This window comes from Artibeus jamaicensis, unplaced genomic scaffold (assembly GCF_021234435.1).
Source record: "Artibeus jamaicensis isolate MK-2021 breed Jamaican fruit bat unplaced genomic scaffold, CSHL_Jam_final contig_47, whole genome shotgun sequence".
Taxonomy (NCBI): domain Eukaryota; kingdom Metazoa; phylum Chordata; class Mammalia; order Chiroptera; family Phyllostomidae; genus Artibeus; species Artibeus jamaicensis.
Window position 1 is genome coordinate 587,551 of NW_026521848.1, and position 59,385 is coordinate 646,935.

Consider the following 59,385-nt stretch of genomic DNA (forward strand, 5'->3'; position numbering starts at 1 on the left):
TTACACACATATTATTATCCTATGAAACACATTCAAGCAGGCATTACTTCTGTGAGACCCTGTATCTCTCCCCACAGGAAACCCACATTCACAGCTGGGTCCCTTCTCACTAAAGGACCCTCAAATCCATTCCCTAGATGCTCTTATCCTGAGACTTTTATACCTACATCCCTCCTCAGCAAATGATTGCCAAACCCACAGCCATACTCCTGTCTCATTCCATTACTCTTAAATGTTTCATTATTCTCTCCTAAGAAACCAAAATCCACCACTTAGTGTTGGGGCCTTCTTCTCAGAGACCCCCAACTCACAACATCAGGGGATTTATGCATGCAAATATTACAGAAACTTCAGTGCTGCAATTTCTTTACTGTCCCCCTAAGTCCAAAATCCTGGGCAGGCTGCTTCCTCACAAAGAGTCACAGATTCAGTCTTGGACCACTCCCTGTTAATCCACCACTGAGGACCTGCCTCCTATTAGTTTGGCCACATCCCAAACTATGCTGGGGAGCACCGCAGAGAGTGTAGTTAAAATGGAATTTGAGATGGTTACATAATCAACCAAAATCCACCCTTTTGTCGCAGGAAATATAAAGGCAAACCACCACGCCAGCCTTCACCATCTCACTGCCACTCTCAGTGCCACCATGCTGGCCTCAGGGCTGCTCCTGGTGGCTTTGCTGGCCTGCCTCACTATAATGGTCTTGATGTCTGTCTGGAAGCAAAGGAAGCTCTGGGGAAAGCTGCCTCCTGGCCCACCCGCATTGCCTTTCATTGGGAACTACCTGCAGCTGAACACAGAGCAGATGTACAACTCCCTCATGAAGGTGTCAGCAGGCAGGGAGACAGGTGGTGGGGTGGGGCTTGGGGCCTCTGCAGTCTGGCTGGGACTTTGTGGTTAGGGATTGGAAAGGGTGGACCAAACTAGCAGGAAGAGGGTGTTTTGAAAGTTTAGCGTCAGGGTCCTAGCCAGGAAAGACCAGATCTTAGGGTGTGCAGTCCCTTGACTGTCAGAACCTGGGCAAAATGAGTGCCATTCTGTCAGGGCTGGATACAGAGCCAGTTCAGACTTGAGGCTGTGTGCACTCACCACTCCTGCCCCCCCCTCCTTCAGATCAGGGAGCGCTATGGTCCAGTGTTCATGGTACACCTGGGCCCGCGGCGGGTGGTGGTGCTGTGTGGCCAGGAGGCTGTGAAGGAGGCTCTGGTGGACCAGGCAGAGGAATTCAGTGGGCGAGGCGAGCAGGCCACCTTCGACTGGCTCTTCAAAGGCTACGGTGAGGAGAATCCTTTGTGGGTTCAAGCAGATTTAATGACCTTGGTTTCCCCAGCATTCTGCTGCCAACTGACCCACCCACTCAGGCCTGTGTCAGAGCCCTTCCTCTCCATTTTTATCTCCATCCTTGTTATCCCTGTGACCCGTCCAACTTCTCTTAGTGTGTCTGCATCTCCCTGCTTCTCTCTACTCCATCTCCCACTTCTCTCATTAACCATCTCTCCTCTCTGTATCTCTTAGAAGCTCTTGGGATTTTTGCTTTGCATGCCTGGTCCCATATCTCCATGTTCCTTTTTTTCTTGTTCTCCTTCTGATTTTCTGTGCTTCTCCATGTTTCTCTCTCCACCTCCCTGCCTCTTTGTCCTAGAATCTCATACTATTTCTGTTCCAAAATGTGCATGCATCCATTTCTTGTTACTACTCTTCTGTCTCCAGACCTTCTCTGTTTCTTGGTATATATATTTTCACCCTTCTTCACCTTCGTTTTAGGATCCCTATCAGTTTTTACTTCCACCTCCCAGATCTCCAGATACCTCACTTTCCCTGCTTCCCTCTACTATCTCTCTCTCTCTTCATGTGAGTGTCTCTGCATCCCACTGCTTCTCTGTGCACCTTTCCTTCTGATTTACTTCCAACTTGGTCTCTATCTCTTTTTGTATTTCTTTCTCTGCCATTCTCCACCTCTCTCTCTCCCTCTCTCTCTCTCTCTCTCTCTCTCTCTCTCTCTCTCCCCTCCCCCCTCTCTGTACCCACGACTCTCAGCCCGGCCCCTCTCAAAGCCAACCCCCCACTCCTACCCTCCCTCCACAGGTGTGGCTTTCAGCAACGGGGAGCGCGCCAAGCAGCTCAGGCGCTTCTCCATCACCACGCTGCGGGACTTCGGAGTGGGCAAGCGGGGCATTGAAGAGCGAATCCAGGAGGAGGCAGGCTTCCTCCTTGAGGCATTTCGGGGCACACGTGGTGAGCTGGGGACTCCAGGGTATGGAGGAGGAAAACGCACTACATGGCCAGGCACTTTCTGACTTAGGAAGGGAACTGGGTTGGGGGAAGGTGTTCCTGGAATTCACAGACTGGCATCAGTTCATCAAGTTCACTCTCCCTAATCCCTTCTCACTTACCGACCCCACACCACCTCCCAGGCGCCTTCATAGACCCCACCTTCTTCCTGAGCCGAACTGTCTCCAATGTCATCAGCTCCATTGTGTTTGGGGATCGTTTTGACTATGAGGACAAAGAGTTCCTGTCTCTGCTGCGCATGATGCTGGGAAGCTTCCAGTTCACAGCTACGCCTATGGGGCAGGTGATTGGTTCCACCCTGGCTCAATGCCCATCCTACCACAATGAAACAACTACTTTCCCACACACACTCAGGTTTCCCAAATCCTATCCTCTTCTAGACAGGGTCCACTCAAAACCAGTCTTTTCCCTTGCAGAAGTGAACCCAAGAGAGGTGCCCAAAACCCACTTTCCAATACCTGGATATCTCAGCTATACTTCCCCTACAAAAACAGAAAGGAAATGAAGAAAGGGAAGAAGAAAAGAAGGAAGGAAGCAAGGGAGGGATTCTAGATATGTATCCCACCCCAAATTTCCTAAATTTTAGAACAAGGGACTTCACACTTAACTCACTTGAAATTATAGATATCTACTCCGTCCAGTCCCACTAAAATACCTAAACATCAGGACTGGTGCCTTTAAACTAGTGCCTCCCTTGCCCTGACACAAGTTCCACTTCCATTTGATGATGGCCATCAACTCGTCTCCTTTCCTTCCCTTCTCCACGTTCCACCCTCAGCTATATGAGATGTTCTACTCAGTGATGAAACACCTACCAGGGCCCCAGCAACAGGCATTTAAGGAGCTTCAGGGGCTGGAGAACTTTATAACCAAGAAGGTGGAGCAGAACCAACGTACACTGGATCCCAACTCCCCGAGGGACTTTATTGACTCCTTCCTCATCCGCATGCAAGAGGTACATGTCAGCAACCAGTGCTGAGAGGTCTAAAGCCAAGCAGAAAGAAAACATGCTCAAGGTGGGAAAGAAACAGGTCCATTTATTTTCCCCACTGTATCATAATAATATTCACAACTCCAGTGAATTAACCATCATTGTACTCTTTACTGAGCCCCTTACCCATGGTCTGAAATTGCGTGTGCAAATCTTAAGTAAGAGAACATCTATAACACTGTCATGCAACCAGCACTATTCTCACAACTTTATGGTTTTCTCTTATTTAACACTCATACCACTTCTTCTAGAGGTCTACTATGATGTTGATTGTACGAATGAGGAAAGTGAGACCCAGAGAGTTAAAGAGCCATGCCTGAGGTCACACAGTGAGGAAGCACTGGAATCTAGCTCAAATCCTGGCCTCTCAGACTCTAAGGCGAATGCTTTTGTCCTCCATGCTCTTACCTTTCTTTCCCTGGTTATCAGATAACCTGTGTGGACAGGTGACCTGGGCTTTCTGTGAAGAAAGGAAACAGGGCTTTATGGGGTCTGAAGTTCGAGATGAAAGAATCAGGGAGTGGATTCTCCATTAAAGCTGCAAGAATTTTCAGGAAGAAATACTGTACAGCTGCTTAAAAGTCTGTCCGTGTTTCAGAAAATAGCTCTTCAACTCTCTCTGAGGCAATCTATCATGGTCTCTCTGCCTCTCTTTTTTCATTAACTCTCTGTCACTACCCCCCCCTAATATTTCTACAATTAAAAAGTGCTAACTAAGCTGGTAATTAAAAAACACACAGTAAGCTGGGTAGAGAGTGTGAGAAAATGATTTGGGGCACAACCAGTAGCCTATGAAAAAGCCTAGCACAACTCGGGCCATTATTACCAACTTTGGAATCTGAGAGCACGAGGGAGTGGGCTAGGCCTAAAGCTGTCCCTCCCCGCAGGAACAGAAGAACCCCAACACAGAGTTCTACATGAAGAACATGGTAATGACCACACTGAACCTTTTCTTTGCGGGCACTGAGACGGTCAGCACTACCCTCCGTTATGGCTTCCTCTTGCTCATGAAGCACCCAGATGTGGCAGGTGAGACTGGATAGGACAGAGAAATGAAGGCCACAGACCCTCAAAATTCCTCTGAGCCGACTGTATATTCTCACATCTCAAATCCCTGGGCCCTCAGTTACATCCTGCTAAACAAACACTAGGTGATGATATTCACCTAAGACAATCTGAACTGATTACTAAATAGCTCCTGTGCTCAGCCCACAAAGGGCTCACTGCCTGCCCCTGCAGACCATTCCCCAAGTCTTCTCCCTCACAGATTCCCCGATGATTCTGGCACAACCAGGTCATCAGGACCCAGTGCCAACAATGTCTCTGGACAACCTTTTTGAATGTTTTCTGCATGTCACACACGAAGTCATGCATGTCATATATCCAGTTGTGCAGATTTGGATTATCATCCCTGCCCAGAGACCACTAGGTACCTAAACATATTCTCTCCTATCCCCCAGCCAAGGTCCATGAAGAGATTGACCGAGTGATTGGCAAGAACCGTCAGCCCAAGTTCGAAGACCGAGCCAAGATGCCCTACACAGAGGCAGTAATCCATGAGATCCAAAGATTTGGAGACATTATCCCCATGGGCCTGGCTCGTAGAGTCACCAAGGACACCAAGTTTCGCAACTTTCTGCTCCCCAAGGTGCTGCCCTTGCCCAGTCTACATGAATCTCAAACCTGCTCCCTGTGACCCAACACCCCAGTGTCCTTACAACCTTTCCAGTGTCTCTCTGACACCCTCAGCTCTAGGCTTCCTCAATCACATATCCTTTCAACTTTCCTACTCAGAAAAAAACTGAATCTTAACTGTAGCAAAAACTTCTTGCCTTAAGTCTTAGGTACATATGAATGCTATGTCACACATATTTCATTTCTGAAGAGACATTATACTCATTTCCCCAGGCCTGCCTACCTCTGGAACATGACTATAATGGTCTGAAACATCATGAATTGAGATATTTGACTGCATGTTTCCCAAACCTCCTGCCCCAGGAGACAGAGACCCCAGGTTCCCTGAACTTTTGGTCACAGGGACTTAAAACTCATATCCCCCAAATCTCCTACCTCAGGAAAGACCCTGACTTCCCTGCCTCCCATTTCTCCTCACCTCTGGTACCCAAATAACCCCTCTAACTCCATGAGCTCTCACCACACACATTCCTCCTTTCACTTATCAAATCCCCTTCCCCCCCCCCACCAGGGCACTGAAGTGTTTCCAATGCTGGGCTCTGTGCTGAAGGACCCCAAGTTTTTCTCCAACCCTCTTGATTTCAACCCCCAGCACTTCCTAGATGAGGAGGGACAGTTTAAGAAGAATGATGCTTTTGTGCCTTTCTCCATCGGTAAGAGACTACTGTGTGATGCCAGGCCACCAGTCACAACAACAGGGACCCCTTCATCCCAGCTCCCCTCTCTGAGGTGTAGCCTAGTGTTTTCCTCCACCTTGGAAGTCCCTTTTATAATATACCCTACAGACAACCAGCTGCAAACTTCATAACTACCAAGTACCTAAGCCCAGTCAGAAAGAAAGGGATGATCATATCCATTGCAGAAATGAGAAAAGTCAAGGCCCAGAGAGACTCAGAGATTTGTCCAAGGTCACTTAAATTGTTCAGATTCCTAAGGAGATGGCTGCACAGTAGCCATATGAGTGTGTTTGAGAGGAAGGGTCATGTAAATTCTCTCTGCTACATCCTGATATGACTCACCCCAGTCCCACATACAAGGGAAACTGAGGCTGAGGGAGCTTAGGGGCTTCTCTGAAGGTCTCTCAGGCCTTCCACAGACTTTCCCCTCCTCCCCAGGAGAATACATCAGGAATTGAAAGAGGAGTAGGCCTCACCTCCTCCCACCTGTCTTTTCAGGAAAGCGGTACTGTTTTGGAGAAGGCCTGGCTAGAATGGAGCTCTTTCTCTTCCTCACCACCATCATGCAGAACTTCCACTTCAAGTCTCTGAAGACACCCCAGGACATCGATGTGTCTCCCAAACATGTGGGCTTTGCCACCATCCCACCAAACTACACCATGAGCTTCCTTCCCCGCTGAGCTAGAAGTATAACTGCCCCCACAAAAGGCCATGGCTAGTTACAGAGCCAATGGGAGTGAGGTGTGGCTTGGGTGGGACTAGAGTTAGGGACAGAGTTAAGAATGGTAGGCAGAGGGCTGGAGGAAAACAAGGTGCAAAGTTGATAGTAGAGAAATAAAAAATAGAACAGCTGTCTATTCACCTTGCTAGAGATTGAGCATTCAGAGCTGGGATGAAAGGGAGTGAAACTTTATACAGTACTATGAATGATAATAATAACAGCTATTATCTATTAACATGTACTCTGTGTCAGCTCTATGCTCAAATCATTACGCACTCGCTGCCCCTGAGGCTCACAAACCTATGAAATAGGAACTGTGCTTGTGCCCAAATTATGGGAGATACACTGACACTCAGAAAGTCTCTATCTGAGATCCAACAGAACACAATAAATGCTGAACAAGTACTTGAACTCAGATCTGCCCAAGGACAGCTATCCTAAGCCTACTGAAATTTGGGTGGGTTCCTAAGAGTCACCTCTTCCTAAACTAAGATTTAACAGCTTAGTATATTATTATACAATGTGAAGGGCTCTGTCAAAAAATGTTTCCAGATTCTGAGCAGGCATCTAATTTGCTTCCACACACTTGCCTACACTCTTGCTCATTCACTCAGATTTCACATACCAGGGCATAGTTGTCAGGGTAGACTAACTGTGTAAGCCAGGTGATGGGGTCTAAGATATTGTGCTCCTGCACAGTGGCTCTGTGTGAAGCAGGGCTCAGAAAAGGAACATGGCTGTTGTCTACAGTCATTTCTGGGGAGAATCTGTCTCCCAGCTGTCATCCTGATGCCAGACTCTTCAGTTTTTCCACGTGTATCCCTGGTGCCCTTCAAAGTGCTTGCCCCATGGTGGAGCCTGCAGGGAGTGGGTCTGAGTAAGTTCATGTCCAGGGTTCTCCAAGAGTAGAAGCCTGAATACCCCACTGACCCAACCTTCACTGGTTTGTACAGCCAGAAGTTATGGGGACTTAGCTTCCTAGCACTGGAACCCTGGGCTGACTGGGCTGCTGTGGGCTGGGATCCCTCACTCCTGAGATGTCACCCCAATTTATATCCACCACATATGGGTATGAGACTGGCCCCACTCCAAATCTTCCTGCCTTTGCCCCTCCACCCTTTTTACCTATCTGTATGAATGTTGTTTCTTTAACTCCTTAGTTGTCAGACTTCCATATAGCTCACATTCCCTGATGGTTGTGAGTGATGGTTCTGTAGTTTAGCTGTAATTTTCTGTGGCTGTGTGATGAGGAGACCATGTTGAACTACATCTCCATCTTTACGAGAATTTGTAAGACAGAATATTATTTTTGTTTGTTTGTTTGTTTTAAATTTTTACATTGTGTTCACTTATTTTTAGGGAGAATGGAAGGAAGAGAAAAAGAGTGGGAGAGACACCTTGATGGGAGAGAAAAACACTGATTGGTTACCTCTGAAATGGCCCCCACTGGGGACCGGACCCACAACCCAGGCATGAGCCCTCACCACAGTCACACATTTGCACGCAGATAAATCAGCAAACAAGTGAGCATTGAGAGAGACCACATAGGCCCCAGTGCAGGGCAGTGGGAGGCTGGCTGACCGCCATAGCACATTTGCATGCAGGTAAACAGACAGAGGGGCAAGTGGTAAGGCAGACCAGGTGGGAGGGAATGGAGAGGACCGCTATTGCTCCCTCTATGACCCCGCCCCCACATACAGCATCACAAACCAGCGACCTGAGTGGCCCCGCCCTGGTGAACACATAAAGTGCCTCTCCTCAAATGTAACAGGCATAAACAGATGAAAATATGGCTCAAGAAGAACTCACACCTCCAGAGCCAATAAATCTAAGCAATGAAGAAATAGCCAAACTTGCAGATGCACAGTTAAAAACACTGGTGATCAGGATGCTCACAGAACTGGTTGATTTCAGCCACAAATTAGAGAAACATATGAAGGCTAAACTAATGGAAATGAATGGAAATGCACTGTAAACCAAGAGTAATGGAAAGGAAACTGGGACTCAAATCAAGGAAGTAAACCGGAAGGAAGAAAAAAAGGACCAAACAGAAAAATATGAAGAAACAAGAATTCGGACTTCCACCAAGATGGAGGCATAGGTGGATGTGCCGTGCCTTCTCCCACAACCAAGATTAGAGAAAACTAAATATTAGCAACAGAAAACACAGCCAGAACACGGAAAATTGAACTTTTCGGAAGTCCGTTAACAACAAATTCTTCAGCCTGACCGGTAAGGGGCGAAACCAGCGGCTGGAGGAGCAGGGTTGCACAGGAGGACTCGGCCAGACACACTCAGGCCCACGGAATCCAGGCGCAGGGTCAGACCTAGTGAGCGACCCAGCGAGCAACCAGGCGAGCGACCTCGGGGGAGACAGCCACGCCCGGGGCTGTGTGTTGACTGAGGTCGCGCATTTGTGCGAGGGTGGACAGGCGAGGGAGTGGGCGGTTGGACCGGGCCGGCAGGTCCCCACGGCAAGCGGCAGTGGAGGGCGCCGCCATTTCCCTGCTCTGACCCCACCTCCACATACAGCGTCATAACCCAGCGACTCTGAGTGGCCCGGCCCAGGTGAACCACCTAAGGCACTGCTCCTCAGCACCCAGCTGTGAGAAGCGGCAGAGGGGGTCGCCATTCCCCAGCTCTGGCCACGCCCCCACATACAGCGTCACAACCCAGCGACCTGGGAATCCAAGGCGCCGCTTCTCACACTTAAAGGGCCCGAACAGACCAAGAATGGCGCAGGAGGATCTCAGAGCCCCAGAAATAAATCTAAGCGATGAAGAAATAGCAAAACTCACAGACGCACAGTTTAAAACATTGGTGATCAGGATCCTCACAGAACTGGTTGATTATACCGACAAATTAGACAAATATATGAAGGCGAAACTAATTGAAATGAATGGAATTGCACAGGACACCAATAGCAATGAAAAGGAAACTGGGACTCAAATCAATGGAGTGGACCAGAAGAAAGCAAATAATGGCCAAACAGAAAAGAGTCAAGAAGCAAGAATTCAAAGAAATGAGGAGAGTCTTAGGAACCTCCAGGACATCTTTAAACGCTCCAACATCCGAATGATAGGGGTACCAGAAGGGGGGAAAGGCACAGCCACCAGTGGAAAACTTATTTGAACAAATAATAAAGGAGAATTTCCCCAATCTGGCAAAGGAAATAGACTTCCAGGAAATCCAGGAAGCTCAGAGAGTCCCAAAGAAGTTGGACCCAAGAAGGAACACACCAAGGCACATCGTAATTACATTAGCCAAGATTAAAATGAAGGAGAGAATCCTAGAAGCAGCAAGAGCTAAGGGGACAGTCACCTACAAAGGAGTCCCCATCAGACTGTCAGCAGATTTCTCAAAAGAGACCTTACAGGCAAGAAGGGGCTGGAAAGAGGTATTCCAAGTCATGAAATCTAAAGACCTACAACCAAGATTGCTCTATCTAGCAAAACTTTCATTTAAAATGGAAGGACAGATAAGGTGCTTCTCAGATAAGATCAAATTCAAGGAGTTCATCATCACCAAGCCCTTATTATATGAAACGTTAAAGGGACTTATCTAAGAAAAAGAAGTTAAAGAAACATGAACAGTGAAAGGACAACAAACTCACAGTTATTAACAACCACACCTAAAACGAAAGCAAACTAAAAGGACAGCTAGATCAGGAGTGGAAACATAGAAATGAAGATCTCAAGGAGGGTTAGCAACAGGGGAGTGGGAGGAGGAGAAGGGGGAGAAGGTACAGAAAATAAGTAGCATAGACAGTAGATAGAAAATAGATGGGGGGGCAAGAATAGCATGGGAAATATAGAATCTAAAGGACCTGAGAGACATGGTCATAAACTAAAGGGGGGGTGATGGTGGGGATGGGGGGTAGGGTGGAGGGGAATAAAGGGGGAATAGAACAACTGTAACAGCATAATCAATTTAAAAAATTTTTAAAAAATAAATAAATAAAATTTAAAAATATAAAAAAAAAAGAATTCAAAAAAATGAGGAAAGGCTTAGGAACCTCCAGGACATCTTTAAACATTCCAACATTCGAATTATAGGGATACCAGAAGGGGAAGAGGAACAGCCACCAGTGGAAACCTTATTTGAACAAATAATAAAGGAGAACTTACCCATTCTGGCAAAGGAAATAGACTTCCAGGAAATCCAGGAAGCTCAGAGAGTCCCAAAGAAGTTAGACCCAAGAAGAAACACACCAAGGCACATCATCATTACATTAGCCAAGAGTGAAATGAAGGAGAGAATCCTAGAAGCAGCAAGAGATAAGGGGACAGTCTCCTACAAAGGAGTCCCCATCAGACTGTCAGCAGATTACTCAAAAGAGACCTTACAGGCAAGAAGGGGCTGGAAAGAAGTATTCCAAGTCATGAAAACCAAAGACCTACAACCAAGATTGCTCTATCCAGCAAAGCTTTCATTTAGAAAGGGAGGACAGATAAATTGCTTCTCAGATAAGATCAAATTCAAGGAGTTCATTATCACCAAGCCATTATTATATGAAATGTTAAAGAGACTTATCTAATAAATAGAAGATAAAAAAGATGAACAGTGAAAGGACAGCAAACTCACAGTTATTAACAGCCACACCTAAAACAAAAGAAAACTAAGAGGACAACTAGATCAGGAGTGAACCATAGAAAGGAAGATCACATGAAGGGTTAGCAACAGGGGAGTGGGAGGATAAGGTACAGAAAATAAGTAACATAGACAGTAGATAGAAAATAGGGGGGAGGGTAAGAATAGTAGGGGGAATATAGAATCTAAAGAACCTGAGACACGTGAACTAAAGGGGGGGAATGGTGGAAGAGGGGTGTTCAGGGTGGAGGGAAATGAAGGGGGCGAAATAGAACAAATGTAATGGCATAATCGATAAAATTTTAAAAGGAGCAAAAAATTACAGGCTTCTATACAGGAAGATATATTTCTACAACTACAGACATAAAAAAATAAAGGGAAAAAAAAAGAGCTTTAAACAGGTAATATTTTGCCCTGACTGGTGTGGCTCAGTGGATTGAGTGCCAGCCTGTGAACCAAAAGGCCTCTGGTTTGAATCCCTGTCAGGGCACATGCCTGAGTTGCAGGCCAGGTCCTCAGTTGGAGGCATAAGAGAGGCAACCAACTGATGTATATATCTCTCAAGCATTGATGTTTCTCCCCCTCTTTTTCTTCTTCCTTCCCCCCTGTCTCTCAAAATAAATACATAAAATATTTTTTAAAACATGTAATTTTTTTAGAAGAGCCTTCCTTCAAATTGTTTTCTACAGTAATTATATAAGCAAAGTAAGAATGGCAGGGAAAAACAACCTAAAAATTGATGTAAATCAGGTTAATGGCTTTAATAATTCTAGTATTTCTAAACCCCTCCACAAAAGGACACTGCAGATTTTCAGTTTTCTGCTAACATATCTTTAGAAAAAGTCAGCCCTAATATTGAAGCTATAATACAAATGGTTAATTGTTAGCACTATACTATAAAGCACAATGCAGAACATCGGATTTAAATGAAAGCCATGTTTTGCTCAGGGATACTATTGCACACATACTGCATAGGTAGTTTTACAGCAGATACTAGTTTGTCAAACTTCAGATGGCAAACACTGAGCTGTTAGTTTGATATTGTCCAGCTAGCTGTTTCTTGTCACCCTGGACAGTCTGGTGGCATGTCATGTTGGGAGGACACCTTGTCACCACTTCTTTTCTCACAGGTGACTCTACTCTGGTAAGACATTCATATCCTTCAGATGCAAGGCCTCCACTGGATATCACACTGTTCTGCTCCACAAATTCTGCTGCCTCTTCAACTACATTATTGATTTCAGACCTTGCCTTATTTGCCTTATTTTTTCCTTAATTATATTTTATTGTTTCTGCTGTTCCAGTTGTTCCAATTTTTCCTCTTTGCTCTCCTCCACCCAGCCTCAAGCTATCCCCACACCATTGTCAACATCCATTGGTCATGCATATATGCTCTTTGGCTACTCTATTCTCTATGCTGTACTATATGTTCCCATGTATATTGTGTAACTACTCATTGGTATTTTTGCCCATCCCTGTAATTCCCTCACATCTGGCAATCATCAAAACATTTTCTGTATCTGTCATTCTCTTTCTGTTTTACTTGTTTATTTTGATTTGTAGATTCTATTGTTGATAGATATGTATATTTAGCCATTTTATTTTCATATTCTTTATTCTCTTCTTTATTTTTACTGTCTAATACTTTATTTTTTACTATGTTTTACTGATTGTGTCATTGCATTTGTCTCATTTTTCTCCCACTTTGTCCCCTCTGCCCAGTTTCTCCATGCCCTTTAGCATTCCCCCCGCCCTTTGGTTCATGTGCATGGGTCATACATATTAAGTTCTTTGGCTTTTCCATTTCCTATACTATTCTTAACCTCCCCTTGTCTATTTTCTACCTGCCAATAATGCTTCTTATTCCTTCTGGCTTTTCCCTCATTCTCCTCCTTCCCTCTCCCCACTGATAATCTTCCATGTGACCTCCATTTCTATTATTCTGTTCCTCTTCTAGTTCATTTAGTCTATTTTTGAGCTTCTTTTTTTGTAGGTTGAGTTGTTGATGTTGTGAGTTTCTTGTTTATTTACTGTTCATAGTTTTGATCTTCTTTTTCTTAGACAAGTCTCTTATTTCATTCCATATAATAAGGGCTTGGTGATGATGAACTCCTTTAGCTTTTCTTATCTGGGAAGCACTTTATCTGCCCTTCCATTCTAAATAATAGCTCTTCTGGATAGAGTAGTCTTGGATACAGGTCCTTGCTTTCATGACTTAATATTTGCCTGCAGCCCTTCTTACTGGCAAAATTTCTTTCAAGAAATCCATTGAAAGTCTTATGAGAACTCCTTTGTAGGTCACTGTCTACTTTTCTCTTGCTGCTTTTAGGATTCTGTCTTTATTTTTAATCTTTGGCAGTTAAAGTATGACATGTCTTGGTGGGGTTCTCCATGAGTCCAACTTCTTTGGGACTCTCTGAGCTTCCTAGACTTGAATGACTGCTTTGCCAGACTGGGGATGTTTTCCTCAATAATTTTTTAAAATAAGTTTTCAATTTCTTGCTCTTCTTCTTCTTCTGGCACCCCTATGATTTGGATGTTGGCAGGTTTAAAGTTGTCCCAGAGGTTCCTATGCCTCTCCTTAATATTCTGCATGCTTGCTTCTTCATTCCATTCCAGTTAAATGTTTATTTCTTCCTTCTGTTCTAAATTGTTGATTTGAGTCCATGTTTCCTTCTCTTCATTGTTGGTTCCCTGTAAAATTTTCTTTATTTCACTCTGCATAGCCTTCACTTCTTTCTTTAATTTGGGACAATGCTCAGTCATTTTTGTGAGCATCCTTATTACCAGTGTTTTCAATTGTGCAACTGATAGGTTGGCCATCTCCTTGTCACTTAATTTTTTTCTAGAGTTTTGATCTGTTCTTTCGTTTGGGCCATATTTATTTTTCTTGGCCCACCTGTAACATTGTAAAGGGCAGAGCCTTAAGTATGCACCAAAACGAGGCAACTCACATCACTACATTGTGGTGCTGTATTTGAGGGAGGGATCAGAAAAAGAACAGTGCTGATTGTTTGGCTCACCGCCCCTTTCAGTTACGTCCCGTGCATTTCACAAGTGAATCGAGCCCTTTGATGTGCTGCACTGGTGCTGATTCCCGGGTTGGTGGGCTGGTGTATGTTCTAGGACCCCTTGGGCCCCTCCAACATTCTCTCCTGTGAGACTGGCAGATTCTCCCACAACCGCACCCCAACACATTTTTGCAGGTGGAGGTACTGAAGCTTTCTTTTCCAGCTGAAACCCTGGGTTGTGAAGTTTGTCTCCCTCCCCAGTTGTTCCTCCCAGCTTATCCACACATGAATGTGGGACTTCCTATCCTGCCAGCTGCTGCCTTGCACACCCACCACCTTGCTGGGAGTGCTCTCCACCCCAGCTGCCCATCTCTGCCCCACCTACAAGTCTGGGTGAATGTTTCTTCTTTAATTCTTTTGTTCTCAGACTTCCATACAGTTCAATTTTCTGGCAGTTCTGGTTGCTTTTCCTTTTAAATTGGTTGTTATCCTTCTTTTGGTTGGACATGGAAGTGAAGCGTATCTACCTACACCTTCATGTTGTCCAGAAGTTCAAAATATTATTTTTTATTTAACATATGTGTCTTTTCCCCAATAGCCACTAAGTTGTTAGAACATGAATGATTATTATGTTGCTTGAACCTAACTACTCAATAAATGGAATTCATATATATTTCCCTTGGCCTAGAGGTGCCATAAAACTCATTGAGGCACTTTAAATATGGTGTATTAATAGAAAAATTTGAGATATAGTGAGGCTAACAGATAAGTAATTGAAATGGTCTCTGAGGGATGTTGGGCATAGCAGACAAAGACTTTGAAGTAACCTCTGAAAGAAATAAAAGACATGTTTGTATTCAAAGAATAAAAGGGGAAGGGAGGACTTCCGCCAAGATGGAGGTATAGGTGGATGTGCCGTGCCTTCTCACACAACCAAGTTTAGGAACAACTAAATATTAGCATCAGAAAACACAACCAGAACACGGAAAATTGAACTTTTCGGAAGTCCGTTAACAACAAATTCTTCAGCCCGACCGGTAAGGGGCGAAACCGGCGACTGGTGAGGGGTTGCACAGGAGGACTCAGGTCGGACGGACCCAGGCGCGGAATCCAGAGGCGCAAATCCAGACGTACGGGTTCCAAACGCAGGATTGGACCTAGTGAGTGACCGAGCAACCCACCAGGTGAGCAACTGCAGAGGAGACAGTGGGGAGGCGGTGCTGCGTGTTGACTGCGGTCGCCTATTTGCGCGCGAGCGGACAGGCGAGGGAGTGGGCGGTTGGACCGGCCGCGGCGGCTGAGGGCGCCGCCATTTCCCCGCTCTGACCACGCCTCCACATACAGCGTCACAACCCAGCGACCTGGGAGTCCAAGGCGCCGCTTCTCACACTTAAAGGGCCAGAACAGACCAAAAATGTCGCAAGAAGACCTCAAAGCCCCAGAGATAAATCTAAGTGACGAAGAAATAGCAAAACTCTAAGACGCACAGTTTAAAACACTGGTCATCAGGATCCTCACAGATCTGGTTGATTATAGCCACAAATTAGAGAAACATATGAAGGCTAAACTAATGGAAATGAATGGAATTCCACAGGAAACCAATAACGATGAAAAGGAAACTGGGACTCACATCAATGGAGTGGACCAGAAGAAAGCAAATAATGGCCAAACGGAAAAGAGTCAAGGAGCAAGAATTCAAAGAAATGAGGAGAGTCTTAGGAACCTCCAGGACATCTTTAAATGCTCCAATATTCGAATTATAGGGGTACCAGAAGGGGGAAAGGCACAGCCACCAGTGGAAAACTTATTTGAACAAATAATAAAAGAAAATTTCCCCCAATCTGGCAAAGGAAATAGACTTCCAAGAAATCCAAGAAGCTCAGAGAGTACCAAAAAAGTTGGACTCAAGAAGAAACACACCAAGGCACATCATAATTACATTAGCTAAAATTAAAATGAAGGAGAGAATCCTAGAAGCAGCAAGAGCTAAGGGGACAGTCACCTACAAAGGAGTCCCCATCAGACTGTCAGCAGATCTCTCAAAAGAGACCTTACAGGCAAGAAGGGGCTGGAAAAAGGTATTCCAAGTCATGAAATCTAAAGACCTACAACCAAGATTGCTCTATCCAGCAAAACTTTCATTTAGAATGGAAGGACAGATAAGGTGCTTCTCAGATAAGATCAAATTCAAGGAGTTCATCATCACCAAGCCCTTATTATATGAAATGTTAAAGGGGCTTATCTAAGAAAAAGAAGTTAAAGAAACATGAACAGTGAAAGGACAGCAAACTCACAGTTATTAACAACCACACCTAAAACGAAAGCAAACTAAAAGGACAGCTAGATCAGGAGTGGAAACATAGAAATGAAGATCTCAAGGAGGGTTAGCAACAGGGGAGTGGAAGGAGGAGAGAGTGGGTAAAGGTACAGAAAATAAGCATCATAAATGGTAGGTAGAAAATAGACAGGAGGAGGTTAAGAATAGTACAAGAAATGTAGAAGCCAAAGAACTTATATGTATGACCCATGGACATAAACTAAAGTGGGGGAGTGTGGGTGGGAGAGGGTGTGCAGGGTGAAGGGGAGTGAAAGGGGGAAATGGAACAACTATAATAGCATAATCAATAAAATGTGTTTTTAAAAGAGAAGACAGAGCCTCAGGGAACTGTGGAACACCATCAAGCATACTAACATGGGTAATGGAAATAAATCTCAGAGGCAGAGGAAAGAGAAAAAGGAGAGATAATATCTAAAGAAAGGAGAGCCTAAGTTATCCACAAACTGGCTGAAAGACATACATTTATGAATAGCAGAAGCTTAGCACACACCAGACAAGATGAAGAACTCACATGTGGCACCTTGTGGTCAACCTTCAGAAAACCAAAGAAAAAGAAAAATCTGAAAGCAGCCAGAGGAGAAAAATGACATATTAAAGACAGAGTTTATGCTCTGGCTAATGTATCTCGGTGGACTGAGTGCTGGCCTGGGGACCAAATGTTTGTCAGTTCAATTCTCAGTCAGGGCACATGCCTGAACTGTAGGACAGGTCTTGGCTGCAGGCATGGAAGAGGCAACCGATTGATATATCTCTCACACATTGATTTTTCTCTCCCTCTCTTTCTCATTCCTTCCCCCTTTTCTATAAATAAATAAATACCTGTTTTTAAAATTATAGAGTTCATTATGGTTTGAATGTCTCTGTCTTTCTCACTAGAAAGCAGAGGCCAGCAATAGTGAAAAGTCATCTTTAACATGCTGAAAGAAATACTATATGAACTCAGAACCAGTGTGACATTAACTCCAAGTAGGTTGAAACTCCAATTAGGTAGAAGTTAAAGCTGTTTTTGTAATCTCAAGAGAACCACTAAAAAAAAAACACACAAAGAAAAGAGGTTTATAGCCAAAATGCAGCTTATAAATTAAAATGTCATTTTATGCATTTAAGGTTTATCTATATAAAACTTTAAATCACCAAAAGAAAGCAAGTAAGGGAGAAGAGCAATTCATAACAGGCTCAGACAGAAGCAAGTATTTAATTAGGAACTCTAAATACAGATGAACCAATAACTGCATTAAATGTTAATAGCCTAAACCCTCACCATAAAAAGGCAAAGATAATCAGAAAGTATTAAGAAGCAGTCCCTGCTGTATGCTGTCTACAAGGGACTCCCTGAATATGAAGACCCAGGAGGGTTGACAGGGGATTGGATGGAAAGTTATCCAACATACAAATAGTAAGCATGAGAAAACTGGAGTGGCTATGTCAACAGGATAAAAACAGAGTCTGGCCAAGTGTAAAGAGGTACATTTTATAACAGTAAAAAGGGAAAGTTATCAGGAAGACTTAATAATCACAACTGTGTATGTGCCTAACAATGCTGCCTCAAAACACATGGGAAAAAATGGATGGAAATGAAGAGAAAAGTAGAAAATGCCATGATTACAGCTGGCAATTTTAATATCTGTGTTTTAATAAATGAACAAACACCTAGACAAAAGATCAGTAAAGACCATAAACACACTAAGACTTCCACCAAGATGGAGGTGTAGGTGGAAGCACTGTCCCTTTTTGCACAACCAAGTTTAAAAGCAACAAAGTTTTAGCAACAAAAATGCAGCCAAACCACAGAAAATTGAACTATACAGAAGTCTGACAACAACACTCCCCCAGCCAAACCAGTAAGAGGGGCAGAGCCAGCAGCATAGTGGGGTCGGGCAGGAAAGATCGACCGACTCACCCGGGAGTGCAACCCAGGCACGCCAGCAGCTGTAGGCAGATCTTAGGTGTGGAGTAGTGGACGGACCCACTGTGGGCACAAGGTGGTGGACTCACTGAGGGCTGACCACAGTCACACATTCACACATAGATAAACCGGTGACGGAGCGAGCAGTGAGACAGACAGTGCAGGCCCCAGTGGCGGGAAGCAGCAGAGGGAACCACCCCTGTCCCTTCCTTACCCTGTCCCCACATACAACATCACAAACCAGTGACCTGGGTGGCCCTGCCCCTAGTGAACACCTAAGGCTTTGCTCCTCATATGTAACAGGCACAAAAAGATCAAATCATGGCTCAAGAACAACTCACAGCCCCAGAGCCGATAAATCTAAGCAACGAAAAAATACCCAAACTTTCAGATGCATGGTCCAAAACACTGGTGATCAGGATGCTCACAGAACTGGTTGATTTTAGTCACAAATTAGAGGAACAAATGAAGGCTAAACTAATTGAAATGAAGGGAAATGCACAGGAAACCAATAGTGATGGAAACAAAACTGGGACTAAAATCAAGGGAGTGGACCAGAAGGAAGAAAAAAATGACCAAACAGAAAAGAATGAAGAAACAAGAATCCAGAAAAATGAGGAGAGGCTAAAAAACCTCCAGGACATCTTTAAACATTCCAACATCCGAATTATAGGGGAACCAGAAGGGGAAGAAAAACAGCAACAAGTGAAAAAGTTCTTTGAACAAATAATAAAGGAGAACTTCCCCAAACTGGCAAAGGAAATAGACTTCCAGGAAATCCAGGAAGCTCAGAGAGTCCAAAAAAAGTTAGACCCAAGAAGGAACACACCAAGCCACATCATCATTTCATTAGCCAAGATTCAAATGAAGGAGACAATCCTAGAAGCAGCAAGACATAAGGGGACAGTCACCTACAAAGGAGTTCCCATCAGACTGTCAGCAGATTTCTCTAGAGACCTTACAGAAAAGAAGGGGCTGGAAAGAGGTATTCCAAGTCATGAAATCCAAACACCTAAATCCAAGATTGCTCTACCCAGCAAAGCTTTCATTTAGAATGGAATGACAGATGAAGTGCTTCTCAGATAAGATAAAATTCAAGGAGTTCATCATCAGCAAGCCCTTACTATATGAAATGTTAAAGGGACTTACCTAAGAAAAAGATTAAAAAGATGAACAGTGAAAGGACAGCAAACTCACAGTTATTAACAACCACACCTTAAACAAAAGCAGACTAAGAGGACAGCTAGATCAGGAGCAGAACCATAGAAATGCAGATCACATTAAGGGGTAGCAACAGGGGAGCGGGAGGAGGAGAAGGGGGAAGAAGGTACAGAAAATAAGTAGCACAGACGGTAGGTAGAAAATAGATAGGGGGGAGGGCAAGATTAGTATGGGAAATACAGAATCTAAAGAGCTTGAGACACGTGGTCATAAACTAAAGGGGGGAATTGTGGGGGAGGGCGTGTGCAGGGTGGAGGGGAATGAAGAGGGGAAATAGAACAACTGTAATGGCATAATCAATAAAATATATTTTTTAAAAGACCATAAACACCCTAAACTACAATCATGTGAAAAATATTTAGGTTTATTTACCAAGACAGATCATACACTAATTTGTAAAACAAATCTCAATAAATTGGGACTAAAATCATGCAGACTATGCTCTGATCAAATGGAATTAAATTAGTAGTCAAGTACAAGGGTCAGACACACAGCAGTTTCAGGTGCTTCATCCTCTTTCACGGTAGAGCCACATGGTAGAGCCACATCAGTGGCTCCCAAGCCTTCTTGCATCAGCCCCAGGGGCGCGATGAGGGAGGGAAGTCTGGGGGCCTCCTACTGAGTTATTGCTCCCTGGCATCATGCTAGGGGTACTAGTTTGCTAGGGCTGCTGGAACTAAGTACAACTAAGTGGTTCAAACAAATGTGCTGTCTCAGTTCTGGCAGCTACAAGTCACAGATCAAGCTTCTGGTGGTTTGCTGGCAACCCTGGTGTTACAAACATCACCTTGACCTTTTCCTCCATCTTCATGTGTCATTATTTGTGTATGTGAGTGACTTTCTGCAAATTTCTGCTTTTTGTAAGGACATCAGACATATTGGGTTAGGGACCCACCCTTCTCCTGTATGACTTCATCTTAACTGATTGCAACTGTAATCACCCTGTTAACAAATAAGTCTACATTGTGAGGCACTGGAGGTTAGAACTTCCACGTGTGAGCACTTGGGGAACACAATTTAACCCATAACACGAGTATTCCCTACCCAGTTCTCTCTGGGAGATCTCTGCTAATTTGTTCCACCCTCTTCCAGAATCAGCCTTTGGCTGACCTCACTTTGCATGTCACTCAACTGTAGCCCCAGTGGCTGTATCCATATTCTCCATTTGACTGTGCTGAGGTAGTCTCTGGTCCATGCTTAGTCCCTTCCTCTGTCTTTCAGTCACACCTCAGAGGCTGTGGTTGTTTGCATCTTCCTGCTATATTTCTTTTTGGCTTATCCTTCCCCCAAACTCTCCTGATACCTATTTCTGAATGGGCCAGTGATCCCATTCAGCCATCACATCTACAATAGATGTTGGTGGCATGCTAACTGCTCCATGGACATGCATGAATACACATGGGAGTCCCCACTCCAGGTGCTGTGGAGAGGGATCTGCTTATTCAGCTTTTTCTGAGTCACCATGTTTCAAATACCGTTTCTCTGGCCTAACTTTTCTCTTGCCTCATCAGCTCCCCATGCTGCTTCTATCCTTTGACTCTGCTACTCAGATTAGTGACCCAGAGGTAAATAAACAATCCACATGCTGGATTTCATCATGACCCTTTCACAGACTGCCCTAGGGACTGCACATGGTTGATGTGGTGTTACAAGTTCCTAGAAGGGAATTGCCCTCTTTCTCATCCTTGCCAGGGTGAGATTTGGTATTCTGGGTGTCAGATTGGTCGCAGGATTAATTGAAGTTTTGATCCTTGCTCAGGTAATCTAAACCGTGCTAACTAAATTAGAATACAGGCTCAGGCTCCCCCACTAGGTAAGCCAATGTTAATCAGAGCTGTGCTGCCTTGTGTTGCATTGTCAAGTCCTATCAAGCTTCTGCTACAGATTTGGCTGACCCAAGCTGAAAGTTCTCCTACTCACTCAGCCTTTAGGGACAGGGCTCTAGGCTTTGGGTCCTCCTCAATGTCACCCTGGGTCATTTGACTTGGCCTGGACCTATTTGTGTGTCTTAGAATGAAGCTGTGACTCACACTGGGCTCAGGGCAAAGACTAGCCTGTGACGATGATCAGTCATGTGTCCCAAACAGCATCTGACCCCTCATCTATGGAGCACTCAGAGGAAAGACTCTGTGCTCTATGATATATGGACCCATAGGGTGGCCCCTCATGAAAGGTCCTTTTTTAGGAAACTAGGAGGGTGAAGGAGACAAAGCAACTTCATTTAGCATGCTGAGGTCTATACTCCTAGGAACAGACTGCTCACCAGGACCCATATATACTCCTGCTGATTCACTGGCTGTCTATGCCATGTTATGGCAGAATGTTTAAAATGAAACTACCACTCTGAATTAATGCCTTAACTGTACCAAGGAGTCCAGTGAATGTTTTTCCTTATAACCCTGGGGATCAGAGTCTTGTGCCAGCAGAGGCATTGTCAACAGCTGCAGAGAAATACACGTATTAGGCTCCTGTCCAGCAGCTTACTCAGAGAAGTACAGTGTCAACTGTACTGTACAGTTGTACATGAAGTACAACTTCAATATCTGAAGTTGTTTCTCTCTCTCTCTCATCTTCACATGTTTAAACCTACATCACCCCTCAGCAAAGCACCCCCAAATCCACAGCACACATTTTCTCTCATTCCAATACCCTTAAATCTTTCATTCTTCTCTCTGAAGACCCCAAAACCCACAACTTTAGTGTCCTTCTCACTCTGAGACCCAAAATCACAAGCTCAGAGGCTCACACATGCAAAAATTCCAGAATATTCCATTCTGAAATTTGTCTATTGTTACCCCCTCCCCCCCGCCCAGAGCCCACACCCAAGGACAGGCCCTTCACAAGGAGCCACAAATTCAGTCTTCGGCACACTCTCTGTAAATCACATAAGTTGCCTCATAAGCTATTGGCTGCATCCCAAACTGAGCTGGAAGTCCAGCAGAAATTGTAGTTCGGAGGTGATACAACACAGTTACATAAACAGAACCAGAATCTGCCCTTCTGCCCAGGAGGTATAAAGTCAAACCACCACGCCAGCCTTCACCATCTCACTGCCACTCTCAGTGCCACCATGCTGGCCTCAGGGCTGCTCCTGGTGGCTTTGCTGGCCTGCCTCACTATAATGGTCTTGATGTCTGTCTGGAAGCAAAGGAAGCTCTGGGGAAAGCTGCCTCCTGGCCCACCTGCATTGCCTTTCATCGGGAACTACCTGCAGCTGAACACTGAGCAGATGTACAACTCCCTCATGAAGGTGTCAGCAGGCAGGGAGATAGGTGGTGGGGTGGAGCTGAGGGCCTCTTCAGTCTGGCTGGGACTTTGTGGTTAGGGATTGGGAAGAATGGGCCAAAATCACAGGAAGAGGGTGTTTTGAAAGTTTAGCGTCAGGGTCCTAGCCAGGAAAGACCAGATCTTGGGGTGTGCAGTCCCTTGACTGTCAGAACCTGGGCAAAATGAGTGCCATTCTGTCAGGGCTGGATACAGAGCCAGTTCAGACTTGAGGCTGTGTGCACTCACCACTCCTGCCCCCCTCCTTCAGATCAGGGAGCGCTATGGTCCAGTGTTCACGGTACACATGGGCCCGCGACGGGTGGTGGTGCTGTGTGGCCAGGAGGCTGTGAAGGAGGCTCTGGTGGACCAGGCAGAGGAATTCAGTGGGCGAGGCGAGCAGGCCACCTTCGACTGGCTCTTCCAAGGCTACGGTGAGGAAAATCCTGTGTGGGGTCATGCAAATTTAATGACCTCAGTTTCCCCAGCATTCTGCTGCCAACTGATCCACCCACTCAGGCCTGTGTCAGAGCTCTTCCTCTCCATTTTTATCTCCATCCCTGTTATCCCTGTGACCCGTCCAACTTCTCTTAGTGTGTCTGCATCTCCCTGCTTCTCTCTACTCCATCTCCCACTTCTCTCTCATTAACCATCTCTCCTCTCTGTATCTCTTAGAAGCTCTTGAGATTTTTGCTTTGGATGCCTGGTCCCATATCTCCATGTTCCTTTTTGACTTATTCTCTTTCTAATTTTCTGTGCTTCTCCATGTTTCTCTCTCCACCTCCCTGCCTCTTTGTCCTAGAATTTTATACTATCTTTTTTCCAAAATGCACATGCCTCCACTTCTTGTTACTACTCTTCTGTCTCCAGACCTTCTCTGTTTCTTAGTATGTATTTTTCACCATTCTCTACCTTCGTTTTAGGATCCCTATCAATTTTTACTTCCACCTCCCAGATCTCCAGATACCTCACTTTCCCTGCTTCCCTCCACTATCTCTCTCTCTCTTCCTGTGAGTGTCTCTGCATCCCACTGTTTCTCTGTGCACCCATCTTTCACCTTTCCTTCTGATTTCCTTCCAACTTGTTCTCTGTCCTCTATCTCTTTTTGTACTTCTTCCTCTGCCATTCTCTACATCTCTCTTTCTCTCTGCCCACACTTTCAGTTCCCTCCCCTCTCTAAGCCCACTCCCCACGCCTACCCCTTTCCCCAGGCCCGGTTTTTAGCAACGGGGAGCGTGCCAAGCAGCTCAGGCGCTTCTCCATCACCACGCTGAGGGACTTCGGAATCGGCAAGCGGGGCATTGAAGAGCGAATCCAGGAGGAGGCAGGCTTTCTCCTTGAGGCATTTCGGGGCACACGTGGTGAGCTGGGTACTCCAGGGTATGGAGGAGGAAAACGCACTACATGGACAGGCGCTTTCTGACCTAGGGAGGGAACTGGGTTGGGAAAAGTTGTTCCTGGAATTCACAGACTGCATCAGATCATCAAGTTCACTCTACCAAATCCCTTCTCACTTTCTGACCCCACACCACCTCTCAGGCACCTTCATAGACCCCACCTTCTTCCTGAGCCAAGCTGTCTCCAATGTCATCTGCACCATTGTGTTTGGGGACCGTTTTGACTATGAGGACAAAGAGTTCCTCTCACTGCTGGGCATGATTCGGGGAAGCTTCCAGTTCACAGCTACATCTACTGGGCAGGTAAATGGTCCTGCCCCGGTTCAACGTGGACCCTACCACAACCAACCACCTACTCTTCCACATGGACTCAAGGTGCCCAAATCCTATTCTCTTACAGACACTGTTCCTTTAAAATGAGTCTTCTTCCTTGCACAAGTAAACCTAGGAGAGGTGCCCAAAACCCACTTTCCAATACCTGGATATCTCAGCTGTACTTCTACAAAAACAAAAGGGAAGAAAGTGACAGAGGGTGGGGGTAAGGAAAGGAGAGAAGGAGGGAGAAAAGGAGGAATTCTAGATCTGTATCCCAACCCAATTTCACTAAATTCTAGGAAAAAGGTACTTCACACGTAACTCACTTGAAATTATAGATATCTACTGCATCCAGTCCCACCTAAATACCTAAACATCAGTTCTGGTGCCTTTAAACTAGTGCTTCCCTTGCCCTGACACAAGTTCCACTCCCATTTGATGATGGCCATCAACTCGTGTCCTTCCCTTCTCTTCTCCACACCCCACCATCAGCTATATGAGATGTTCTACTCAGTGATGAAATACCTACCAGGGCCCCAGCAACAGGCATTTAAGGAGCTTAAGGGGCTGGAAGAGTTTGTAGCCAAGAAGGTGGAGCAGAACCAACGCACGCTGGATCCCAACTCCCCTCGGGACTTTATTGACTCCTTCCTCATCCGCATGCAGGAGGTACATGTCAGCAGCCACTGGTGAGACAGCAGTCACACTGGGGGTCCTGCCCCGGTGTGCAGGACCGGGGCTCACGCATTTTTCCCACTACATCGTAATAATCCTCATAACTCCAATGAATTAACCATTACTGTTCTCTCTACTGAGCTCTTACCCATGGGCTGGACTTCCATGTGCAAATCATAAGCACAAGCACATCCACAACACTATCACGCAACAGGCACTATTTTCACAACTTTAGGGTTTTCACATACTTAACACTTATACCAGTTCTTGTAGGGGTCTGCTATGATCTTGGTTTTAGGAATGAGGAAACTGAGACCCAGAGAGTATAAGTGCCATGCCTGAGGTCACGCAGTGAGGAAGCACTGGAACCTAGCTCAAATCCTGGCTTCTCAGACTCGAAGGCCAGTGCTTTCAGCCTCCATACTCTTACCTTTTGTTCCCTGATTATCAGGTAACCTGTGTGAACAGGTGACCTGGCTTTACTGTGACACCTGAGAGTTCCCACTCCTAGCTGAATGTCAGTCTCCCTTCTGTAAAGAAAGGAGATGGGGCTTTATGGAGTCTTAAGTTCAAGATGAAAGGATCGGGGAGTGGATTCTTCACAATAAACTGCAAGGTTTTTTGGGGAGGGAGTACTACACCGCTGCTTAAAAGTCTGTCTCTGTTTCAGAAAATATCTCTTCAACTCTCTCTGAGGCAATCTATCATGGTTTCTCTACCTCTCTTTTCTCATTCACTGTCTGTAACCACTTCTCCCTTTCTAAATATTTCTACAATTAAAAAGTGGTAACTAAACCGATAATTAAAGGACATATAGTCAGCTGGGTAAGGAGTGTGAGAAGAGCATTTGGGGAAGAAGCGGCAGCCTGGAATAGGTTTGGAACACCTAGGGTCCTTCTTACCACCTTTGGAATTTGAGAGCATGGGGGAGTGGGCTAGGCCTGAAGCTGTCCTTCCCTGCAGGAACAAGAGAATCCCAACACAGAGTTCTACTTGAAGAACCTCATAATGACCACACTGAACCTTTTCTTTGCGGGCACCGAGACGGTCAGCACAACCCTGCGTTATGGCTTCCTCTTGCTCATGAAGCACCCAGATGTGGCAGGTAAGGCTGTATGGGGCAGAGAAATGAAGGCCACAGACTCTCAAACTTCCTCTGAGTCCACTGTACTTCCTCACCTCTCAAATCCCCTGGGCCCTCAGACACATCCTGCTAAACACACACTAGGTGATGATACTCAGATAATAGACATCAGCCAAATTTCATTCCCAGTTAAAATATTGAAACAATCTGAACTGATTAGTAAATAGCTCCTGTGCTCAGCCCACCAAGAGCCCACTGCCTGCCCCTGAAGACCATTCCCCAAGTCTTCTCCCTCACAGATTCCCCGATGATTCTGGCACAGCCAGGTCATCAGGACCCAGTGCCAACAATGTCTCGGGACAACCTAATTAATTGTTTCCTCCATGTCACACATGAGGTCATGTGTGTCATGTCATATATCCAGTTGTGCAGATTTGCAGATTTGCACATTTATCATCCCTGCCCAGAGACCACTAGGTACCGAAACATATTTTCCCCTATCTACCAGCCAAGGTCCATGAAGAGATTGACCGAGTGATTGGCAAGAACCGTCAGCCCAAGTTCGAAGACTGAGCCAAGATGCCCTACACAGAGGCAGTAATCCATGAGATCCAAAGATTCGGAGACATTATCCCCATGGGCCTGGCTCGTAGAGTCACCAAGGACACCAAGTTTCGCAACTTTCTGCTCCCCAAGGTGCTGCCCTTGCCCAGTCTACATGGATCTCAAACCTGATCCCTGTGACTCAGCACCCCACTGTCCTTAAAAGCTTCCCAGTGCCTGTCTGACTCTCTCAACCTGTCGACTTCCTCAATCACATGTCCCTTCAACTTTCCCACTTGGATACACCTGAATCCCCTGTGTACCTATGACCTCTTGCCTTAGGTCTTAGGTACATATGAACCCCATGTCCCCCCAACTTTGTATCCCAGGTGACATTAACCTCACTCCCAAAGCCAGCCTGCATCTGGGACATGACTGACTCATGGCCCCCAATCCTCCAGCCCCAGGAGGCACAGACCCCAGGTTCCCTGAACTTTTGGTCACAGGGACTTAAAACTCATATCCCCCAAATCTTCTACCTCAGGAAAGACCCTGACTCCCATGCCTCCCATTTCTTCTCAACTATGGTACCCAAATACCCCCTCTAATTCCATGAGCTGACAGCACACACATTCCTCCTTTCACTTATCAAATCCCCTTCCCCCTCCCCACCAGGGCACTGAAGTGTTTCCAATGCTGGGCTCTGTGCTGAAGGACCCCAAGTTTTTCTCCAACCCTCTTGATTTCAACCCCCAGCACTTCCTAGATGAGGAGGGGCAGTTTAAGAAGAATGATGCTTTTGTGCCTTTCTCCATCGGTAAGAGACTACTGTGTGATGCCAAGCCACCAGTCACAGCAACAGGGACCCCTTCATCCCAGCTCCCCTCTCTGAGGTGTGGCCTAGTGTTTTCCTCCACCTTGGAAGTCCCTCTTATGTTATACCCTGCAGACAACCAGCTGCAAACTTCATAACTACCAAGTACCTACCCAGTCAGAAAGAAAGGGATGATTATATCCATTGCAGAAATGAGAAAAGTCAAGGCCCAGAGAGACTGAGAGTCTTGTCCAAGTTCACTTACATTGTTCAGATTTTTAAGAAGGAGATGGCTGCACAGTAGCCATATGAGTGTGTTTGAGAGGAAGGGTCATGTAAATTCCCATTGCTACATCCTGATATGACTCACCCCAGTCCCACATACAAGGGAAACTGAGGCTGAGGGAGCTTAGGGGCTTCTCTGAAGGTCTCTCAGGCCTTCCACAGACTGTCCCCTCCTCTCTGGGAGAATACATCAGGAATAGGGAGAAAAGTAGACCTCACCTCCTCCCACCTGTCTTTTCAGGAAAGCGGTACTGTTTTGGAGAAGGCCTGGCTAGAATGGAGCTCTTTCTCTTCCTCACCACCATCATGCAGAACTTCCACTTCAAGTCTCTGAAGACACCCCAGGACATCGATGTGTCTCCCAAACATGTGGGCTTTGCCACCATCCCACCAAACTACACCATGAGCTTCCTGCCCCACTGAGCTAGAAATGTAACTGCCCCTACAAAGTCCCAGGGCTAGTGGGAGAACAAACGGTTGAGGGGTGTGGCCTGGGTGGGGTAGAGTTGGGGGGGGCTGAGAATGTAGGCAGTGGGCTGGAGAAAAAGAAGGTGCAAGGTGGATAGTAGAGAAAAAAAAACAGATGAGTTGTCTATTCACATGCTAGAGACTGAGCCTTCAGAGCTGGAATGAAAGGAAGCAAATGTACTATGAATATAGTAATATCAGTTCTATGAATGATAATAACAGCTATTCTCTATTAACATGTACTCTGTGTCAGCTCTATGCTCAAATCATTACACACTTGCTGCCCTTGAGGCTCACAAACCTGTGAAACAGGAACTGTGCTTGTGCCCAAATTATGGGAGATACAGCTGACACTCAGAAAGTCTCTATCTGAGATTCAACAGAACACAATAAATGCTCAACAAGTACTTGAACTCAGATCTGCCCAAGTACAGCTATCCTAAGCCTACTAAACTTTGGATGGGTTCTTAAGAGTCACCTCTTCCTAAACTAAGATATAACAGCTTAGTATATTATTATACAATGTGAAGGGCTCTGTCAAAAAATGTTTCCAGATTCTGGGCAGGCGGCCAATTTGCTTCCACACACTTGCCTACACTCTTGCTCATTCACTCAGATTTCACATAGTTGGGCATAGTTGCTCAGTGTAGACTAACTAAGCGAGGTGATGGAGTCTAAGATATTGTTCTCCTGCACAGTGGCTCTGTGTGAAGCAGGGCTCAGAAAAGGAACATGGCTGTTGTCTACAGTCATTTCTGGGGAGAATCTGTCTCCCAGCTGTCATCCTGATGCCAGACACTTCAGTTCTTCCACATGTATCCCTGGTGTCCTTCAAGGTGCTTGCCCCATGGTGGAGCCTGCAGGGAGTGGGTCTGAGTAAGTTCATGTCCAGGGTTCTCCAAGAGTAGAAGCCTGAATACCCCACTGACCCAACCTTCACTGGTTTGTACAGCCAGAAGTTATGGGGACTTAGCTTCCTAGCACTGGAACCCTGGGCTGACTGGGATGCTGTGCGCTGGGATCCCTCACTACTGAGATGTCACCACAATTTATATCCACCACATATGGGTATGAGACTGGCCCCATTCCAAATCTTCCTGTCTTTGCCCCTCCACCCTTCCTACCCATATGTATGAATGTTGTTTCTTTAATTCCTTAGTTCTCAGACTTCCATATAGCTTACGTTTCCTGATGGTTGTGAGTGATGGTTCTGTAGTTTAGCTGTCATTTTCTGTGGTTGTGTAATGAGGAGACCATGTTGACCTACATCTCCATCTTTACTAGAAGCTATAAGACAGAATATATTATTTTTCTTTGTTTGTTTTAAAATTTTAGATTGTATTTATTTATTTTTAGGGAGAAGGGAAGGGAGAGAAAAAGAGTGGGAGAGACACCTTGATGGGAGAGAGAAACACTGATTGGTTACCTCTGAAATGGCCCCCACTGGGGAACTGGCCCACAACCCAGGCATGTGCCCTCACTGGGAATTGAACCTCTGACTCTTTATTTCACAGATTGGCATCCAATCCGCTGAGCCACACTCACAAGGACAAAACGAAATATTATTGTTTGAAAAGACAAAAACAAAAGCTGGGTTAGTTTCGTTAGCTTCCAGAAGTATTCACTGTGACCATGTTCCTCTGAAGCAGGCTCATTCTCCCAGTCCTGGCTACACTCTCCAAATCACCTGCATGTTCCACACTTGAAAGTAGGAATGTTCAGAACGTATGGCACACTGGGGGCTCCAATATTAGTACAGGTAAAAGGTGAGTTTAAAAATCACAGCCAAGTTCAAATGTTAATTTTCTAGAAACTCATATTAGTTGATCAAAAGCACAAAAGAACAGAAGGAAAGTTTTGGTGATGAAGTTAAACTATGCATTTTAGTAAGTTCTTCTGCTCACAGAACACAGGGTGAGCCACAGGGTGGAGAAGGCAGTTGGAGTAGCCTCTTCAACTCCTGTGTGTCACGTGAAGACACGGTGGGTCCTAGCTGAGTCACAAAGGGCATCTCAGTGGGAACTTTATCTGTTAGGCTTCTTTCTTACATCACTAAGCATCCAAATGGTTAGTTCTTTCCTGCCGTATGATATACATGCAGAAGAGTCAATATACCTAAGAGTGAAATTTTTAACTGCAGCCTTTGACAAATTAACTTTGCTGCAAAATTGAGTTTTCAGAAATTGTACTCTTTAAAGATTTTATTTATTTATTTTTAGAGAGGAGAAAGAAAGGAAAGAGAGGGAGAGAAACATCAATGTGTAGTTTACTATCCCACATTCCCTTCTGAGGACCTGGCCTACAATGCAGGCAGGTGCCCTGACTAGGAATTGAACCAGTGACCTTTTGATTCACAAGCCAGCACTCAATCCATTGAGCCACACCAGCCGCCATGCATTTTACTAAATTCTACTATGATCAATATATTCTCTTATTTGAGTAATACTGTGAAATGTGAGAAAAGGCACAACTTTGGAGGGGTAAAAGCGATCTTTTCCTATAGATGGTGTAGGGCACTGGGTGACAACACAGAGAACAAGAATTAATTCCATTTTACAGGACAGGAGCTCCTCTCAATTTATTGGTTTCTGGCACAGTCAGGGAAATACACCTGTTCCTCATGAAAAACAAAGTACTTGTTGGCCAGATTCATGGTGCCTTTTTTATTTTCTTACAGTGGAAGCAATAGACCCTCCACAATTGTCCTTCATGGGCCACCACACTGGATGGAGCCTTTACCAAACCCAGTGATGGGGTTCTTGCATCTAGCACACTTCTTGGCCACAAAGTCCTCGTAGCCATCCACACAGTAATACTGGTCCTCCAGAGTGGTGAAACACAGCCCAGCCAGCTTCTTAGATCAGTTAACACACACAAGGCACTTGGCATGCCAGAGTTTACCATGGACAGTGACTTGTCCTGGTTTAATAGCCTTGTTCAGTTTCATGCAATGCTTGGCAAGTTTGGCCTCATGGCAAGTCATGCAGTACAAGTCCCCCTTTAAAGAAGAAGCTCCCAGTCCCAACGACTAGCTTGCACCTGCTGATGGTGAAGTAGTTTTTGTGCCAGATGGTCCCCATGGACCCCGCTTCTAATCTCCTGCTACAATGAGCTTGAAGCAGCCCTTGGACTTTAGGGAGTCCTCTTGCATGGTGCACTTCTTCCACGGGCTTTTGTTGTCCTTAGACACAAAGGTTTCTTTGGTCAAGGGGTGCAGGCCCCAGTCACAGTGGTAGCAGGTGTCATGCCACTAGCAGAATTTCTCTAAGCACTTCAGGCAGCAGTGGTGGCTATCCTTCTCCAAGCACTTTTTCCCCTGCTGGGCATCCGTGTGGTGGTAGCAGTCAAGCTTCTCAGCCATGGTGCTCAGCTTGCCCCAGGAGGGATCTCACACTAGATGTGTGCACAATGGGATATGTTTGGCAAGGGTGGAATATAGAAGTCAGCAACTTCCCATGTGCTGCCTGGGGATGCTTGGCAGTGCAGCTGTCCTAGAGGAGGCCTCCATCGGCCCCAAGTCTGCAGGCTGTCCAGCACCAGCAGTGGTGGAGGCAGACTCTGACCACTTCTTTACTCTCTAGTACTACAAAATGTCCCTGGATTGTCTTATCTTTGTCCTGCCCCTGGCCTGGAATCAAGTACTTCTTCAAGGTGTCCTGGCTCCTCTAAGCTAGTAGCATGTGATTGAGAGGGGTTCAGGTGGAGCAAAGTGAGAGCTCCTGTCTACCAAGGGCCAGTCCAACTGTGAGAGTCCCTGTTAACACAGGAAAGGTTTGGAAGACATTAGAATCACTGCATTGTGGAGACTGAGAATCCCAGACACACCCCATTAAGACTAATATACCTGAATCCCTGCAGAAGAAAGTGAGAAGAAATTACCCCATGCCCACCAAATCTTTTACTGAGTCTACTTTCTATCTGGTTCTGGGGTGGATGGTGGTCCTCTCTCCCTTTCTCTCCCTGGGCCCAAGAAACTCCATGCAGAAGACAACACTCATATTGCCCCGAGCCTTCTTCATTACAGCCCTAGGTACTCAGAGACATTTGTGGTGACATGCAAAGGGTTGAGGGCATTGAGGAAGTAGCCTCCTTAATCAATCACAAGCCTGGAGAGTTGACCTGGGGCTGGAGGTAGAGATAGGGGAGCTGATAAACTGAAAACAGGCCTAAGATGCAGAGGTTTTCAGTGGAGCAGAAGAGGAGCCTCCCCCCATGGGCACATTAGTGAGTGAGAATACACCATTAAGCAGGTCTCCTACTTTCACCAATAGTGGCTGGAATGGAGAAGAATAAGCAAAGGAGAAATTTGGAGGAGGGCACACGTGGAAGAAAGTCATAGGCAGACTCAAACAATTCCAGATATTGCACCTCAGTGGCACAGTTGACAGTCAGAGAGTGTTCTAATTAGTAATAGTCACATTACTATTATCATTGTTGTTATTAGTCCTCACCCCAGGATATGTTTACTGATTTGAGAGAAAGAGAAACATCGATCAGTCATCTTCTACAGGTCCATATGTGCCCAAGAGCTAGAACCCACAACCAAGTTACCTGCCCTGACTAGACATCAATTTGCAGCCTTTGGTGTACAGGGCTTCACTCTAACCAATTGAGCCACCCAGCCAGGGCAGTTGGAAGGGGGTATTACTGAAGGACTATGAGGAGAGGCAGCTTGTGTAGCAGGAAGCACAAGAGACTCTGGGTACAAGCACCAAAGCTTTGCAGAGCTGCCTGAGTGGGGGACTGGGGGGGGGGCGGTGAAGAGAGAAGCACAGCTGGAAGACATCAGGAAGGGAGACATCACACATGGGGGACAGTCAAACTCAAGCTCCTGGAAGTGGAAGGTGCCAGAGGTGGGAGTGAAAGACAGATGGAGAAGGAGGCTGCATGAACCAGAGGAGAGACAACAGCCACAGTCAGGAGAACCAGTCAAGGCCATGGCTATTTTGTGCTGGAGCCGACAGTGGTGCGTACTTTAGATGGGGCATCTGCTCTGAGCTCCAGTCCCCTCCCAGGCCAAATCACTTGCTGCTGACCTGTCAGGTCCCCAGGGGAATTTTAGGGTGGGGGCACGTGGGACTTGGGTATTAAAGGGCTTTGAATGCTAATCTGAAGGGCCTAGATTTGCTTCCTAGGTCCCTCCCTGAACAAGGGTGCTGAGCAATGGGTCTCATTGCTCAGTGCTCAACTCTCCAGTGACTACTAGAGATGTGCTGAGGAAGCTTCTGGCTGAGACTGAGGCAGACACCCTCAGGTTGTCTGTGATCAGGGGACAGAGGAGCCAAGTTTCCTGGGAAGCAAGTGAGAGGTACAACAGGGAAGGGATGGCTCTTCTGTCTGAACTGGGCTCCCTGATCACAATCCTGTCACTTTCCTCCTGAGTCACTGCATCACTGCATCCTGCTTCACTGCACACCTCCTCTTCCTACTCTAGTCTTCACCTCCTCCATGAAGCCAGAGGATGCTTTCCTAATATGACTATGTCTTTAATGCATTCATCAATCTAGTCAACTAATATTAATCGAGGATCCACTACCTACAGCACTGAGAATACAGCAAAGAATGAAACAGAAAAATGTGTCCTGCTCTCACAGAGCTGACATTCTAGTTGGGCTATGCCCTGTGTAGCTGAGAATATTTTCTGGGTCAGTGCTAGAAGTGGAATTGCTGAATCACGGTGTATGTGCAACTTGGACTCGGCTAGGTATTGCCAAATGGCTCTGCAGACTTGCTGAACTAATTTACACTCCCATCAACAGTGTACAAAGATTCCTCTGTTGTCCTTCAATACTTGATCCTATCAATTATAAAATGTTGCCAATCTGATGAGTGTGATATTACCTCATTTTTATTTACTTTTCTTTAAATAGCTGAGTTAAGCATTTCCTGTGTGTTGTCCATTTAATTTCCTCCTCTGTGAGCTGTCTCTTAATATATTTGCTTTTTCTTCAGGTTTAGAGAAGTTTATTATTTAGTGTAATTTTTTATCAGAAGGGTTCAGCCCCTTTTGAAAACCTACCTGATTGAGTCAGGCCCTCCAGAGATAACCTCACTTAGGAGTGACTCTAAATCAACTTATTTGGGTCTCTAATTTCCTCTGCAAAATTCGTTTAGTCAGGCAATGCCACACAGTCCTGGGAGTGTATTCCATTATATTTACACATCTCAGCCTTACTCTAGGAAAGGAGATTACACAAGGGCGTGGTCGTGGGGGATCATTTTAGAATTCTCCTTACCAAGAATATTACAGAAAGTTAAACATTTTTATTTCTTCCCAAAGGAGTAGTTTTTGTTCACATAATTCTACTTCTTTTCTGCTGCTGTTTTGTGCTTCCATTATTTATGCTATAATGTTTATTAATTTCACTTCTAAGATTTTTAAAAGTAAAAAGTTATTTTACTTTTAGTAAAACATTATTTTATTTTTAGTAAAAGTTATTTTATTTTCAGAGAGGGGGGAGGAAGGGAGAAAGAGAGGGAGACAAACATCAATGTATGGTTGTCTCTTGCACACCCTCCACTGAGGACCTGGCTTGCAACCCATCCATATGCCCTGACTGGGAATCGAACCAGCAATCCTTTGCTTTGGTTCACAGGCTGCCACTCAATCCATTAGTTTCAGGTGTACAGCATAGTTGTTAGATATTCACATAATTTATAAAGCAATAACTCTCCCTGGTAGTTTAAGTATCCACCTGTAATGGAATACAATAAGTATTGTAATAACAATAGTTATTACACTATTATCGACCATATTCCCTATGCTGTATTTTACTTCCCAATGACTATCATTGGTAGTCATCCCAATGACTACCAATTTGTACTTCTTTTTTTACTTTAAATATATATTTTTTATTTTATTGATTATGCCATTACATTTGTTCTATTTCCCCCCTCCATTCTCCTCCACCCTGCACACCCCTCCCCCACCATTCCCCACCTTTAGTTCATGACCACATGTCTCAAGTTCTTTAGATTCTATACTACCCCTATTCTTACCCTCCCCCTATCTATTTTCTATCTACTATCTATGCTACTTATTTTCTGTACCTTTCCCCCTTCTCTTTCTCCCACTGCCCTGTTGCTAACCTTCCATGTGATCTGCATTTCTATGGTTTACTCCTGATCTAGCTGTCCTTAGTTTGCTTTTGTTTTAGGTGTGGTTGTTGATAACTGTGAGTTTGCTGTCCTTTCACCGTTCATCTTTTTTTATCTTCTTTTTCTTAGATAAGTCTCTTTAACATTTCATATAATAATGGCTTGGTGATAATGAACTCCTTGAATTTGATCTTATCTGAGAAGCAATTTATCTGTCCTTCCATTCTAAATGAAAGCTTTGCTGGATAGAACAATCTTGGTTGTGGGTCTTTGGTTTTCGTGACTTGGAATACTTCTTTCCAGCCCCTTCTTGACAGTCTGATGGGAAGTCCTTTGTAGGTGACTGTCCCCTTATCTCTTGCTGTTTCTAGGATTCTCTCCATTTTAATCTTGGCTAATGTAATTATGATGTGCCTTGGTGTGTTCCTTCTTGGGTCCAACTTCTTTGGGACTCTCTGAGCTTCCTGGATTTCCTGGAAGTCTATTGCCTTTGCCAGATTGGGGAAGTTCTCCTTTATTATTTGTTCAAATATGTTTTCCACTTGTTGCTCTTCCTCTTCCCCTTCCGGTACCCCTATAATTCAGATGTTGGAATGTTTAAAGATGTCCTGGAGGTTCCTAAGCCTCTCCTCATTTTTTTTTTAATTCTTCTTTCTTCATCCTTTTCTGTTTGGTCATCTTTTCCTTCCTTCTGGTCTGCTCCCTTGATTTGAGCCCAGTTTCCTTCCCATTACTATTGGTTTCCTGTGCATTTCCCTTCATTTTAATTAGTTTAGCCTTCATATGTTCCTCTAATTTGTGACTAAAATCAACCAGTTCTGTCAGCATTTTGATCACCAGTGTTTTGAACTGTGCATCTGAAAGTTTGGCTACTTCTTCATCACTTAGATTTATCAGTTCAGGGGCTCTGAGTTGTTCTTGAGCCATGTTTTGATCTGTTCATGCCTGTTATGTATGAGAAGAGGGGCCTTAGGTGTTCACCAGGGCAGGGCCACCCAAGTTGCTGGTTTGTGATGCTGTATGTGGGGGCAAGGTCAGAGAGGGAGCAATGGCGCTCCTCTCCACTTACCCAATCCACTTCACTACTTGCCCCCGCCTGTTTATCTGAGCACAAATGTGCTCGTCCGCCACCCTGCACCCTGCACCAGGGCCTGTGCATGGTCTGTCTCAATGCACGTCTCTTCACTGGTTTATCTGCGAGCAAATGCGCGACCTCAGACAGCCAGCTGTGCCCCGAGCCTTCCCGTAGGTACCCTGCACCTGGGATCTGTGCCCTCGGCTGCTCGCGCGCCGCTGGGTTAGGGGATTGTTTTTGCCCAACCACTCCCCTGCTGGCCTCACCCCTCTCATCGGTTTAGCTGAGCGGTTCATTGTTTTTGGACTCCATATTGTTTGATTTTCTGTGGTTTGGTTGCATTTATTGTTGTTAAAACTTTGTTTTTAGATTTGGTTCTGCAAGGAAGCAAAGTGTTTCTACCTATGCCTTCATCTTGGGGGAAGTCCTCTGATTATTAACTTTAAAGAGACAGGAAGGGAGTGGAGAGAGAGGGGGAGAGAAACACCAGTGGGGGAGAGAAACACTGCCTGGGGAACTAAACCTGCAACCCAGGCATGTTTACTGAAAGGGAACTGAACCCGCAACCTTTCCATTGGTGCAGATTACATAAGAGTGGTGTTAATTCCAACAAACGTATTTAATTTTCAGTCCATTAGTCATAATATCTGCTTTCTTGTTATCTTTGCAAATAGTTCTTTGGGACACAATGTGCAAAGGTTATTTTCCCGTGTTAGCATTCCGAAGGTCTGAGGCATGAAAGGTGCAAGGCAGTGCCTCTGAGATGGCAGCCCCAACTCTGTTTTATTTTCTTACTTTTTATTAGATTTTATTTATGTAGTTTTAGAGAGAGGGCAAGGGAAGGATAAAGAAAGGGCAAGAAACATCGGTGTGTGGTAGACACATGGGTTGGTTGCCTCTCACACAGCCCCAACCAGGGACCCTGCCTGCAACCCAGGCGTGGGCCCTGTCCTGGAAAGGAACCGGTGCCTGACGAGACGGTGCCCAACCTACTAAGCCACACCAGTCAGGGCTCTGACTCCCTTTGGAAGTGGCTCTGTTGGTATTATTTGCTTACCTCTCTGTCTCTATGCATCTGGCCTCCCGTCCCTGTCACGCTCATCTCCCTCAGCTGTGTTCAGCTCTGTCTCTTTCTCCCCGTCTGTCTCTGACTCTCTCTCAGTGTAGACTTCGGTGTCTCAGGAAGTATACGCCTCTCGGCCACTCCATCTCTCTCTGCTCTTTCTCTAGCTCTGTGTCTCTATTTCTGTCTCTTTCATTCTCTGGTCTCTCTCTGCCAACCCTCTTTCTATGGGGTTTCTCTGTCTGGCTCTCTACCCCGTGTCTTGGTTTGTCTGTCTCTGTCCCTGTGTGTCTCTCTTTATCGCTGTCTCTGCGAGAGGGTCCGTCTCATGAGTGACGATGGATACATAGATGGATGGATGCTGGACAGACATCTACAGATACTTATTTAGCTATCTCACTGTTCTTCTGTACCCCTCTTTAACTCCATGTGTATCTGTCTTTTGGTCTCTCTCTCTTCTCCATCTCCATCTGTCTCTGTCTTTATTTCTGTCTCTCTGTCTTTTGACTACCTCTGCCTCTGTTATCTGTCTCTGTCTCGCCCCTTTCCTCCATTCCCCCCTCCCCATCCTCTGGTCTTTCCTTGTCTCCTCTACCCAGTACCTCCTTTCTTCTCTCCATGCGCCCGCATTTCCAGGACCTGGGGAATTACATTCCAGAGGAAATGGGATCCCACTCCCTCCCCACCCCTACCCTTTCCCACTTTGCCCCTCCCCCAGATGCCTGCAGATGTCTTTGCCATGGACAGTATAAGCACAGCCATGCTGCTCCTGCTTCTGGTTCTCACCTCTCTGTTCCGACCCTCAGCTCAAGGAGCCAGGGCCAGCTGACCCCAGGCCCCTCCTATTCCTGTGAAACTTGGTGCAGTGTCACTTGCATGACATGCTGACCTCTCTCATCAAGGTGTAAGGGCCTAGGCTTCGGAGAGGGGAAAGGGGTCCTATGGCCCCAGACACCCCTGTGACCTCTGCCTTCTCACCCCCAGCTGAGCAGGGAGTATGGCTCTGTGTATGCAGTGCACCTGGGGCCCAGGCCAGTGGTGGTCCTCAGTGGGTACCAAGCCATGAAGGAGGCCCTCATGGACCAGGGAGAAGAGTTTAGTGGCAGTGGCAGCTACCACACCTTTTTCAACTTCCCTGAGGACAATGGTAAGCCTGCTCCCAATCTCCTCCACCCACCCCTCACCCCGCCCATGGAGAGAGGAAATAAGGCAGGAGACTGTGCTCCCAATTTTGGTGACACTCAGAGTCACTGAACTCACTGATGTCACCAGATGTGGTGGAGCCAAGCAGTTCTAGTCCAGAGTGAAGTCTGACCTGCCTTTTCCAGCCCCAAATCCTACCAAGTCACTGAGTGGCCCTTCCACACCAATACCCATCTCTATCCAACTGCAGCTCCGCTCTCCTCCCAATCCCCATCTCTACTCCAGTCACATCATCAGCTTTTCATGTCAGTCAGGTGACCCAGTTATCTGGCCCTAGTCCACATTGTCCACTTCAACCTACGCCCATCAATCCTACCTCCATGTCCCCCATTTCCATCTCCACCTGCAAGACTGACTGCATCTCACCCCAACCTCCATTCCCACTATGAACCCTCTCCCAACCCCCATGTTAAAGTGTATCATCAACCACCCTCTAATACTTTAGTCAAACTGAACTCCACTATCATTTTTCCCACCCCACCCCATCTTCTATCCCAATCACCTATTGAAGTTGTCAGTACCCAGTTCCCATTTCAAACCTGAATCTTGCTACCATCACTCAAAACAACCCCATCGTATGTCTATCCAACCCCAAGCTCAGTCTCAATCCTTGTCTACCAGTTCTTCTCATTCTGCTGAACTCCATCCCCATGGCCAACCTCAAAGCCAGTCAATCATCAATTCCCAGGCTCCCTTCCTGCCCCACTGCCATCCCCATCCCAACCCAAAGCCAATTCCACCCCCATCCATCCAGCAATCATAACATTAACTACAAACCCATCCTGTCTTAATATTCTGTTCTCCTTAGGCTTGGAAATCACTTTGTCTTATGGTTTTTCTTAGATTTTATTTATATATTTATTTTTAGAGAGGGTAAAGGAGGGAGAAAGAGAGAGAGAAATATCAATGTGTGGTTGCCTTTCACATGGCCCCAACTGAAGATCAGGCCTGAAACCCAGGCATGTGCCCTGACTGGGAATTGAACTGGTAACCCTTTGGTTTGCAGCCTGTGCTCAATCCAGTGAGCTATGCCAGCCAGGATGGTTTTTCTTTTTTCTTTTTTTTTTAAACACAAATCTCTTAGTCAAAGGAAGACATATGACAAGGCCCAATAAATAAGGGGGGTGGAGAGAGGGAGAGAGAAAAGAAAAGAAAAGAAAAGGAAAGAAAAGAAAAGAAAAGGAAAGAAAAGAAAAGAAAAGAAAAGAAAAGAAAAGAAAAGAAAAGAAAAGAAAAGAAAAGAAAAGAAAAGAAAAAAGAGCTGCTCCGATTTAAAGAAAAAAAGGGGGGGGGGTCCTGGAGTCCTGCATCCTGTACTATTCTTCTCCCCTAAAGAATCCCCAGGAGCTAGCATCTTCACTAGATGGATCCCAGGTGCCCCCAGATTTTGAATTGAAGAGCTCTGGAAATAAACAAACAAACAAACAAATCAATCTGCCACCACTTATGGTATATTGAGTATACTTTTCTCCTTTATGTCCCCTTCCCTAGGCTTGATCTTATGACCTCACCTATCCAGATATACCAGTTGCAAGGAGGTGACGACAAGGCAGTTGAGAAACTCACCTTGATACTTTTGCATAGAAAACATCTGTGCATATATCATCCGTTACTAAAAAATAGCTACCATCTAATGGTTTGATACAGAACACAAAGGGTAACATCGAGGGTCAGCCCCCACCCTGCCCCTACCTGTGCTACCATGCAAAGGTTCTTACAAGAAATTGATGAGATAGAGCCCTGGCTAGTGTAGCTCAGTGGATTGAGCACAGGCCTGTGAACCAAAGGATGGCGGTTCAATTCCCCATCAGGGCACATGCCTGGGTTGCAGGCCAGTTCCCAGCAGGGGATGCACCAGAAGCAACCATACATTGATATTTCTCTCCTTCTCTCCTTCCCTTCCCTTCTAAAGATAAATAAATAAATTTTTTTAAAAATTCATGAGATAATGCAATTTTTCTTCCTTAGCATCTAGTTCTCTCCTCATTCCAAAGGAATTAGAAATAAACATGCCTGAGGCCATATCGCATTGTACCTCCCAGTCCAGGAGGAGACACAGCCCCAGACTCACAGTCAGGGCAGGGATGAGGGGAGTCCAGAGAAAGCACCTGACCCAGCGGGGAGGGGGGCCAGGAATGGCTCCCTGGAGAAAGAGACCTCCAAGCTGGGACCTAAAAGGTGAACACGACCCGTCAGGGGCAGAGGGATGCAGAGTGCCGTGGGGAGAAGAGCCAGCCTGTGAGCAGACCCTGAGACTGGGGAGAGAAGCCAGCAGGGTCTTCCTAGCTTCCGGATGAGTTCAGAACGTCTCGCTGTTCCTTTTTCTTGCTTCTTTCCCTAATCCATACGTTCATTGATCAATAAGCTATCACCAGCACCTCCTGTGTGATAACCCCTGGCCTGGACAATGTTGGCAAGATGGTGGTGACCAAGGTAGGCTGCCACTGTGCCTTAGTGAAGGAGGCAGCCCCATCACCTGACTGTGACAGCCCAGGGCGATCAGGTCTGTGATGGGGGTTACCCAGGGTTCTGTGGAAGCTCAAAGGAGGCATCTGACCTGGCTTGGAGGCTCAGGGAGGGCTTACCGGGAGGGGTGGGGGGAGATGGCAGATTCACAGTCTCTCTCCCAGCAAATGACAGGAAAGGAGACTCAGATGGCAGTGGTCTCAGAGGCAAGTCAGAGGTTGGGCTGGCTCTGCCTCTTTCCCCGAGGCAGCACGTTCTCCAATGGGGAGCAGAGAAGGTCCTCAGGAAGTTCTCTATCCAGATTCTGTGGAACTTTGGGATGGGGAAGAGGAGCTTTGAAGAGCAGGCCATGGAGGAAGGCAACTTCCTGCTGGTGGGCTGTGGGAAACTGGAGGTGGGGGTCCCAAGGGCTGTCCATATCCCTAAGTCTATCCTACTGATACAGGGTGCAGCGGGGAGGGGGGGGGGCGCGCAAAAAAAGATTTGCAATGGTGTCCAGAACTCAAAGTGTATAGGACTGACTATTGGAGAGACATATAAGATGTTCTCACCCCTTCCCCCACAGGTGTGAGTTGGGGGAAGGGACACATGGAGCAGGAACATGCAGGGCTGTTTTGGACAGCCACAGCCTTGCAGCTAATCCATGGCAGGGTCATTTAACATATCTTTAGCCTTTGGTGGGTCACTTGGATATGTTAAATGGCTGTGGCCAGGCTTGGAGCTAGGGGGATGAAGTTACTTACCCCAAGATGTAACTGGGGGCAGGTCCCCCAAGTTACAGTGTGCCTGCTTGGGAGCTTGGAGAAGACCGGCTCCAGGACATGGGATGATGTCCCAGTCCCAGTCCTACTGAGTATCCTGCTGTTTGCTTTTCCCAGACGGCCTTATCACTCTCCCAGAGCGCCTGGGGTTTTGGGTGAACAAAGGTTTTCCAAAGCTTCCCACATTATGGGTACCATAAATCAGGAAAAGAGCACACATCTGTGTTGCAGGCCGCTGGCACCGTGAGCTGTGTCACTGTGTTACAGAACAAGAGGTCCGAGGGAGGGGCAATACAATATTTGGCCCACCTAGGGATGCCAAAAACTGCTATACAACAGGGGCCCCTCCCAAGGACAAAATACTGATATCTACTGGGCTCTTCTGTCTGCCACGAATTGGAAAGACATCTCTCAATGCCAGAGATTTGTGAAAAGGAAACAAAATGTTTATTTCATGCTATTCAGGCTTAATGCCACTACTAAAATATCAAAATCCTTTAGGTTGTACACCTACACCCACACAGCACTCCCTTCTCCCACTGTCCCAACTCCAGGTACCGTAAATCAGGAAAAGAGCACACATCTGTGTTTCAGGCCACTGGCACCATCAGCTGTGTCACCATGCAGGCAGGATCTCTCTCTAGTTAATCCAAAGCACTGTGGCACCCTCTCATGGTCCACTGGCAAGAGTTCTTTGTACCCAGTTCTACTCAAAGTCTCTCCTGCTTCCCAGGCCATGCAGCCAAAGGGAGCACCCCAAAGTCGCGTGGGCCTCTTCTACCAAAGCTGCAGGGGTCCGCACTCCACCAAAAGCATGTGGCTTTCTTCATCTGGCTGCAGGGGGCCCCATTCTGGCCAAGAGGGGACCCTTACTTTGCCCCAAACCGCATGGTCCTCTCCTCACCTGGGCAGTTATCCCCTCATGTCCTGGAGCCCATCTTTTCCAAGCTCTCCCTCAGGAGTACAGCCCCTCGTTCCATTCTGGGTAGAAGCCACTCCCTTCTCCCTGGCTCAAAACTTGGCCACCGCTATTTAACATATCTATGAAACCAGTTAAAGGTTACAGATATGTTAAATAACCATTCCAGAGGTTAGCTACAAAACTGTTGCTATGCAAAACGGCTCTCACTGGCCCTGGCTCTATTTGTCCCTTCCCCCAACTCACATCTGTGGGGGCGGAAGGGGTGAGGACATCTTATATGTCTCTCCAATACTCCTATACACTTTGAATTCTGGACACCATTGCAAATCTTTTTTTTTTTTGCCCCCCCCCCTTGGCTGCACCCTGTATCACCAAGATTAAAACCCATGTCTTACTGACACCAAAGTCCACATTCAACACACTCGTGCCCACTTATGAAGCACTTACTGGATACCACACACTGTGCTAAACTCTTCACACATGTTAAGCAGCTTCACCCTCCCCACAAGCCTCGGCAATTGTTACAGTGACAAACCTGAGTCCCAGAAAGGTGAAGTCATATGCCCAGGAAGTGGCTGAGCTGGGATACAAACCCATGGAAAAAAGGTAATAAAACTTTCAAACATTTTCATGGTGCCTACCATATGCCAGATCTGTCCCAAGAATTTCATGTATACTACTTCCTTGTAAAATCACCCAAGACTAAGGCGTAGGTCCCATCATAAGCCCCATTTTATAGAAGAAGAATCTGAGGCAGAAAAGTAAACAGCACTCTTGCCCAATCTCCAAGTCCTGCTGGTTCGGGGACAGCAGTGAAATATGGTAGGTGATGATGCTGTATAGATTCAGTGATGCGAGGTAAGTAGAAGGATAATTGCCTGTACTCGTTTCCTATTGCTGCTGTAACAAATCCTCACAAATGTAGCAAGTTAAAACAACACAAATTCATTGTCTTGCAGATCTGGAGTTCCAAAGCATAAAACGGCTCAGCAGGGCTTCTTCTTTCTGGAGGCTCCAGGAGAAAAAGCCACTTCCTTGCCTTTTCTTTTCTAGCCTCTGGAGCCTACCTACATTTGTTGGCTCCTGGCCTCTCTCTCATCTGCAAAGACAGCTACATAGTATCCCCCAATCTCTCTCTCTCCATCATCACATCCCCTTTTCTCCCTCAGACTCTTCTGCCCCCCTCTTATAAAGACACTTGTGATTGCATTAGGCCAGATAATGCAGAATAATCTCCTCATCTCAAGAGCTTTAACTTAACCACGTATCCACAGGTTCTTGGAGATTAACACACGAACATCTCTGGGGAGCCATTACTCAGCCTATGGCAACACCCTGGTCTGCAACAGGCTCACCATGGCCCAGGCCCTTAGCTAAGCACTTCCCCACCACGCACTCCATTGTAACAGCCCCATCAGAAAACAGTCATCAAGCCCACTTCACAAGTGAGAAAAATGAGGTTCGGAGAAAGGCAGTCAGTTCACTCAGGTCACACGGAGACCAGAAGGCCAAGCCAAGATCCATACTCTACCGACTGAACTCCAGCCCTGTTTTTCTGGGTTCTGCTGTTATGGAGTGGCTAATGTGTTGGAGTGCATGTTGTTTTAGTATTATCTTCTGTGGTCTGCGTTTGGTTGTTGGATCATGGGGTGCCAGGTGTGGTACTGCTGCGTGGTGTTGCTGGGTGAGGTTGCAGCGCTGCCAGGTCCTGCCCATCACGTTGTCCCGCGCTGTCTCCCGTAGCACCCATGTTGTTATGTTGCTGTACACCGTGTGTCGATCTGTTCTGTTGCCCTTATTGTACATGTTGTGATACCACACACAGCGTGTTCTGTGCCATCTGCTGTGTGTTGTGCGATAATGTAGCAATATGCTGGTGTTACATGTCTGTGCCTTGGGCTGTTTCTGGGCCAGCTAATTAGGTCACTGTGTGTCCTGCGTGTTGGCATGAACTGAGGTCATATTTGCTGGGTGTTTTGGCATGTTACGTGTTCTGCGATGCTTGATGATTGACATGCGTTGGTGTGCTGTGCATTGCGTCGCCAAATATATTTCGGGTGCTGCTACGCTGCACGTTGGGCAGCCAGGAACGTACGTTCTGTGCTGCCAGTCGCCAGTCCTCTTACCACGATTGGCTGGATGATGTGCAAATGGGGACTGTTGCTGCATGAGCCCTGGCGTGTTTCCTAAGCGTGCCCCCGACCCTCTTCACCCCCGACCTTCGTGCGAGCCCTTTGACCCCACGTTTGCGCCCACCCGCTCAGTGTGCAACATGATCGGCTCCGTGGTCTTCGGCAGCAGCTTCGACTACAACCACGAGCGTCTGCTCACCATTATCCACCTCCTCCGTGACAACTCTCAAATCCTGACCAGCCCCAGGGGCGAGGTCAGGAGGTCCAATTATTTGGGGGTCAGGGAGGTGCGATGGGGCAGCAATTGGCCCAGCCTGGCTGGTCCCTTCTCATCTGACCCGGCCCCCCTAAGCCTGCAGGTACTAGGTCTGGCCCAGCCACACCCATGCCCACTCCACGGGGTCTCCACCTACACACACAGCCCCCGATCCCCAACCAGCCTCCCCAGAACTAGCCCCTCAAGACCCCGTCCCTGCCCCCTGACCACCCTGACCCTCACTAGCACACACCCTGCCTGCTCCTCCAGGACCCCTGAGTCCTCTCCATCCCCAGTGGTACATCTTTCCTAGCCTCCTGGGCTGGGTGCCCGGGTGCACCGAAGCCTTTTCCAGAACTTCGGGCGCATTAAGGGCCTCACTGCCCGCAGCGTCCGCGACCACCGGGTCTCTCCGGACACCAGCTCTCCCTGAGACTTCATTGACTGCTTCCTCATCAAGATAGAACAGGTAAGCCCTGCCTGGAAGTCCCACCTTTGGTCTGAACTGCTTCCCTTACCTGAATGAAACCAACAGGGATCCCGGTTGAGCGGGTTCGCGTGTGACCTCTTCACATTGGGAAGGGAAACGGAACACCGGGCTCTGCTGGGCCGGAGCCCGGAGCCATTCGGTGCAGCTGCCAGTTAAAAGCTCACTAAGAAGTGATTAAGGATCTGTTGATTGTGGACCCTGAAGCTGAGAGTTTTCCCTGCCCCGCCCACCCGCGCTCCCAGCTCCCCCGAGATAGAGAAGTTAAACAGAAAAGGGACTGAACTGACGCCCAGTAGCATTTGCATAGCTCTGGGGTGGGGAATGGGGTCCCCAGGCCCCAGCACACGGTCAGTGCGGGGGCAGGGTCTCCAGATTCTGGCTCATATCTCCATTACTTTACCCCCGCAGGAGACCAAGGATGCGCTGAGCCGCTGCCACATGGACACCCTTCTGACGACCACACGCAACCTTCTCTCTGGTGGGCACAAAGACCGTGAGCTCCACGCTGCCGCGCACTCCTCCCAGTGCAAAAGTACCCAAAGTGCAGGGTACGCGCGCCCTCTCTCGGCGGAAGACGCACCCACAGCGCCGAGCTGCCCACGCAGGGCGAGCCCAGCAGGCCTGAAAGTCCCAGCCTCCTGCTTACCCCTGGTCCCACAAACCTGCAAACCCACACGGAAGCTCACCCCACCCGAGCGGCCCCCACGGTCCACACGACCTGCCTCGCCCACTCCGCCACCCGGCCCCGTCCCCACGGGACGCCCAAAGCCAGGGCCCCTGAGTCTCAGCCACGGTGCCTGCCCGAACACTCACCCCTCCCACACAGTCTGGACCGGCCACACAGCACTGTCTGCGACCCCTTCTGCCCAAGCCCAGCCTCCGGTCAACCCTGGGTCCCTGGCCTCCAGGACTGTGTCCAACAGGGCTCTCCCCGCCCTCCACACACCGGATCTCTCAATTCCTGCACAGCATCTGCGCAAGACTCACACCAGCGAGCCTGGCCCTCGAAGCCCCGCCCTCAATCCCAGCAAGTTCTACACTCCAGCCCTGCACCCCGGAAACCGGACCGCACCAGTCCTTGAAGGAATCAGACTTTGCCCTTACCGACTTCCATTGCCCTCCCCCTATTTTCTCCCCACTGCCTTTGCTACTTATTCTCTGTACCTTCTCCGCCCTTCTCCTCCTCCCACTCCCCTGTTGCGAACCCTCCATGTGATCTTCATTTCTACGGTTCTGCTCCTGATCTAGCTGTCCTCTTAGTTTGCTTTTCTTTTAGGTGTAGTTGTTAATAACTGTGAGTCTGATGTCTTCTTACTATTCATATTGTTCATATTTTTATCTTCTTTTTCTTAGATAAGTCTCTTTAACATTTCATATAATAAGGGCTTGGTGATGATGAACTCCTTGAACTTGATCTTATCTGAGAAGCTCTTTATCTGGCCTTCCATTCTAAATGAAAGCTTTGCTGGATAGAGCAATCTTGGTTGTAGGTCCTTGGCTTTCATGACTTCCTCTTGCCCGCAGCCACTGGGAGGTCTTGGCTGGACCTCACAGGCACCCCTGCGATAGCCTGTTGTGCACCACTCACCTGGTTCTAAGAATTGTAACTCTAACCCCTGTGGCTAAGGATGAGTAGTGACCTCTGGAGTGCCAGCTGCAAGAGACAAAACTTGACTCTGGCAGCAGATGCTGCCCCTGCTTCATCTTCCTGCCCCCAAAGTATGGTCGATGTCCATGGTGGGTACCACACCTCAGAGAGGGGCAACCAAGGCCAGACACGATCGTCACTTGGGAGGCCATCATGGAAGGACCAGGGTGGAGGAGGGGCTGCAACAAAGAGCAATGGACTCTCCCCCCCCCCCCCCCCCGGCTTTGACATAGCCTGAGTCCCCATGTTCTCTGGGAGAAGTGCTTCCTGGCTCTAATCCTCTTAAGCCTGAACACCTGATGGGGAGGGTGCAGCTCCTTGCCTTGCTAGAGCATGTCCTGGGGGACAATCTGGCATCACAAAGACTTGCTGATAAACCTGTGAAATCTGCTCTGTTGAGTGCTTTCATTCATATGTTAAGGATTCAAGCAGGAAACCTTAAAACTGTGTTCCTGACAGACTCTGACTCAGACTAAGCCCTCAGATTTCTTTGAAATGTTATCTGCTGTTTGATCCTTGCTGCCCTGTATTCCTGTGTATTACAACCGAATAAAAGTCCTTGGAGGAAGGGGCGCAAGGCCTTTTTTCCCTGAGAAACTGGCCACCTCTCCTCCCCAAGCAGATCATGTCTCAGTCATGTTTACTCTCACCCATGGCACACGGGGGTACTTGTGAGGAAAGTCACCCCCACAGTAGCCCCTGGGTGGGGAGCGTTGACTGCTCCTCCACACCCACACACCTCTGCCCAGCCCGTTGGAGCCCACTGATGCCCTCGATTACACGCCCCCCTTCCTTGCCCACCTGAGTCCTGGAGTAGATTGACCTAGCGGTCAGACTCTAGCGGCTGCCAGAAGGCTCTGGAAGGCTGCATGGCCACGCCTTACACAGATGCCATGATCCCCATGGTGCAGCGCTTTGCAGACATCATCCTGCACAAACTTGCTGCACCACATCATTCAGGACACGACCTTTCTGAGGCTTCCTGCTACCTGAAGTTCGCTGGGTACTCGACAAACGGCAAACGACATTTCACACCATAAAAAGAGGCATCCCAGGCTCTTGCAACTGGCATCTGAGGCTCTTGCAAGAAGGATCCCAAACCCTAGCAATCCACACCCCAGACCTTAGCAACTGCCATCCTCACCAAGCCCTAGCAACAGACCTGTGAGGCCTTATATCCAGAACTTCAGCCCCTGCCCAGGACCCCGGCCGCACTACAGTGGGTCGGACCCTGTCCTAAACCCCAGACCTCTTCCCCCTAACAGGTTCCCTTCCCAGAACCCCTCTCCAGAATCCCCAAGGTCTGAGACTTCATCCTGGGTACCCTCTGTGCCTAAACACTGTTCCCAGACACTCGATTCCTCCCCAGGAAACCTAAATCTGTTCCCTCAAGGGGGGTAGGATATCCCATGTCCCTGCCTCGGACCCTGACCACACAGCTTTCAGCATCCATCACTGGAAACACCGTCGCTGGGGACCCCAGACACCCAGACACATTTCCCAGACCCTGATGGAGTCCTACACTGTGTGTGTGTGCGTGTTCACACACACACACACACCATCAAGTTCTCAGCCCTGTAAAGAGGGAATCCTAGTTAGGGAACATCCCAGCCCTCTCTGTACCACTAATTCTGCCTCCTACCCACACAGGGCACCGAAGCCATCGCCCTCCTCCACACAGTCCACTACAACCCCAGCCAGTTCCTGACACCCCAGGAATTCAACCCTGAGCATTTTCTGGATGCCAATCAGAATTTCTAGAAAAGCCCTGTCTGCATGCCCTTCTCAGCCGGTGAGGGTGGCGGGGACACAAGTCAGTCATTCAGACCCCTGATTCCCACCTACACTGCCCAGTCCTCTAAACCCTCTCACTTTATCCCACCCATCCTCAGCTTTGGATGAAACATCCCTTCCCCCTCCCAACTCTGCTACAGGCAAATAATGACTGAAATCCTTGTGGAGGGAGGTGGAGAGGCAGAAGAGTAATTTCACTTGAAAGCGGTCACTGTCAGTTTGTCCACTAGGTGGCGCAGGTGAGGCGGCTCTAGTTTTTCTTGGCTTCCAACTTCACTCTGCTGAAGAAAAATCTTTCCTATGTAAGTCAGCATTAGAGAGAGAAAATGTTGGGGGAGATAATAATAGGTAACTTAGCCTATTGCATGCCGTATGCCAGGCACTGCCTCTGAGAAGGACTTAAGAGTAGTAGCTAAGTACTGGGCTTTGCAGGCAGACTCCAGCTCCATCATCTCCAAGGTGTATGGCCTTGGATATGTTATTTCACCTCTGTGCCTCAATTTCCATATCTATAAAATGGAGATTACAATTGGCCCAATCTGTCAGGATTATTATGAGCGTTAAATTAATTAATAGCTGTATAATGCTTAGAGTAGTGCATGGCGCTACTATATAATGATTATATAATGCCTATATAATGCCTATATAAGCTATATGTTAAAGCCTATATAAGTATTATATTCTCGCCGCTTTATCTGCATTTACCATTCACAACAACCTATTGAGGCACTACTACACCCATTTTAAATACCCAGAAACTGTGGCGTGCCCAAGATCACAAAAATAGGGCAGAGCCGGGATTTGAATCCATAAAGTGACATTTGTACAAAATCGGGCCATTCTGGTTCAGGATTTACTGAAAGCATCTTTCCCAGACCTTTGTTCTCGTATGTTTTCCTCTGGGAATTTGGGGCTGCAGCCCCTCACCTCCTCTTATGTCATCACTCCTCACCTCCAAAGAATGTTGGCTCTGCCTGAGCGAGTCCTTGGGGCGCATGGAGTCCTTCCTCTACCTCATTACCATCCTGAGGAACTTCTCGCTGCAGCCACTGGGGGCGCCAGAGAACGTCGACCTGACCCTGCTCAGCTCAGGACCCAGCATTTTGCCACGGCCCTTCCAGCTGTGCCTGAGCTCGATGAGACCTGAGCCCTTCCAGATTCGCATGTGGGCGATGAGACCCGCCCGTAGAGGTTGTTCTGCCCCTCTTCTCAGTCCACTGTGCCCCCACCCCTCTCACTGTCACACTTGCTTTCCCTCACTCTGTGCCTGCCACATGTCCATCCCTCATCCTCCCATCTTTACCTGGTCTCCGCACCCAGAGGCAAAGACTTGGGGGAAGGGGAGGTGAATGCCTTGTTTTACCCACAGAACTCGCTGTATTACACACCCTTTTGGGGGCTCTTGTGTAATTTCCTAGTAAATGACCCTGCAATGGTGGAATAAAGGGAGGAGGACAGGTCCCTAGGATAGAAAGAAGGGAGAACTGGGCAGCAGAGAAAGAAGGCACCCAGCTGTGACTAGTTTCACCCTTACCCTTGGGGCAGAAACTGGTAGAAATTGTTACATGGACATAGGCTGGAATATAGAGGCCTTGACGGCCCAAAGACAGAGAGGCAGAGAAATAAACAGCACCCAGAGAGACCCTGAACAGCTCTACGGGAGGTGCAGGGCGCTGTACCGAGGTGGAATGTAAGCAGGGAGAAAGGGAGAGATGGGGAGATATAACACAGAGACTGAGAAATAAGGGGTACTAACACATTAGTGCCTCCCATTCACACAGTTCTAAATTCCTCATTTGCATTTCCCTATGAGGCAAAGCAATGTCATTATAGTTTTTTACAGTTGAGCAAACTGAGGCTCAGAGAGGCAAGGCGACTTGCCCAAAATAAGACAGCCAGAGACAGGCAGGGCTGGGAATGGAACGCAGACCATCTGACTCCAACACTGCGCCTCCCAGTCTCACAAACTGGAAACACGGAGGAAAGCACCCAGATACACAGACTAAGAAGTGGGGGTGGGGGGTGGGCAAGAGGATAGAAGACAGAGACAAGGAAAGAAACAAATGACCAGAAAAAGAGAGAGAGAAGGGCAATGAATGTGAAAGTGAGGCAGCAGAAGACAAACTGTCCCCCATTTCTCACCCTATTCCTTGGATTATTCCTTTGGCAATTCCTTCCTTTGGGGTTGGGTAGCAGGCCCAGTCCTGGGGCCTCCCAACCTTGGACTGCACTTAGCACCCTAACACTCTGCTGACAGTAGCTTTTTAAAAATATTTTTATTAATTATGATATTATAGTTGTCTCGTACCCTGCACACTCCCTCCCACCCACATTCCCCCCCTTTAGTTCGTGTCCATGTGTCATAAGTTCTTTAGCTTATATACTTCCTACACTATGCTTGCCCTCCCCCTATTTTCTCCCCACTGTCTTTGCTACTTATTCTCTGTACCTTCTCCACCCTTCTCCTCCTCCCACTCCCCTGTTGCTAGCCCTCCATGTGATCTCCATTTCTATGGTTCCACTCCTGATCTAGCTGTCCTCTTAGTTTGCTTTTGTTTTAGCTGTGGTTGTTAATAACTGTGAGTTTGTCATCTTTTTATTATTCATATTGTTCATATTTTTATCTTCTTTTTCTTAGATAAGTCTCTTTAACATTTCATAAAATAAGGGTTTGGTGATGAACTCCTTGAACTTGACCTTATCTGAGAAGCTCTTTATCTGGCCTTCCATTCTAAATGAAAGCTTTGCTGGATAGAACAATCTTGGATGTTGGTCCTTGGCTTTCATGACTTGGAATACTTCTATCCAGCCCCTTCTTGCCTATAAGGTCTCTTTTGAGAAATCAGCTGACAGTCTGATGGGAACTCTTTTGTAAGTGACTGTCCCCTTATCTCTTGCTGCTTCTAGAATTCTCTCCATTTTATTTTCTAAATATATTTTATTAATTATGCCATTACAGTTGTTCTATTTCCCCCCTTCATTCCCCTCCACCCTGCAAACCCCCTCCCCCACCATTCCCCCCCTTTAGTTTATGACCACATGTCTCAAGTTCTTTAGATTCTATATTTCCCATACTATTCTTGCCCTCCCCTATCTATTTTTTACCTACAATCTATACTAATTCTTTTCTGTACCTTCTCCCCCCTTCTCCTTCTCCCACTCGCCTGTTGCTAACCCTCCATGTGATCTTCATTTCTATGGTTCTGCTCCTGATCTAGCTGTCCTCTTAGTTTACTTTTGTTTTAGGTGTGGTTCTTAATAACTGTGAGTTTGCTGTCCTTTCACTGTTGATATTTTTTATCTTCTTTTTCTTAGGTAAGTCCCTTCAACATTTCATATAATAAGGGCTTGGTGATGATGAACTCCTTGGACTTGATCTTATCTGAGAAGCACTTTATCTGCCCTTCCATTCTAAATGAAAGCTTTGCTGGGTAAGCAATCTTGGTTGTAGGTCTTTGGATTTCACGACTTGGAATACCTCTTTCCAGCCCCTTCTTGCCTGTAAGGTCTCTTTTGAGAAATCCACTGACAGTCTGATGGGAACTCCTTTGTAGGTGACTGTCCCCTTATCTCTTGCTGCTTCTAGGATTCTCTCCTTCATTTGAATCTTGGCTAATATAATTATGATGTGCCTTGGTGTGTTCCTTCTTTGATCCGACTTCTTGATCTGAGCTTCCTGGATTTCCTGGAAGTCTATATCCTTTGCCAGTTTGGGGAAGTTCTGGTTCATTATTTGTTCAAATAAGGTTTCCACTGGTGGCTGTTTCTCTTCCCCTTCTGGTACCCCTATAATTCGGATGTTGGAACGTTTAAAGATGTCCTGGAGGTTCCTAAGCCTCTCCACATTATTTTGAATTCTTGTTTCTTCATCCTTTTCTGTTTGGTCATTTTTTTCCTCCTTCTGGTCCACTCCTTTGATTTGAGTCTCACTTTCCTTTCCATTACTATTGGTTTCCTGTGCACTTCCATTCATTTCAATTAGTTTAGCCTTCATATGTTCCTCTAATTTGTGACTAAAATCAACCAGTTCTGTGAGCATCCTGATCACCAGTGTTTTGAACTGTGCATCTGAAAGTTTGGCTATTTCTTCATTCTTAGATTTATCAGTTCTGGGACTCTGAGTTGTTCTTGAGCCATGTTTTGATCTGTTCCTGCCTGTTACATATGAGGAGGGGAACCTTAGTTGTTCACCAGGGCGGGGCCACCCAGGTTGCTGGTTTGTAACGCTGTATGTGGGGGTGGGTCAGAGAGGAACAACGGTGGTTCCCTCTGCTGCTTTCTGCCACTGGGTCCTGTGCGGTCTGTCTCACTGCTAGCTCCTTCACCGGTTTATCTGTGCGAGAATGTATGACTGCAGTCCACCCTCAGTGGGTCCAACACCTTGCGCCCTCAGTGGGTTCGCCCACTTCTCCACACCTGGGATCCACCCACAGCTGCTGGCGCACCTGGGTCGAGCGCCCGGGTCTGTCTGGTGGATCTTTCCTGCCCAACCCCACTCTGGTGCTGGCTCTGCCCCTGGCTCTGCCCCTCTTACCAGTTTGGCTGAAGGGTTTGTTGTTGTCAGACTTCCATGTAGTTCAATTTTCTGTGGTTTGGCTGCATTTTTGTTGCTAAAACTTTGTTGTTTTTTAAACTTAGTTGTGTGAGAAGGTGCAGTGCTTCCACCTATGCCTCCATCTTGGCGGAAGTCCCTCTCTCCTTCATTTTAATCTTGGCTAATATAATTATGATGTGCCTTGGTGTGTTCCTCTTTGAGTCCAACTTCTTTGGGACTCTCTGAGCTTCCTGGACTTCCTGGAAGTCTATTTCCTTCTCCAGACTGGGGAAGTTCTCCTTTATTATTTGTTAAAAAAAAGTTTTCCACTTGTTGCTCTTCCTCTTCCCCTTCTGGTACCCCTATAATTCGGATTTTGGGACATTTAAAAATGTCCTGGAGGTTCCTAAGCCTCTCCTCGTTTTTTTAAATTGTTGATTCTTCATTCTTTTCCGTTTGGTTGTTTCTTTCTTCCTTCTGGTACACTCCATTGATTTGAGTCTCAGTTTTCTTTCCATCAGTATTGGTTTCCTGTGCATTTTCCTTCATTTCACTTAGGATAGCCTTCATTTTTTCATCTAATTTGCGACCAAAATCAACCATTCTGTGAGCATCCTGATCACCAGTGCTTTGATCACCTGTGCATCTGCTAGGTTGGCTATCTCTTGGTTGCTTAAAGTATTGGCTCTGGGGCTTTGACTTGTTCTTCTGTTTGAGCCTCTTTTATTTATTTATTTATTTATTTATTTATTTATTTAGGTCTGGTTGCACCTGTTACATATGAGCGGTGGAGCCTTAGGTTTTTTCCTGGTCTGGAGCGACCCAGTCACTGGGTTGGGACGCTGTATGTGGGGGTGGGGTCAGAGAGAAAACAGTGGCACTTGCTCCACTCTCTCTTGTATTTCAGTTTCTTCTGCTGCTTCCCACAAGCAAACTGGACCCTTCTGGTGCTGGTTCCTGGGTGGGTGAGCTTGTGTACGTTCTAGGACCCTGTGGGTCTCTCCAAGAAACTGCCCTGTGAGGCTGGAAGGTCTCCCTGCACCTCAGCCCCCACAGGTGTTTTCAATCAATGTTTTTAGGCTTTATTTCCCAGCACTGGGGCCCTGTGCAGACTACATATATGCCTCACCTAGCTGGCCCAATGTTCAGCAGAGCATGTCCCCGCTTCTGGACAGCTTTGGGGGGACCCTGTTCAGGGTAGGGCCTCTCAGGCCACCTTTGCTCATGGCTGGGGACCCAGCCCCACTCTTCCTGACTCTGGCTCAGTAAAGCCTATGGAGAAAAGCTACTGTTGGACTTCCGACCAAGATGGAGGCATAGGTGGACACACTGTGCCTCCTCACACAACCTAAATTAAGGAAGGACAACAAAAATTTAGAAACAAATAAACAACAGTCAGAAAACTGAACTGTACAAAAGTCTGAAAACCATTCATCCAGACCGGTAAGAGGGGTGCAGTCAGTGGTCCACGGCAGGAAAAAGTGGCGTTGACAGACCCGGGTGTGCAGGCGGTGGCAGCTAGTAGACTCCGAATGCGGGGAGACAATGAGCAGATCCAGTGAAGCACCAGGCAGCTGGCTGACTGCAGTCACACATTCACGCTCAGATAAACCAGGCGAAAATGGAAACCAAGCAAGACAGACCGCGCTCCCCAGGGCCCCAGGGCCCCAGGGCCCCAGTGGGGGCCATGTGAGAGGCAACCACAGATGGATGTTTCTCTCCCTCTCTTTCTCCCTCCCCTCTCTCTAAAAACAAATAAATAAAATCTTTTTTAAAAAAGACAGACACTGAGAGCAATAGAGACAGAGACAGAAATCGGGATGACAAAATCCTGAGTTCATTCAATATTCACTCAACACACATGTACTGAGTGTCCACTGTGTGCTGAGCACTATTTTAGGTGCAGAGGATGCAGATGTGAACAAGACAAATGCCTGCTCTTGAAGACACCCTAATAAATGAAAAGGATTCACTAGAGAGCTTGACAGTGGGATGGGGTGAGGTCAGGGAAGTGCACGCTTGCTGTGCCCTGCTGCACCCCCACTGTCTGTGGAGTCAACACCCTGCCTGTCCCACAACCCCTCCCAGTCACCAGGTCCCTAGACAGAGGAAGGCTGACAGGTAGGAAGACCTATAACAGAGACCAAGACAGAGGCAGGGAGACAGGGAAGCACCAACTGGAAGAGTAAGGTAAAGACAAATCACGAGAGTCGCAGAGAGATAAAAACATATTAAAAAGGAGAGTGCAAGAGATAGAAAACAGACATGAACAGAGGCAGACACTGAGAATGAAACCAAGATGGAGAGAGAAAGAGAGAGATAAACAGAAACAGAAATACCGAGAATGAAAGGGAAGAAGACATTGAGGGATGAAACACGAATCAATGAAGAGACACTGAGAAGCACTCCTAGAGACGAGCCCAGTCCCAGACTCTGCACGGCCCCCTACCCTCTTCTCAGGTCTGGGCCATATGCCAGGCAGCGGCAGGAAGGCTGGATCTGGCAAGGCAGGGGCTGGAAGGTGGTTGGGCCGCATTCCTGAACTGTCTATTCCAAGTACTGGCTCATCCACTCCTACCACTGGGCCATCCAGGCCTGGGTTTGCCCCTCCAGGTCACCCCACCCACCCACCCAGGGTAAGTGGGAATGATGCATATGTTTGCCTGCCGTCACGGCCTGGCCTTAGAGTGGACATGCTCACTGAGGGGCTTAGGGGACTGGCAACCAGGGAGTGCAACAGCAGGGGCATAGGCCATTTGGGAGCATTGGGAATAGAGATGGCAGGAGTTCAGAGCAGGGCATAACTATGGGGGCCCAAGGGCCCATCATGTGGAAAGGCACCCGGGAGTCATAAGAATAGGTACAGAAGTATCAGGCTGATAGACAGCAGGAGGCCAGGACACTCAGTGAGCATCTGGGAGACAGGTCCAGCATGCAGGGCTCTAAGAGCAGTGGGCATGGAAGTGACAAGGACTCGGGTGTGAGTCCCTAGGAATCACAGTCACAGGCCATAGGAGGGCCAGGCTAACGGCACATCACCAGGAGTGGTTTTTCTGTGTTGAGGACCGAGGGGTGTATTTAGCAACTGAAGTACAGTCATGCACCAATTAACAATGAGACACGTTCTCATTGAGAAACTCTCAGATGAGACACTCGGTGATTGTGTTGTTGTGAGGGCATCCCAGAGTGCCCTTACCCTGACCTAGATGGCACAGCCTGCTACAAACCTCGGCTGCATGGGACAGCCAGTCACTCCTAGGCTAAAAGCCTGTACAGGAAGTTACTGTGAAAAACAACATGAGCTTAAGTCAAGCACAAGAGAAAGTGACGTGATCAAGAAACATGGTAAACCCGAAGACACCTGCAGCTGCTGCTGGTGTGGCGAGGCATACTGTTCCACAGTGGGTGTTGCTTCTAATGCAAGTAGAGAGCAAGCACTCTAAAATAATGATTTTTAAAAGTGTAGTAAATACAGAAATCAGTAACATGGTCCTTTATCACCATCATCAAGCATTATGTGCTCGCATGTGTTAGGCTTTCAGACAACTGGCAGCACAGTGAGTTCGTTTACATCAACATCAGCATACACGGGAGCATTGGGTTTGTGCTACGGCCTTACCACAGGCAACAGGAATTTTCCAGCTCTCTTAAAATCTTGTGGGACCACGGTCTGTCATTGAGCTAACTGTCCTTATTGCGTACATGACTGTTCAGGGTACAGTTTCAGGGGTCATGGTCCAGAGAAATTTAAAAATGCACTTCTATTTGGGCCAAATGAGATAGACCCAAAGGTGCTAGGGGCTCAGGAAGGTGCAGCTGTTGGTTGGCCAAGTGTAACGACACAGAAATGCTGGTGCGTGCAAATTGCCAAACAGGGCAGGCTGAGGCTGGTACAAAAAGTCTAGGCGTTGCCAGGCAGAGCAGTGCTAGGGCTGAGGGGGCGGGGTGACCTTGGGTTGGAAAATCTGGGGAATAAGAGGCCACAGACGTCCATCCTCCTACTCTGGGTCTCCCCACCAAGACTCCAAGGGAATCAGAGGCGAAGGAGTGCAGGCATCAGAAATCGAGGGCATGATGGCCACAAGCATCGCAGCACTGCTGTTTCTACTCCTGCTGCTGGCGCTGGGCGGGCGAGGTTGAAGTGCAGGCACTCGGACACAGAGCAGTATCTCCACCCCCCCCCCCAACCCCCACCCCCCTGCTGGGGAACTTGTGCGGCGGGAGCGGGCAACATGCACTCGTGGAGTTAGCCTAGACAGTGGGTGGGGTACAGATTCTGGATTCGTGGAGGTGAGCCTGGGGGCTGGAACTCCTGGTTCTCTGAATGAAGAGAACTGAGAGCTCGGAGTCCTGAGGAAGGTTGAGCGGCCTGAAGTTTTGCGTTCTGGGGAAGGATTCTGGGTGGGCTGGGAGTCTGGGCGCCTGGACTTCTGGTTGTTTGGGAAGAGGAGGTGGTAGAGTGAAGAGGGGGGCTGTGGGGGAGGCAGATCTCCAGAGAAGAGGCACAGTGTAGGCCTGAGCTCCCGGTTAAAGGGAGAGTCGCACTGCACTGTCTCCAACCTCCATTTCTGGGTCCTGAGGGAGGAGGAGCCTAGCGGGGGCAGTGCAGTGAGGGAGAGGGGAGCACAAGGGTCTGTTCTCCTGGTTCAAGGCTGGGAGCGGGGATACTGACGGTCCAGATGCCTAGTTTTGTGGGTGCAGGAGACTGGGGATAGATTTCTAGATCCTGACATTAAAAGAAAACGTGAGCCTGGACTCCTAAGCCTGAGGCAGGAAGGTCGAGATATGAACTCCTGAGCCTGGAATAAGGGGCTGAGACGGGAACTCTTGGGTTTGAAGGGAGAACGAACGAGTTGTGAGCGGGGCTCTGGGGTCTCGATGGAGGAGGGTGTCGGGATCTCCGACCAGGAATCCAATGAGCACCCGCTGCACTTGGTGCTCTGGCCGCTGGGCTCCGGTGTTCACAGGCAGCTGGGCCCGCGCCCCGCAGTGGTGCTGTGCGGCTATGCAGCGCTGTGGGGTGCATTGGTGCTGCACGCGGACACCTTCTACAGGCGCTAGGAAACGGCCGCCTTTTGAACGCTTCACGCGCGGAAGCGATGAGTCCCGGGAGGTGGACGAGCAGACCTGGGCATTCACTCCGGTGCCAAAGGACTGGGGCCGGGAAATAGGGGCGGGACCTCATGGAGACTGCGCTGAAGAGCGCAAGTGGCGTGGGGAAGGCGGGGCGGAGCTAAAGTGTGGGGAAGGGGGGGTGGTTCCTTGCGCAGAAATGGGAGAGCCAGAGAGAGCAGGCGCTGGTCAGGGATCGGGACTAGCAGAGGAGGGGGCCAATGTGTGCAGAGGGCCGGGAAGGCTGGGATGGCAACGAAGGCTGGAAAAGAAGTTGAGCGAAGGAGTTGCAAGGGAGTCTGGTCGGTGGCTGGACGCTTGCCTGAAGGGGCATGGCCAGCTCCTGGCCTACCCCTTCTCTGCTTCATCCCCTGGTGCCTTGTTTTCCAATGGGCTGGGCTGGCGGAAGCTGAGCAGTTTTGCACTTGGAACGCTTACGGAGTTCGGGCTGGGTGTGCGTAAGCTGGAGGTGGCTTTTCTGGCGAACTTCAACCCACCATTGGTGGGGCTTGTTCGCAAAGAAGAGGGACATGCTGTGGGTGT

The 59,385-nt window shown here is 47.4% G+C and overlaps 3 protein-coding genes and 1 pseudogene across 3 annotated transcripts; 3 read left to right on the forward strand and 1 right to left on the reverse strand.

The window, feature by feature from the left end:
- Nucleotides 1-602: 602 nt before the first annotated feature.
- On the forward strand, nucleotides 603-6,353 carry LOC128627795 (cytochrome P450 2A5). Its single transcript, XM_053667507.1, has 9 exons — nucleotides 603-827; nucleotides 1,115-1,277; nucleotides 2,087-2,236; nucleotides 2,416-2,576; nucleotides 3,072-3,248; nucleotides 4,172-4,313; nucleotides 4,745-4,932; nucleotides 5,491-5,632; nucleotides 6,155-6,353. Exons 1-9 carry the CDS (start codon nucleotides 648-650, stop codon nucleotides 6,334-6,336), a joined length of 1,485 nt encoding a protein of 494 aa, XP_053523482.1. The 5' UTR covers nucleotides 603-647; the 3' UTR covers nucleotides 6,337-6,353.
- A 16,110-nt stretch (nucleotides 6,354-22,463) lies between these two features.
- LOC119040966 (cytochrome P450 2A13) lies at nucleotides 22,464-29,617 on the forward strand. Its single transcript, XM_037134071.2, is given in 9 exon segments — nucleotides 22,464-22,693; nucleotides 22,979-23,141; nucleotides 23,919-24,068; nucleotides 24,247-24,407; nucleotides 24,912-25,088; nucleotides 26,058-26,199; nucleotides 26,687-26,874; nucleotides 27,397-27,538; nucleotides 28,062-29,617. Coding segments are annotated over 9 exon segments (1,485 nt in total). The 5' UTR covers nucleotides 22,464-22,513; the 3' UTR covers nucleotides 28,244-29,617.
- Nucleotides 29,618-30,802: 1,185 nt separating this feature from the next.
- Nucleotides 30,803-45,910, reverse strand: LOC128627793 (four and a half LIM domains protein 1-like; annotated as a pseudogene).
- On the forward strand, nucleotides 38,243-58,791 carry LOC119040806 (cytochrome P450 2F1). The gene is given in 16 exon segments (XM_053667522.1): nucleotides 38,243-38,319; nucleotides 38,321-38,426; nucleotides 38,509-38,671; nucleotides 41,440-41,463; nucleotides 41,466-41,593; nucleotides 45,107-45,262; nucleotides 45,561-45,597; nucleotides 45,600-45,733; nucleotides 46,163-46,234; nucleotides 46,236-46,286; nucleotides 48,257-48,331; nucleotides 48,333-48,377; nucleotides 48,379-48,396; nucleotides 49,053-49,200; nucleotides 50,157-50,361; nucleotides 58,698-58,791. Coding segments are annotated over 16 exon segments (1,533 nt in total).
- Nucleotides 58,792-59,385: the final 594 nt, after the last annotated feature.

Bases quoted from the DNA above. Each gene is read 5' to 3' on its own strand.
- LOC128627795 (XM_053667507.1), top strand. From the start codon at position 648: ATGCTGGCCTCAGGGCTGCTCCTGGTGGCTTTGCTGGCCTGCCTCACT. The intron at 828-1,114 runs GTGTCAGCAGGC...CCCCTCCTTCAG, and splicing joins TGTACAACTCCCTCATGAAG to ATCAGGGAGCGCTATGGTCC. The intron at 1,278-2,086 runs GTGAGGAGAATC...CTCCCTCCACAG, and splicing joins CTGGCTCTTCAAAGGCTACG to GTGTGGCTTTCAGCAACGGG.